At 37.3% G+C, this 65,133-nt stretch overlaps 1 protein-coding gene and 1 pseudogene across 1 annotated transcript; one reads left to right on the top strand and one right to left on the bottom strand.

The window, feature by feature from the left end:
* Positions 1 to 5,431: 5,431 nt before the first annotated feature.
* LOC113275134 (peptidyl-prolyl cis-trans isomerase FKBP43-like) lies at positions 5,432 to 8,826 on the bottom strand. The gene is made up of 9 exons (XM_026524578.1): positions 8,690 to 8,826; positions 8,497 to 8,570; positions 8,097 to 8,316; positions 7,946 to 8,003; positions 6,365 to 7,328; positions 6,167 to 6,245; positions 6,042 to 6,083; positions 5,854 to 5,902; positions 5,432 to 5,745 (listed from the first exon to the last, which is right to left on the bottom strand). Exons 1-9 carry the CDS (start codon positions 8,700 to 8,702, stop codon positions 5,664 to 5,666), a joined length of 1,581 nt encoding a protein of 526 aa, XP_026380363.1. The 5' UTR covers positions 8,703 to 8,826; the 3' UTR covers positions 5,432 to 5,663.
* Positions 8,827 to 9,194: 368 nt separating this feature from the next.
* LOC113272327 lies at positions 9,195 to 26,849 on the top strand (annotated as a pseudogene).
* The last annotated feature ends 38,284 nt before the right edge of the window (positions 26,850 to 65,133 follow it).

The raw sequence follows: 65,133 nt of genomic DNA, 5'->3' as shown, positions 1-65,133 counted from the left end.
GTCAAAACTCGTTATTTGATTGGATCAGGGAGGATACTCTTTACTCTGATAGTATTAATGGCTTTATTAAATGGGTGATGATTTCTTATGTTTAGTTTATCATTTGTGTTTTGTTCTTATCATGCAACAATTTGATGACTTTGCCCCTACATTTGATTGCTAAAAAGTGTATTGTGTGTTGATATAATGATCTGATATTGTTTAGTCATCAAGTAAATTTTTGAAGCTAGATGTATTGAGAATGGAACATTGAACTGGTACGGCGGAGGAGGGTGGTAAAATGAGAATGCGTTACGGCTTAAAAATTGTGATATGATGATAAAGTTTGAAGTCCATACAAGAGATTTTCAAGGATAGAAAAACACGAATTTTTCATGAATTTATGGGTATTGAGAAGGATTAGATTAATGTTGTCAGCAGTAGATCAAAAGAAACTAAAAAGACGATGGTGGTTACAGTGGTAATGAGAGAGAGAGAGAAAAAGTTATTCTGACGGTGGTGGTGGCTGCTGCAGGAGAGCAGCGAGAGGTGGTGATGGCGGCGGCAACGGCCTGTGAGAAACACAAAATGTCAAACTCTTTCTTTTGCTTTTTCAAACTTTCTACTTTTTGGTCAGTTCATGTAGACATTGGTCAATGAATTTCGTCCCTGCAAATAACATAAATCGGCTCTGTGTACAGTAGCGGTCCTTTGGAATGGTTAAGACCAGTCAACAAAGAAATATGGAACGTTTGGTGCTTTTAATGTCAGGTTTGACTAGGAGGGAAATTAAAACTTTTAGCACTAGGACTCTAGGAGGGAAATTAAAACTTTAGGATAAGAGGAAATTTGTCTTGACCTTGTCTTTTCAGCGGATTCATTTCTCTTCTTGTTGTCGGGAATTCGAAAAGGTTGAGGGAGTGATTGGGGATGGAATTGGTTCAATGACTTCAGTCTACAGCACTGACAATAAATATTAGTAAATGACATTATTTAAATAGACAAATATCAACATTGTAAGCATCGATCGTTTCATTGTTGACCCATCACCTTCAGCAGCAAAAAAAGTGTTAACCAAATGGCTCAGTCTTCATAAGTGTCAGCTATCAGTTCAGTTCAGTCTTTCTCAAGACTAGCTACCAAGCTCGTTAAATGCATATAACTCGTTCCACTATTTGTTAGCTATTTTATCGGTTGTTAAACTCTATCTCTGTAACATCTTCAAGTATAAATAATGAATGAGTCTCCACAGTTCAGGTGTGGAAGATATTAACCAAAAACCTTGTTCTAACTTGGTATCAGCTTTTGATCCAAGCCACCTTCCGCTTATCAAACAAAAAAAAACATAACACAAACAAAACAATTCAGTTCTGAACCATCAACAATGGTAGACACTACAACCTCCCTTAGACAAGTACAAATTCACCATCTAGTTACCTTGAAACACACCGAAACAAATCATCTGCTGTGGAAGGCTCAATTTAAACCTATTCTTAAGGGTCATGATCTCACAGGTTTCATTGATGGAACTAAACCAAAACCAGCAAAAACACTTCCAGATGGAGAAACCATAAATCCTAGTTTTGTTGCATATGAATCTCAAGACTCACTGATAGTCGGATGGCTGAATTCAACCTTGACTCCTGAAGTCTTGAGCACGGTAGCAAGACTAGACACTGCTAAAGAAATATGGGACAAGCTTGAATCAGAATATGCACCCAAAACCTTTGTTCATCAAATGAATCTCAAGAAGCAGCTTCACAACCTCTCAAAAGGTAATAAGACTCTGAAATCTTATTTATCTGAAGCTAAAACTCTCTTTGCTCAGTTAGCAGAATCAGGTTATACAGTATCTAGTGATGAAAAGAAGCAAGCCATCTGCAATGGCTTAAACCAAAGCTATGATCCGATTGTCACTTCTCTCACTACAATAGAGGGTATGGACATTGATCTCTTTTACTCCCATCTTTTAACTTATGATATGAGGCTAGAATCACAGCTAGCCTTGCTGCAGTCACCAATAGCCAATGTTGCAGTGTCTACCTCAGCCACATCTGGCAATAGGAAGGACCAAAGGAGATATGCAGGTTCAACATCTCAGTATCAGCACAATCCAAATTTGTCATACAGGAGGAACAACAACAACAATAATGCACAGCGCAATAACCAGCAGCAGCCACAAAATGATGCCGGCACAGGACCAAAGTGCCAAATCTGCAAGGAAAGAAATCATCTTGCAGACAAATGTTGGTTTCGTTATGAGAAACCTAATACCAATCAGCAGCGTCAACCAGCTGCTTACATTGCTTTACCTGGTGGCCACCATGAAACACAATGGGTTACAGACACAGGAGCTACTAATCATCTGACAACAGACATGAGGAATCTGACTATTCCTCATGAGTATGATGGCACTGAACAAGTGCAAGTGGGTAATGGTAATTCATTGACTATTTCTCATGTTGGTAACAGTTCTTTCAAAAAAAACTCAAGATATTTTTATTTGAATAATGTTTTTCATGTGCCTGAAATCAAGTGTAATTTACTGTCAGTATCTAAATTATGTAAGGACAATGCAGTCTTCTTTGAATTTCACTCTTCCTTTTTTGTTGTGAAGGACAAGCACACGGGGCTTCCACTGCTGAGAGGACTTGAAAGGAATGGTCTGTATGTTCTAGATGGAGTCAGTTCGCTGAATTTTTCAATAAAACCACAGGCACATGTTGCTTCCAGTTTACCATTATGGCACCAGAGACTAGGTCATCCCATGTTGCGCATAGTCTCCAGAATATGCCAACAATTTTCTCTTCCTATTGCTAATAAAAACTTTGATTTTTGTCACTCTTGCCATATATCAGTAAGAGCAAGAAATTGTCTTTTTCTCTTAGTTCAACTGTTTATAACAAGCCCTTAAGCTTGGTTGTTTCTGACATTTGGGTTTCTCCTCACTTGTCAAGATCTGGTTTTCGTTATTTCCTATTGATAATGGATGTCTAACTAAAAGAAGAGGCTTTATTCGTTCTGCAGTTAAGAGCAACATTCTTCTGAAGAAATGGGTTTTTGGGGTACAACCTTAAATCTCATCTGCAAAGTTCTGCTTTCTTTTTTGTTCTTGTACTGTATTTTTTTACCCATCAAAATGAACTGATACCTGTGTCCTTGCTACAGGAATCCAACTCGAATGTGAGAAACCCTACAAATATCGATATGATAAGTCGCTTGGGAAGCTACATATTTCTCAGGTATTCTACTTGAGAAACCATTTTTTAGTATATATATATTCGTATGCTGGATATTTATGAATACACATTGATTTTAAATGCAGGCGACTTTAGTTAGCTGGGTTCCTGACTGGGCATCGAGTACAGATTGGTGCGCTGTCCAGATTAAGGTTGGGACTAAGAATCCAATCCTTATATGCAAGTTTGTTAGAAACAGTTTGATAGAATCAATTCCTTTAGATTTGGAGTTTGATGGGGGGAAGATGAAATTGTTTTTGAACTTTTGAGCACTGGTTGTAAAGTGCATCTTACTGGTTACCATGATGGAAATCGAAATGGTAAAGATCAAGCTGAGTCTTGTTTATCGGTGCAAGTCCATTTTCTTTTTAGTCTTTAGCTAATGTCTAAGCATGAATATTTATGCTTCAAAAAAAAAAAGTATTTAGGGTTTGTCCTATGATTTTATAGAGCTCTATTTTTCAACACATTCTTCGCTGACACGAGCCTTGCAACCTAGTTCTTTACATCCTACTTAATGTTTCTAGTTCGTAGTTACAAAATCAATCCATGTCTATAAGTATGTTTATCTTGACAGGTCTTAATTTGTTTTCTTTGCAGCTGCAACTGAAAAAAAGAAGGTAAAAGAAGAGACTGATACCTTCTATAGATGGCCACAGTGAAAAGTTAAAGAATCAAATGGTGAAAGTAACTCTAAATGAAGAAGAGATATCAAGTTTTAATATGTCGGAAGATGATTAGATGTAACTTTTGCTTTACTGGGTTAAGGTTTTGTTTTAATTTAGAGACAGTGTTTACGTCCCCACTTTGGTTCCTCAATTTAGAGTCGGGTGCACTGTCAAAGTTTGTCGAATTTCTGTTTAGGAGTTCTGGTTTTTTGGCTTATACATTTTTTTTTTTATGTTTGTTTTTGCTTTTCTGGTGCATGTCAAATGATTCGTACCGTAACTTGTTATATCCAATATAAGTATGAATCCCTAGGAGACGACAAGTCATAAGTAAACACAAGTGCTTACTTGAGGAACTAAATTGCTAAAATTAGCGTTCTCTCCATGGGTTCAAGCAAGAAGAAACTCTAGGAAAACATAGTATTGTGAGTCTTCATTTTCTATCAAAATACAAATGTTTTTGTAGTCCAGAAAAAATTGAACGGGCTTTTCAATCAGATAGTCCTACAACTGAATTGTAAAGCTGTCGTAACCCCGCTGGTTGTAAAGCTGTCGTAAGCCCGCAGGAATTTATTAAGCCTGGACCACCTGCCGTGCATGGCGCCGGATTCATGTCCCTCCTTTGATTCCCATCAGTGACAAGTCTTCATCTGCACATAAATATTTACCTAACAACCAAAATCTATAATCGGTTATTCGGCTTATAAAGAGAGAAAAGGAACACTTTTGGTTAGACATATGCCATACTATAATTAACCAAGTCATTCAATCCTGAGGGGATGACACGCAGCGAATAGAATGGATAAGTTTGGTCATGCTAGTAATAGTACTGATGATGAGTTTGGGAGGTTCATGAATCATGAACGTCTGTTTAACAATCTTTCATCCTTAAGTTACTGTTACTTCATATCCCGTAACATCCCAAAAGGAATTCCAAGACTTCTTTCTAATTGTATATGTATTTACGTTCATTCCTACTAATCTCTCTTCCATCCATCTTACTTTGGGAGCAGCATTTTCTATAAGTTGGCTTGCTAGCTTTAAACTTGTTCTCTTCTCATTTGATAAGGGTCCTCTTTCATATGATCCAACACTTGTGTCATCTTCAACACCATCACCAACGGCCTTTTTACGTTTTCTTGGTATCGCTTGTTTACCAATCAAGGTTAAACAATCTAACGTACCATCATCATATACTAATCCTTTGCATGGACTGCATTATTATGTACTACAAGGTGTTTGTCTAGGATTAGTATTTTAATATTGCCTGCTTCAATTTGCGTCATTGCCGTTTTGACAAGCCTACTGCGCCATTTTAATATTTTTGTCAGTGCGGTTTTAATAGTCTTACTGGGGCAAGGAAATAACTGATGTACTATGAGACCAAATTACTTGTGCCACATCAGCAAAACCTCAACCTTTTGATTCATTATATACACAGAAGAGAACTTTTGCTCAAACCCTTTGTCAAGAGCCGATTTGATCCGGAATTCCGGGCCCAAAAACAAATGTAAAACTTTGTTATTTTATAGATGAGACACAAAATTGGGTAAAGCCAAAATCAGATTCAGAACCCCTAGGCAGAAGTTCAACAAATTTGATAGCATAACTGACAACTACTGCATAGCCAATGAACCAAAGAGGATCTAACACTGGCTTTAAGTTAGAACAAAAATCATGTGTGAAGCCTAATGCTGGTATATGAATCTCTATCTGATAAATATGCACCCATCAGGTTTTTCTGTTTTTTCCTAATGCAAGACTTATCCTTCTCTTGTTACTTAATATTAACCAACTCAACGTCACAGATCAGATACGATTTTCCTTTACCAGCAGCAAACCCTTCTTTGCCATCAGTGCTGAGTCCCAGCCAAAAAGAAACAATAATCATGTTAAAAGGTAAAAAAAAGAAAAAGGGAAAAAAGTAATTACAGAAATAGCAGAAAGAAGGAAGCATATGTCCTTACGTCATTGATGGTGGAATGGTAAGTCTTCTTTTGTCACCAACGCGCATACCTGATGATCAAGCACATAAATATCCAGCATAAAACAACAGATACAACAGAGAAGAAGAGGAACGAAAGACAGATCAGAATCAGATAGTTGAGTGTTTAATATTCAAATTTAGGGGCTATAGGTTCCTTCGGATACCTACCATTAATCCCAACATCCAATCCCTTTATAACTTTCTTTGCACCTGAAACACATATAATAAATAGTAACTAAGATAAAGTTCAGAAGAAGAGATAACTACTGTAAGGATGAGGCAAATAGGAGTACCTAAACGGAACTTGAAAGATCCATCAAGCTTCGAATCAATTACTTTACCATCTCTATAAGAAATGTAGTTAACAGTTACCTGCACAAGCAAAAGACAATTCAATCAGCTGAAAAATATGCGTTAAATACAACGCTCCAGATGTGATATGAAGTGGTGATACCACCCACTAGTAGGTAAGTAAGCATAGGGAAACCTACCCTGGATCCAGGAAAAGCTCCTTCACCTTCGCCTTTGCCATATGCTAAGTCTGTAATGACCATACCATTACTGAAACTCTTTTCTTGTAATGGAATTACTTCCTTCATCACTCCCTCCTCTGTGATTGCAGTTTTAATACTCTCTTGGTCTTCATTCATCTTATTTTGTTCATCCTCTATGATTGCAGTTTTAATACTCTCTTCGGCCTCAATCATCTTCTTTTCTCCATCCTCTGTGTTTGCAGTTTTAATACTCTCTTGGGGCTCACTCATCTTCTTTTCATCATCCTTTGTATTTGCATTTTCAATACTCTTTTGGGGCTCACTCATCTTCTTTTCATCATCCGCAGTGTTAGAATTTTCGATACTCTTTTGGGCCTCGGTCATCTTCTTTAATTCATCGTCTGTGTTCCCATTTTCAATACTGTTTTGGACCTCACTCATCTTCTTCTTCTTTTGCACACGCCTATTACCTTCATCATTGAAATGAGCAGCAATACTTTCTTGGGACTCAATCATCTTATTTTCTTCCTCCTCTGTGCTAGTTGTTTTATTACTCTCTAGAGGTTCACTCATCTGCTTTTCTTCATCCCCTGTGATTGCATCTTCAATACTCTTTTGGGCCTCAGTCATCTTCTTCTTCTTTCGCTCATGCTTATATCCCTCATCACTGACATGAGCAGCAATACTCTCTTGGAGTTCACTCATCTGCTTTCCATCATCCTCCGTGTTCGCGTTTTCAATACTCTTTTGGGCCTCAGTCATCTTCTTTTTCTTCTTTCGCTCATGCTTATATCCTTCATCGCTGACATTAGCAGCAATACTTTCTTGGTGCTCACTCATTTGCTTTCCATCATCCTCTGTGTTTGCATTTTCAATACTCTTTTGGGCCTCGGTCATCTTCCTCTTCTTTTGGTCATGACTAGTACCCTCATCACTGACATGAGCCGCATGAATCTTACTCCTGCAGATAACACACTTTAAAACTCTGCTATACTGATAACTAAATTAGGAAATCAAATTAGTAAAGGTGTCAATTTCTCCATTAACAACATCAAATTGGAAAAGGAACGGTAAAATGTCTGGATCACTCTATGAGAGAAAGAGAATCAGACATGAGAATCTCATGAGTCGCGAAAGTACAAGAAATAATGGACAAGTAACAATCCAATGTGACGATATCCAACTCCAACTGCTCAAAAACGAGCCACAAGCCTTCACTGGTCAATAGTTTCTCTCTCTGATTTGTGTTATCTAGTTCATTAAATGCAATCGTGTTGCACAACTTTCATAACATGGAGAAGAATGCATGGTACAACAAAGGTTACTAAAAGTTACTAGGAAAAGTTAATAGTATAGGATCAGGAGATAAATTTGGAATACATTTTCTCATTAGACGCTAATTTCTGTTGGTTGATCTTCACAACAAATAACTTATCTTATAAGTTTATAAGTTTATAACCATATGTAACACAGAAGCAAAGCTGCTAAATAATCAGACTTAAAACATGGAGATGAAAGTTAATCTATTGTTCCTTGATGCAATGAATCACAAAATTTCTATCCATAGTGCTTATGTACCTGTCTGCGCGTGTGCCACAATCTCCACCTGCTTCTACAATTTTGTTTTCAGTGATAACTGCAATGAAAACCATAAAGGTTATCAAATACTATATTTAGAACTAACTGATGAAAACTATAAAAAGATCACATTTCCAAAGAAATGAATCACCTTTTTCAGATGAAGAATTCCTCATATAGAAACCTGCAAGATAAGCACTCCGAGGACCAGTAACTGTAAAAACAACATCAACTTCCTCTTCAAACTCAAGGTCCAACGGACATGAAACCTTCTTAGACGGCAAAAATGCACATAAAAGAATTGGATCCTTATTCCCCACAGTACATTGAACGGCACTCATCTCCTTCGATGTACCAGCTCCCAATGTTGCCTGCATAATCAAAATTATCAAACCCCAATATCCAAAAATAACATGCACACACATCTATAATTAGTTTAATTGGATTCAGTTTCAGTAAACTTGAATTACAAGGTGATTTGATTATTATCAGGAACCTGAGAAATGCCGTTTATCCCATCGAAAAATCATGAACCTGATTGAATTACTAACCTGAGAAATGCGAATCCTTCCTTTAGGTTTGTCAAATCGATGAGTGAAGGGTTTTCCTGGTTGTAAGTGAACTCCTGAGAAGTAACAAAAATCAAGATAAACCCCATATCCAATTTGAATTCAGGATTTACTAACAGAAAACAAAATGATCGTAATCGAGAGAAAAAGAGAGGTGTAACAATTGAATATTTACCCCAGAAAGCCATTTAGTCTGAGAATGGATGGATTATACTGTAGAGATTGTTTGATGAATTCTGTCGCCGATGAACCTTAAACCCTAGGAAGAAAAAGTGTCTGTTCCTCCGACTCTTTTAAAACCCTTGGAAGGACTACAGAAGAAGTATGTGGTAACTTCTTCATAACTCACGAATATACTAGTGAGTCCGAGTCGTGCCTAGTCTTTCTTGAACCACGGCCCTGTGTCTCAACACAGACTCAGCCGTGCTTCGCCAACTAACCCGTCCCATACCAAAATTTGGTCACAGGGCACGCAGACTAGCATGGGTGGTCCATGCAACATGGATGAAACTCTTAAAAATAATCTTAGGTAGAATTCGGTTTGGTCATGTATTTTTTAACCAATTTTAATAAAATTGAGTTCGATCTGTTATTAGACAAGTGAATTTTTCAGCTGATAAAACGGCTTAGAAAGTTTCTAATTTGAGTTCTTGGGTTGCAGTCTTCTCCTTTCATCCACTATGACCAAAAACAATAAAAAGACTTTAAATCAAATTAGAAATAGGAAAAAAAGATCCCTCTTCAGATTTTTATCTTCCTCTTCACCTTCAGCACCACCACCACCACTTGACAGCACTCTTACCCCACAACCTCCACAAAAGGATGAAGATGATGTGCTGCTACTAAGACAAGGTCCTGATTTACAAACAAGATTTAAAAGATTTTGTAAAGTTGCATCACCTTACTGGTTTTCAGATGATAAAGTTGGAGCATGGTTACATCTTGCTTCTGTTTTTGCTCTTACTTTGGCTACTACCGGCATTAGTGTTGGATTCAATTTCCTTAGTCGCGACTTCTCCAATGCCCTGGAAAATAAGAATCAAGAACAATTCACAAAGAAACTAATGTATTATTTGGATGCATTTGCCGGAGGAATTCCGGTCGTTGTATTGGCAGATTACGCTAAGGAAACGCTTGCGTTGAGATGGAGATCTTGGATGACAAGCCATTATATGGACCGCTATCTTAAGAATCAAACCTTCTACAAGATTCAGTCCCAGTCTATGATTGATAATCCAGACCAACGGATCGTAAACGATATAAGTTCTTTTACAGGAACGACGCATTCTTTTTCTTTGACACTCTTTAGTACCGTTGTAGACTTGGTATCATTTAGTAACATCCTTGTAGTTGTAAGAAATCTTACAACCACACTCCACTATAATTGATGCAATCTTTAGGTGATCATTATGAATTCTGTTTTATTAATTAAAGATTAGGAATGTTTACAAGAATGATTCAAATATTACAACAATTCTACTTGAAACCTAAGCTTACTTTCTCTCTCTTCCTATTTCCTTTCCCAAGACTTGTCCTAGAATCTTCTCAGATACAATGACTCTCTCCTTTATATAGGATTTTACATAGTGGATGACAGCTAAGAATCCCATTATTTTCGGGATCACTATGCGACATATTCGCTCATATACAATCGCTCATCTTCGCATAGCATAGTTCTTCGCATGATTCTTCACACTTTACTCGTGACTTTGCTGACATCATCTGGTGCGTCATCTCAACTTTTCTGTGTGCGACGCCCTTCGCTTAGGTTGTATTCTTTACTTCGCGTAGTTATTAACGTGTGCGATATTTAACTCCTACATTTACCTCTTCTCATGTTGCTTATTCTTCAGAGTGAGCGATATGAGAAATTCTCCTCTTGTAATTCGCACATGCTTATATTTTTTCATTTTACTTTGCTGACAATTTTCCCAATCTTAAGCTCTCCTCATGTACGCGTGTCCTTTTTACCACTCATCTTTCGACACGTGCTTTTTAACCGTACGTTTTTATCCGTTCATTTCTTCGCATTAATGAGAATAAATCTTGAAAAACGGGTCGCTCTTTCCTGTATATTCTCTTCTACCTTTCTCCTTTTATTTCTTTTCATTCTTCTTCACCTTCTCTGCAATTTTATACTCTTCATTCCCATTCTTCAATGGCTCCTGCTGGTAAAAAGATGGAAATCGAATTTAACAGAGTGAAAACTGACTTCAATCAGAGGGGTTATGAACTCTCTCTTCCACCTTTATGTAATTTCGCATCCAAACTTAATCTTGATCTAATCAAATCTGAGCAATGGAATAACCGAAAAATCATCATTTCGTTAGGTCAACTTCAACTTTTACCAATTCCCTTATATAATCATGAAATTCCTCTTTTTTATAGAATTCTTGCTGATGAAAGATTCGCACGAGGAATATTTCAGTTGAGTGGTGATGCTATCAGGATACCATTAGAGTATGCTCGTCGCGCAACTAGTCTTGGAAATTCTTATCCTGACGAAGTGCGAAAAGAGGATCATCGTGATAAACTTATATATTCTGCTGAGTATACTCTTGATAATTTCTTTAAGAATTATTACATCGCTATTATGAAAAGTAACGTGACTAAGTGGGTTGTTCGCATAAGGATAGATGGTATCGCTGAAGATGAAACAATTACGCGAGACGTTGATTGGAATTCAAACTCTAATCGTGCTGCTCGCAGATCCAATGATTCTAGTTGGCTTAATTGCCCTGTCATCTTGGAAGGGTCCTTTGTATCTGGTAGAGCTTCGGATGGTTCTGGCAATCCTCTGCCTGAAGATTTTCCTCTTTACCAACCTTGGGAATTTAAATTATTCGAAAATGAGGAAAACAAATAGCGGTATGTGATCCTCTTAGTTCAATTTGTAAATTCTTGTAACTTTCCTTCTTATATCTTATTTCTTCTCTTTCGCAGGATGCCAAAAAGGTCAGTACTTCGCGCAAAATATCATCTTCGCAGAATAAGGAAGTAAGAAACACACTTTCTATTTTTAACAATATTGTTGCCTCTGTTTCTTATCTTGATTATTCGCGTAGGTGAATCCTTTGAACGACAAAACTTTAGGCATAAGCAAGAGAACTCCTAAGAAACGCGCGTCAAAATCCGAATCCAAGAAAACTTCGTTAAAAGATGATGTCTCTAGAAAGCGTGCGAGGTATGATTCTTCTTCAAGTTCAGAATCTTCAGATAGAGATACTTTTGTTTCTGAGGAAGAGGTATCGATTGATTCGTATCGAAAGAAGTTGTCTGATCTTTTTTCTGGAGGTGCTCTTGCTACTCTTGGGGGTGATGAAACGGATCGCGCCTTCAAGATGGTCTCAAGTATCTGTACTGCTTCTGATTGGGGTGATCGATCTCTTCGTGGAGCTGCCTCTGCGATAAACTCAGATTTTCAATTTGCAATGAATGGCTTGGTAATATTCTACAACATTTGCCTTTTATCTTTTCCTTATTATTTCTTCTTTTTCTTATAATGCTTCTTTTACATTTCACAGAGTGCTCGCATATCTTATGCGATTTCTTTAGAAAATGAAAGAAAGCTTCGCAAGTTGCAAGATGAAAACGCCACACTGAAACAGGAGAAATCTATTCTTTCGAATGCGAATGTGAATCTTACAGGCGAGAATACGAAACTTAGAAAAGAGAATTTAACTAATTCTCAATTGGTTCTCCGAACTCGAGAAAAAACAAAGAACTCATTGGTATGCAATTTATATTTTCTTACTCATTTTCTTTTATGCGATCGTTCGCACTTCTTACTTAGCTATCTTCGCAGACCTGTATGACCTTTCAGATGAAGCGGCTAATCTTCCCGATGCTGAAACTCTTTTATAACACCTCAATTCCTCTTTAAATAATTATCCTACTCGTGGATTTGAAAACCTCACTTAGAAGAGTTAAGATTAAAATATACCACTCTTAGAGAACGCCATAAAAGTGCATTATCCACTGCCACTAATTTTAAACGACGTTTTTATGAAGAGAGAGAAGCAATTCAAGTATTTGAGGCGAAGAAGAACAAACTTATTATTGAAAAAGATGAGATCACTCTTAGGGGTGCGGAAACACTAGAACAATTTCAAGAATCCCTTATTGAGGTTAAGATAGAACGTGATTCAGCTTGTCGTGAGAGGGACATTCTTATTGAGGAAAGAAATTTAATTCGATCTCAACTCCTTATAGAAAGTGAAGCTGAGTTTAACTGGGCTGCTAGAGTTCTGAACGATGCTAGAAATAATCTAGGTGTAAATATTAGCCTTCACACTAAACATTCTACACTTGTCGCAGATATTATTTCCAATCATGAAGGTCATTTATTGTTCTTTGATCTTCATTTATATTCTTTAGGAATAATTGTCTGTTATCTTAACTCTTTTGTTGATGCTTCACAGAGAAAGAGAAGGAATATCAAAAGATAGTAGCAGATCTAGAAACTAACTTGGCTGCTAAAGAAGAAGAATCATCTGCTCGTAACTCAAAGTATCATCAATTAAAGGAAAATTGGTTTAATTTAGTCCAAAACAATAGTAACGATGCTAATCGTTCTTGTGAGGATGCTGTTAAAAGAGTTTGTCTCGAGAATGGTATTCCTTTGTCGAAATACAACTTTCCAGCGATTCCTGAAAATGTACCCATTCCTGATATCCAAGTTACTGATGGAGAAGAAGATTCTGAAGAAGAAATTAGTGATTCTGAGACTGAGCGAAATGAGGGAGATGAAAATTGACTGCTTCTTCTTGTTGTGATAATTCTTGTAAATTCTTGTAAATTCAGTTATCTTTTTAATATGATTCTTCTTTTCTTCGCTTCATATTTATGACTTCTTCATATGCATATAAGACTATCAAAATGGGGCAAAGAACACTTCTTTTGCATTCCCATTCTTGCCTCTTGTTATTTGGCAGATCTTGATAGACCAAATATGATTGGTATCCTTTATCATGAACTTCTCTTGGTGCGAGCATATTTTAAATGTTATGAATAATTTCTTTTCTTGTATTATCTATGAGGTCTTATTTTTGCCTTCCTATGTAAAGGTCTTATGTTGCCTCTGTTTATATGCGACGAAATCGCAGGAAGTCTTTGTATTTTAGTACATCGACCCATTGATCTCGTCTTATCTTTTTCGCTTGTATTATTTCCTCTTCAGGTTTGTCACATAAATATCACAAGTCTTAATACTCCCATGAGTAAAAGCCTTATAATATTTACGTCTTTTGACACAATTCAGCTCCCTAATGGAGGGTGTTGTCCTTATCTTCCCCTCTGATTTCCCCTTCAAGGAAGCTTACCTCTATTGGGTTAAGATTATGGCTCTTCCCATCCGGTTTTTCAACAACCAATTGATTTCGCAATCTCGCATACACTACCTATAGGGTTTATGGCAGCAAGATCGCACCCTAAGTGGGTTATCTTCGGACCGAGTGCATCATAGTCAGGACTTGTCAAGAGTGGCAAGGTACGCTCCATACATCCCGGGCACTATTGACTCAACCGTGTACCTCGGCGCCCTGATCGAGTTTCTTCACTCCTTGGGAGAGCCTTTCTTACCTTAGGCTCTCAATCTAAGATTTCTATCTTAGACTGAAATTTTAAGGTATCTCTCCCGGATGGGCATTATCGTTTAATTCTCACCCCAAATCTCCACAACTCAAGTTCCGGGGTCGGTGTAACCTTCCCTTGAGTCATGCCTTCTAGGTCTTTCCGATTATGACGTGTGATAGGTCTTACTATATTGCCTCTTGTATATGAGCGAACTAGGGTGCACGCCACATTCGGATTCCTAGCCAATCTGATAACAAATATCATTTTTTGTAGCCTTTTATAAAGGTCTTATTATAAAGATTTCTCTTTTTGTTTTCTTATTATGGATTTACCATATGAAACTAAAGTTTCTCATTCCAATCTTTTAACTCATACATAAATGCTTTTATTGAATTTTCTTAAGTTCGCATATGTTTTTCAGAATATTCATTCACATAACCATTCAATCGGTATTGTGCGAAAGTCATTGTGCCCTTCACCTTTTGATATTTTGCCTCTACACTTTTTCTTTCCATAGAAATTGTGTTGCTAATCTTGATTAAAATTTTATTTACATAAGAATTTATTCCAGCACCTCGCATCATTGTTTCCCCAACTTTGTGCACCGCATCAAACATCAACCATTGATCTCTCTGCTCTTCGACTATCTGCTGCATCTTTTTTGAAATTTCTTCGCTTGAATTCTCTTGCTTCGCATTTGTCAACATCAATTTCTTAGCAATTTTTACTTTCAATTGTATCTCCTCTTATAATTTCAACACCCTAAGGTAGAGGAAACTTGATGCATTGATGAAATGTTGATGCAACAGCTAATATTCCATGCAGCCATGGTCTTCCAATGAGAGCATTAAAGGGCGACTCGACATCCACTACACAAAATGTGATATCTGTTGGTAAATTTTTTAAAAGAATTCGCATAGTCACTTCTCCCTTTGGTTTATTTGCAGAACCATTAAAGCCATATATTTTGTATGTTGAAGGGACTAACTCATCATCTCTTCCACCCATGGTTTTATATGTATGATAAAACAGCATATCCACAGAATTTCCAGTATCTATAAGTATTCTATTTATCGCCCAGGTGTTTCTCTCATTTTCTTCCTCATCTTCTTCCGATGGCTTCAGATTAATTCTCAATCGCACCACCAATGGACATTCATGTGATTCTCCTCCTCCTGGTGTTTCATCTGCGCTGAACGAGATTTTCTGCTTTTTCCATTCTTTCAAGGGTGATATTTTTGCCAGGTTAAGAATTTCCCTTCCTTTAGAATCTCTCGCATATACTCGACTTAAGACATTATCATGAAAATTTTCTATGTTTCTGAACGAGTGTATGATCGAGTTACAATATTAATTCTTTGCCTTCGCACCCACTTCAATAACAAATGTACTCCTTTCCTTCTCCTTTGCATATGTATTTCCTTGAGGTGGAGGTGGTGGTGGTGGTAAATTCCTTGGCTGTTTTAGTAAGATATGGTCCAGCTTTCCTTTCTCAATCATTCGCAATATAATCTTCCTCACATTTCTACAGTTGCCTGTTGTGTGACCATGGAATCTATGATAGACACAAAATTCTTTACTCCTTCTTCCTGGTGGTGGCTCTTCGCCTACATTATTTGGTTCTGGAATATCATCCATTAGGAGAGCAGCTTCCCATACTTTATCCACTGTAGTGTTCAACTTCGACAAATTTATCTGTTCCCATACTATTCTTCCAGCTTTCTTGTTATAATGTGTTTGATGTCCTGCAGAACTTCCTGGTTGAACTGTATCAACACCTCCATAATTTTGAAGTTGCTTGTCTTTGTACTCTTTATTAAACTCTACTTGATCTGCACTGCCCATAGCCACTAACTTTTGTTCCATCTCTGCATTATTCCTTCCTTGAGTTCCCTGCGATGTACTCGCAACAACATTTGTCAACCTCGGAAGTAGACTTGTATTTCCACCTTTCAAATCAGATACTGCAACTGGGTAAGATTCCATATCTCTTTGCTTTTCCTCAAGTGCTATGTATTCTTCTTGAAATTCGCGCAGCTCCGACATTGTTATTGTATCCTTTATTCTGAAGATTTGGGTATATAATAAATCTGTTGCGAAGAGAGCATTAATGAATGCAAGAATAAGATGTCGCTCATCCACCCGTCTTCCCATTTCACTACACATTATTCTCCAACGAGTCGTTAGATGACGCAAACTCTCAGTTGTTCTTCTGTGAAGTACGAATGCAGTCTCAATCCCTGGTCTTGATAGATTATTACTTATGTATTGCCCCAAAAAGACATTTTGTAGATGATGAAATGAACCAATGAATTCTACAAGTAGGCCTTCAAACCATTTCAAAGCTTCTCCTGCTAGACTTGCAGCAAAATATTTGCACATGACTGCATCATAATTTTCCCACTGCAATAAACATCTAGAATAAGCTTTTACATGTTGTATCGCACATGCGCTTCCATCAAATATACTTGTAAATGCCGGTAAACTGCACTTAGATGGAATCGATTCTCTTTGAATTTCTTTTGTAAATGGAGTTTTTCCAGCTTCCTCCACTGCTTCCTCTAGTTGTCTTCTTCCATCAGTTCTCTTTGTAGTCATCATTTCTCTTAATTCTGCCATCTCCTTAAGAATTTCTTCGCTTAATGATTGATCCAAATCTTCTCGCATGAGTATTTTTAATCTTGCTTGTCTCAATCTATTCTCATGATTGTTTTGGCGTATTGCCTCTTGTATCTCCTGTTGTTCAGTTTTCTATCTTCTTCGCCTACGCCTTTCAGTATTTGCTTCAATTTGTACTCTATCATGTTTTTCTTCATTGCCCGTGTGATCATATCGATGTCTTGATATTTCTATTTCTTGTGGTGTAACTCGACCTTGATCATCTATGCGATGATGCTCGCGTCCCCTTACTCGATTATCAATATGACGCAATCCGCCTTGTAATTCTCTTTCTTCTAATTCTTCCCTTCTTCTATGTCTATCTCTTGCACGTGCAATCTTCGTTCGCGCTCATATTCATCTCTCAACATTTCTATACCATATAATATCATTTTTCCTTGCCTTGGATCCTCTTCTTCCCTTTCACAATTAGTATTTGCACGACGAAGAAGTTCGCGTGGGTGTTCATATCGATTAGTTGCTGAGTCAATTACACGTCTCCTTTCCCTTTGATCTTCCAAATTTTCATCTTCTTGCGAGTTTTCTTCAATGACTTCCATATGTTGCCTTTGCCTATCATTTCTTCGATTAGATTGGATCTGTCGGGAGGAACTCCTACTGGATCCTGACCTTGAGCGTGTAACACTTCTTGACCTTTGTTCTTGTAATCTAATATTCTCTTCTCGTAAATCATTATTTTGACGGATTAAATTCGCACTCTTCTTATTCTCTCTTTCTTTCAATTAGTAATCTTTGTCTAAGCTCTGCAATCGTCATATTTCCTTCACTCGTTGTAACTGGTTCTTCGTTCCCAATTCTCTGTCCTTCCTCTGTGGAATTCGTCATCACAGTATGGAAACTCACTCTATCATAATCTATATCATTATTCTATCCTTGTTCTCGCTGCGATCCAATTGGAATTACAGTTATTTGATGTTCTTCCATTCTTTCCCCTTGTTGCTCAAGATTTGTAATTCGTCTTCGTTCAGCAAGTCTGTGACTTCTTCTAGTTGTCATTCCTTGTTCAACAACAGACTCGATCCTTACCATTTCTAAATTTTTAGATCTCACTTTTTTCCTTAAAATCTATGATATACTATCAGGAATTATCATCCATCCCTGTTTCTAGCGCCAAAAATGTAGTTGTAAGAAATCTTACAACCACACTCCACTATAACTGATTCAATCTCTAGGTGATCATTATGAATTCTTGTTTTATTAATTAAAGATTATGAATGTTTACAAGAATGATTCAAGTATTACAACAATTCTACTTGAAACCTAAGCTTACTTTCTCTCTCTTCCTATTTCCTTTCCCAAGACTTTTCCTAGAATCTTCTCAGATACAATGACTCTCTCTTTTAAATAGAATTTTACATAGTGGATGACAGCTAAGAATCCCATTATTTTCGGGATCAATATGCAACATATTCGCTCATATACAATCGCTCATCTTCGCATAGCATACTGATAGGCACATTTTGGTGTCTTATATAATCTCAATTGTATATATTATTAGTGCTCGATTTTATATTTATTATGGGTTTTTATGTCCCTGTAGGTATTTTTGGAGAAATAAGCTTTTGCGGTGAAATTGGCTAAAAAAGTGGTTTTTTGCGCTCGTGGGAGAAAATTACTATATGGACTCTCACTTTGGATAAGGGGTAACCTAATTACTAAGGGGTGACCCATTTCCAGGCATCTGCTAAAGGGAGACCGGAACTGGATAGGGGGAGGTCATCTTCAAAATTCAAAACAGAAATTGGCGGGAAGAATTGGCTGCAGCGACAACAGTTTTGGAGTTGAATTCTTAGCTAGTTCTGAGGAGATTAAACAGGTGTATTTGGTACCTACGGACTCTAGAAGACATAACAGGCCTAATGCAGTCGTCTAGACCCATCCAATTGGGCTGGTTAAGTCGGAATAATTGATCAAAGTCCCAACAGGATACAGTTTCTTTGTTTAGGGTTTGGGATTGGTCAGAGAGATTTATGGGATATTCTTGCGTGGATATATACCAATTCAGTTCATTCCAAGTCAGAGAATAGTTTGGATACGAGAGAATAGCCAACAGAACCACGTGAATCAACATGAAAGTGATTTTTCTCCAAACTGCCCGAGAAGAATAATGAGATTATTCTCGGATTTGATCAAGTTTCTAGGGAGTTGGATAGCTATAAATAGATGTGTTTTCATCATAGAAGGGTTAGAAAACCTTAGGAGAGAGTTTAGAGGTCTGCAGAGAAGGGAGAATCGAGTTACATAGAGTTACATTGCTGCTGCTGCTGCTCGAGGAGGAAGAAGAAGACGAAGAACAGACTAGCTAAGACAGTCGTTCTTCAACAGTCTTAAAAGTGGAACCCAATGTCGTTGTTTTACAGCACTTGAGTTGTATCGTTGATTTTCAGCCCTTTCCCCTTTGTAACAGTGGCGCTGTAACACCACTACAGCGTTGCAAATTCCTGTTTCATCTTATATTCATCAATAAAAACATCTATTTTAGCCATGAATTTATCTTGTGAGTGTGTTTTTGGGATGAGGAGCTAAACCCATTAGCCAAGACGACGGAGGAAGCCATTGACACAAAATTTAATTATTTAATTATTTGCATGAATTGAATTTGAATTATTAGTTTTTATTGAATAATTGTGAATTAACTTGATGAAGCATGCTGGGTTTTAATAACTTTTGATGTTTTATACTTTTTGATTACAATTATTACTTCAAAAACATATTTAAGGAAAATATTAGAATTGATTTTAAAAATAGAATTGCATAAAAACTATTTAGAGTTTACTATTTATTTGGTCAATGGTGGAATCCTAGTCTTGGTAATTTTCTCTAAACTTGAATTATTTTATTCATTTTCCTTTTTAAATTAAATCTAAAAAAAAAATTGTTTTCTTCACAAGTCTGAAAAGACCCTTTTTACCACTATTACAATCACTATTTGAAAATACATAAATTTTTGGCGCCGCCGACGCGGATTTGTGTTTAGGTAGCATTTTTTTTTTTAGATTTTTTTTATTTATTTTTTATTATTATTTTTATTTTTTCCTCTTTACGTTTCTTAGGGTGTGTCTTTGATTTGCAGGTTTGAAGTTGGATACTAAGGACTTGGAAAAAAGCTTAAAGCTAAAAGAGAAGAAAAAGAAGACAATTTTTGTTTTAGGATTTAGTTTTATTATTTTTTTTTAGAATTGTATTAGGAAATATTTTGTAATTTACTTTTTCTTTTGCACTTTATTTTTGGACTTTTGGACTATGAACTTTGGACATTTTTTATTTTATTTTTTTTAAACCCTACGGAAGGGTGGTTTAAATATAACTGTGTGCAGGGAAGGACGGTGATTACAATATCACCTCGGCCCCTCGGGTTCGTACATGACATAGGAGTTGTGGCCCGATTCGACTTCAACGGTTCATCCCCCGTCTGGTACGGGAGGTAAGCTTTCGAAACACCCGCGAATCCCCTGTTAGAGGGTTTACTGTATTCCTTAAGGTGATTCAATTGATTGAGGACGAATTTGGACTGTTTTAAATTCCTAGTAAAGGGCAAGGTCTGTCCAATACAAGATAAGGGTTCGGATTTCATCACCGCTCCCTTCTTTCCCGCCTTAGGAAAACGAAACCTAACGTGAACCCAAGCTTAAAACTTGACTAGAACGAGACCGATAGGGTTTCGCGCTTATCAGGAAATCTTTTCGAAGGATATTGGTTACTTTCTTAAGCACACCTCGAAGTTCATGATGGTTTCTGTGAGTTGAATGCATGACTGCGCCGCCTTGTGATAGCGGTGAGGCCTTGGGTATCAAAGCTCCACTGAGCTTCCCTCGCCTCAATTCAACTTACTTTGACTCGGATTGATTCCAGAGGGGTTTGCTTAAATTGTAACGAATTCCCCTTCGAGAGGTAGAAGCAAGTCTAGAAACAATCTAAGTGAAGCCATCATGCTTTTTGTTTTCTAGAAATCTTTAGGTTTGTTTTGGTGGAGTCGAGTCGGCCTTGTTTGTGGTTGTGTAGAATTCCCTTGCAATTAAGAATGTCGAACTGGTATAATAGAAGCCAATACAATGAGTATCGACCTGAAGTTGAATATGAACATCATCAATTTTATGACCATGGTGAGAATAGTAGTTGGGAACGCCAACCTTTTCAAGGTTATGGTTCATACCATGGTGAGCCCAATTACTATCAACACGCGAATTTGTCTTACGAGCAAACATCTTATAATTCCTCTCCTCTAGATGAGGCGCGTAGGCTAATTGAGTCATCACGTCGTAGGTTACTTGAGTCAACATATGAGTCAACTGAGATAAATGACTTAGTTATGGACGAAAGAATCGCAACTAATAGTGAATCTTCGATACATGATACCATCAGGAAATCTTGTGAGTGGATTGAGAAGCGTTTGTTAGAGGCGCAGGATGCTCGATATAGTGATTCCGATAAAACCCTTGAGAATAGTTATTTCCATAATCAGGATGATGAGGTTAGAATTGATAACACTACTTTAGATGAGGTTCAACCTTTTTCATGTTATTATAATAACGATTGTGATGAGGATAGTGCTGATGAAGAATCAGAAACATGTGGGAATAGTGATCAGGAATTTCTTACCCCAATTGAGCCTTATAATGATTATATTATTTCTGGTTCAGATCCTAATAATTTTAACAATTATTCACGTATTCAAAAGGACAAGGATTTGACTAGAAATATCCCCGTTTTAGACGATGTAGTATGTCCTGTTTACGAATCCGATAAAGGTTTAGAGGAACCGGTTTATCTTGAGACTACTGTTTTTGAGTCGAACGATTTAGAAACTGTAATTGATGATGGTTTCGAGGAACGGTTTTACCCTGAGAATACTGTTTCAGAGTCGTACGATTTAGAAACAATAGTCTTAGATGAACTCGTAGAGATTAATGAGGATGAACCTGACTTAGAAGAATCAATTTCCCATTTTCAGGAATCTGATGACCTAGGAATTTGGGAGATTGTGACTAGTCTAACTAGATACACTGAAAACTCTAAGTTTGGGGGTGATTATCATTCTCCATATGCTTTAACTCTTAGAAAGGTCCCTCACTTGGGACTTGACATCAATGCCTCAACCATCTTACAAGATTATCTTCATACTCGCTCTCCCGAACCTCATAATGTCCAAGAAGAAGTTCAGTCGTTAGAAACCCATCCTCTGGTAGATGTGGTTAGCCCAGGCAATAACACCAAGTTTAAATTTATTTTCCCACCAAATAGTTTTCTTCCAAATGTGGGAACGTTTGTATTTAAAATGAGTCGAATATTAAGTTCTGAGACTAAGCCTAAGTACTTTAGGTTAATATAATCGACACATTTTCCTAAGAATGACCACTACTCTCACTGTGGTCAATTATGTAAGTCAAACCTGATTGACTTAGAGGATCCTCAGTTATTTAGGTTATTATTTTGTGATTTTAAGTTCTTATTTGAGTTTTTCCAGACTCTACGACCTAATAATTTGGATCCAACCTATAAGGAAATGCATCCGAGGAAAATATTCTATTTAGACCCTTTCATAGAACCTGAACCTGAAACGCAAATAACGATAGTTATCAGGAAACTAGGTAAGGGCATGCTAGTATTGTTCATTTCTTTGGTTCACTGCAGTTTCCTTTTGTCAGCTCTTTTTGGTTTTAAAGACCCGCAGTTATTTCATCTGTTACTTTATGGTTCGAGTTGACTAATCTTTTCCTAAGTCTGGCTGAAGACTTTAAACTTAACACTTCTTGGGAGGTAACCCAACATTCATGCGACACGGTAATATCTTTCCTTATCTCTTTTGCTTCAAATGGTAACCGTTTCTCCTTGTTCATGCTTTTAATTTCATCTTTAAAACATTGAGGACAATGTTAGATTTAAGTTTGGGGGTATGGGAGAAACTTTTTAGTTGCAGTATGAATAAATAAACTCCAGAGCCTAGAAATTTATGCCTATTAAGGATGGCACTAACCAATCTAAGTGGATGGAAGCATTTTGATTGTAGGAGTTGAGGAACCAATCTGATTAGATGACAACATCTAGAAGAGTCTATTCATAAAAGCACAGAGCTCAGGTGTTAGAAATAACATGATAGTTTCACCATATCTCGTTGAGTCCTTTTCACTTCTATTTTTATTTTATTTTGTTTTTAAACTATGTTTCTCTAAGTGATTAGGTGGGGCTCACGATTCAAGTTGTTACCAATACTAGAGTGATTGAGATACAAAAAAAAAAAATTATTATGAAAAAAGAAAAATGGTAGTTACCAAAAATTTGAAAAAACAAAATTATTATGAAAAAAAAAACAAATGAGACCAGACCATTTGACCAAAATGAATAAATTAAATAAAGTCGACCACTGGTACCCTTGTATATGCCAGTAGTGTTGACCTAGAGTTAGGTTATCGACCACTGGTTCCCTTGTATATGCCAGTGTGTTGATATTAGTCAGACTAATATCTCAATCCATTAGGATAGGTTCATTTTGGCGGAGGCCTTCAGATAGATATGGGAAATGCCGTTCACTTAGTAAACATCAAAACCATATACGTTTTCCTATATCCATCTCTTAATCTATCCATGTGATTAGTTTTGACTCTGGATATTGATGTCCATAGTGCGACTATCTGAGTAGAGCTCTGTCACTTTATATGAATTTTAGTATGCTTGAGTGCAAACTGGTGTACATCAATTGGAATTTCGCATCAGGGTACTTCCTCCTGTAGTCAATAAGTATGCCAACTAAGGAGATTCTTTAGTGCTTTCCAAGGTTCTGCGTAGATAGCTAGGGTTTGGAGTATAAATGTTTTGTGGGTATATCTCTAGTAAGCCCTCCCGAGACTATAACTCGGCCACTAGGGACACCTAGGGGTTTAAAGGCTTATTGCATACGCTAAATGCAACCAATGATGCCTGCGACAGTGAGTTAGGATTTTATTTTCTATTTGATTTGCTCGAGGACTAGCAAATAATAAGTTTGGGGGTATTTGATAGGAACATTTTTGTGTCTTATATAATCTCAATTATATATATTATTAGTGCTCGATTTTATATTTATTATGGCTTTTTATGTCCCTGTAGGTATTTTTGGAGAAATAAGCTTTTGCGGCGAAATTGGCTAAAAAAGTGGTTTTTTGCTCTCGTGGGAGAAAATTACTATATGAACTCTCACTTTGGATAAGGGGTAACCTAATTACTAAGGGGTGACCCATTTCCAGGCATCTTCTAAAGGGAGACCGGAACTGGATAGGGGGAGGTCATCTTCAAAATTCAAAACAGAAATTGGCGGGAAGAATTGGCTGCAACGACAACAGTTTTGGAGTTGAATTCTTAGCGAGTTCTGAGGAGATTAAACGGGTGTATTTGGTACCTACGGACTCTAGAAGACATAACAAGCCTAATGCAATCGTCTAGACCCATCCAATTGGGCTGGATAAGTCGGAATAATTGATCAAAGTCCCAACAAGATACTGTTTCTTTGTTTAGGGTTTGGGATTGGTCAGAGAGATTTATGGGATATTCTTTCGTGGATATATACCAATTCAGTTCATTCCAAGTCAGAGAATAGTTTGGATACGAGAGAATAGCCAACAGAACCACGTGAATCAACAGGAAAGTGATTTTTCTCCAAACTGCCCGAGAAGAATAATGAGATTATTCTCGGATTTGATCAAGTTTCTAGGGAGTTGGATAGATATAAATAGCTGTGTTTTCATCATAGAAGGGTTAGAAAACCTTAGGAGAGAGTTTAGAGGTCTGCAGAGAAGGGAGAATCGAGTTACAGAGAGTTACAGTGCTGCTGCTCGAGGAGGAGGAAGAAGACGAAGAACAGACTAGCTAAGACAGTCGTTCTTCAACAGTCTTAAAAGTGGAACCCAGTGTCGTTGTTTTACAGCACTTGAGTTGTATCGTTGATTTTCAGCCCTTTCCCCTTTGTAACAGTGGCGCTGTAACACCATTACAGCGTTTCAAATTCCTGTTTCATCTTATATTCATCAATAAAAACACCTATTTTAGCCATGAATTTATCTTGTGAGTGTGTTTTTGGGATGAGGAGCTAAACCCATTAGCCGAGACGACGGAGGAAGCCATTGACACAAAATTTATTGGTATAATTCTAATTTTTCTATTTATTTGCAATATTATTATTTAATTATTTGCATGAATTGAATTTGAATTATTAGTTTTTATTGAATAATTGTGAATTTACTTGATGAAGCATGCTGGGTTTTAATAACTTTTGATGTTTTATACTTTTTGATTACAATTATTAATTCAAAAACATATTTGAGGCAAATATTAGAATTGATTTTAAAGATAGAATTGCATAAAAACTATTTAGAGTTTACTATTTATTTGGTCAATGGTGGAATCCTAGTCTTGGTAATTTTCTCTAAACTTGAATTATTTTATTTATTTTCCTTTTTAAATTAAATCTAAAAAAAATTTGTTTTCTTCACAAGTCTGAAAAGACCCTTTTTACCACTATTACAATCACTATTTGAAAATACATCACATACTTCTTCGCATGATTCTTCACACTTTACTCGTGACTTTGCTGACATCATCTGATGCGTCATCTCAACTTTGCTGTGTGTGACGCCCTTCGCTTAGATTGTATTCTTTACTTCGCGTGGTTATTAACGTGTGCGAAATTTAACTCCTACAATCCTCTTACGTATCTATCCTCCACTGTTTGTTGTACTTATTGTGTACTCGATTGGAGGAACAACAATCAGTATCTTTCTTGGCAGGGGGCTTGTAAACTTGAATTTTCTTCAAAAGAAAAAAGAAGCAGATTTTCGATATAAACTTGTACGTGTGCGGGAAAATGCTGAGTCCATTGCTTTCTATGGTGGCGAGAAGAATGAAATTCAGCTTCTGCTGCAGCGATGCAGAAGTGCTTTCGAAAACTTGAGGCAACTGTTGATATCTTCTCGAAATCTAGAGTTCTTCACCAGTGGTTACAACTACTTAATTCAGATTCTTCCTGCCGCGGTTGTAGAACCTATGTATTTTTCGGGAAAAAATGAGTTTGGCGTCATCAGTCAGTCTGCATCAGCTTTTAATCATATACTTGGCGATTTTTCTCTTATTATATACCAATTTGAGGCTATCAGTGACTTTTCCGCTGTCATTGACCGTCTAGGAGAGTTTGATGATGTCCTTGATGGCAACTCTCAATCTTATTCGGATTCCATGCAAGATATCACCATTGCATACACTGATGCTTCCTCAGTGCTGCAGTCTAATGGGATGGTTTCAGATAAGTGTATGCTGGCTGTTAAGAATCTGAAGCTAGAAACACCAAAAAGCAAAACTACTCTTATCAGGAATTTATCACTGGAGATGAACGACAAGGATCACTTACTGATCACAGGACCCAGTGGGTGCGGAAAGACGTCACTGTTAAGAGCCATGGCTGGCCTTTGGAGTACTGGGGAGGGGAAAATTACGTTCTACATCAGAGATAGAGAAAATCCACAAATGGCTCCCTCTCCAGATATGGTTCATGCTGAAATACTTACTGAACGATACAAACGCAGAAGAGCTGGGGGAATATTTTTCCTCCCTCAAAGACCTTATATGGTTTTGGGAACCTTCGTCAGCAACTGCTTTATCCTACATGGAGTGAAAGCACGAATCGGCTGACGGAAAGTACGCCCACAGATGACGAACTTGTCCAGGTGCTAGAAGATGGTCGTCTGGATTATGTATTATCTCGTTTTAAAGGACTTGATTCTACATACGAATGGTCTATCGTACTTTCGCTTGGTGAGCAGCAATGCCTTGCATTTGCACGGTTACTGCTTTCAAAGCCGAAACTGGTAATGCTGGATGAATCCACCAGTGCTTTAGATGAAGATAATGAGGCTCATTTATACAAGCAAATCAAAGCTGCAGGAATAACTTACGTCAGTGTCGGATACCGGAGAACGCTTTACGATTTTCACTGCAGAGTCTTACATATATCCAAGATGGACGCTGGCTCAAATTCCGATGGTAGCCGAAGAAATTGGTTACTCAAACCCATAACCAATCAAGACAGTAGTACATGTCCAGTTGCGCCTGTTAGTTAGAACAAAAAGGGAACCTAGATTCTGTAATCAAAGCTGCAAACCTTGATATGATTCTGTCTCTTAAAAGTGTCTTCACCAGCCATGAAAAGGGAACCTTTTCTTCTTCTTTTTTGCCAGTCAACAATTTTATTACTAGCAACAATGAATTACAAAGAGAATAAGAAAGAGTGGGTCAAAGCAACCCAAAAAGAAAACGATAATAGCTAATGCCTTGTCCCTCAATGCAATCGAGAAGATCAGGCCGATGTGACCATAATAGCTAATGCCTTGTCCCTCAATTCAATCGAGACTAATACAAGGGAATCTTGCGAGTCAGGAAAGACAAGAAATAACGGACAGACTAATCCAATGTGACGATATCCAAATCCAGAAGCTCAAAACGAGCCACAAGCTCTCACTTGTCATCAGGTTTCTCTGATTTCAGTTCTCTAGTTCATTGATCACAAGTGTGTTGCACAACTTTCACAACTAGAACTTTATAACTAAGCATTATAGAAGTAAAACCGCTAAATAATCAGACTTAAGGCATGGACAAGAGATTCCAACATCTCCTTCCTTTATGCAATGAACACGAATTCACAAATTCTTTTTATAGAGTGCACATATGTACCTGTCTACGCATATGCCAAGGCCTCCACCTACTTCCACAAACTACAATGAAAACCATAAAGTTTATAACAAAAACAACACAACTCAACAGGTATGACACCTTCTTAGATGGCAGAAACGCGCATAAACTATTTGGATCCTTGTCCCCTACAGTACACCGAACGGCACTCATCTCTACGGATGCACGTGATGCAATGCAAACACATCTCTTATAGCATGTTTAATTCAAGTAATTGAATTCTGGATATCTAACTCCTTTAAAATCCTAAGCTCATTAGGCTCCACGTTGAACGGTGACCGTCACCCTCTCACAGAACTCGCCAGTGTAGTCCTCCCTTAAGAAAAAGAAGTTGCTCCATTTCATTTTTCCTCAAAGGAGAGAAAAAAGAGGAATTCCCACACAAATTTCGGGCGCAAAACATAAAACAAAAAAAAAACCCATACCAAACCCTTTTCTGTTCCGCTCATAAAACATTAAAAATAAAAAACGAACCCTAAAAACAAACCCTAGGATATGCTTTCTTCATGGAGATGATGATACAAAGAAAAGAAAAGCAACTAGTCAGGGGACAAAGGCAATCTAGGGTTAGGGTTTTGGTTTTCTCCCATTAGTGTTGCTTCTCTTGCTGTAATTACTGTACGATTGAATCTATGAACGCTGTTAATTTTTTGGTTTTTGATGTATTATCGGGAAAAAATCTTACTGAATCGGTCACGTATTAACAGATTTTGGGAATAACAGCAGGGGAAGTAGACGGAGCGAGAGATGGTTTCGTCTCCATCTCTGATAGGTTTCTATGGAAATTCTTACCGATTGAAAAGAAAAACAGGTGTATCAAAAAAGGGATGACTAGGTTTGTTCTCTTAATCTTTAGCAACCAAAAGATGATGATTTAATTATGACTGATGAAATCTCCTTTTGATAGTATTTTTTTCCAGGTTTTTAACAGGGTCGATGTAAAATCCAAAAGATGTGCATCTTTTAGGGTTGTTGTAATCGGATTCTTGCGCCGAAACGCTAAAGTATTAAAAGTTCTTAGTTTTTTTTTGTTTGAAGTTCTAATCAAGGTAAAATCAATCAATCTCTTCCTTCAATTTCTGATTTGAAATCGAATTTGATAGAGAAAAACATGTATAAAATAATCTAGGGTTAGGGTTTTGGTTTTCTCCCATTAGTGTTGCTTCTCTTGCTGTAATTACTGTACGATTGAATCTATGAACGCTGTTAATTTTTTTCTTTTTGATGTATCATCGGGAAAAAATCTTGCTTCAGCTGTGAGCTTGGTCTTTCGTGTTTGAAGAACTGAGAAGAGGAGAATGGAGCTTGCTGGATCTTGCTTTGGTGAATGGGTGAATTGCAGTTAGGTTGAGTTGGAATCAGTGGTGGTTGGAAAGATGTTGTTGGTGTTGCTACCAGAGCATACTAATTGATAATCTCCAAATTTACAGAACGAGAGGTTGCGGCCATTGAATCTGGTGTTGAGCTGAGATTAAGACTAGAAATTTCTTTTATTCTAATCTTATGTAAACTCTCAGCCTCTCAGGGGTAGTGTCAGATATATGTATTGTTTCCAGTATTGTAGCAAGTCCTCTTTCTCGATGCTAAGTTCCCTTTTTGTTGTGCAGTTGAGATTCCCTTAGCCCCACGGATGGATTGTTTCAATATGAATATTACAACAGAGATCATAAGTCCTTTGACATGAGGTTTACAAACATTTGTCGGGACAAAGAGGTGTACAACTTCTTTGATATTATATCCTGCGTCTCTTTATAATATCTTTTGTGATTGCCAATGAAGCGTAATACTTATAACTTTTGTGATTGCCAATGAAGCGTAATACTTATTAAACTTCACTATTTTCAGGGTAGTTTTAAGTCAATGTTGTATTATCAGTTTGTTGCCTAATAATTAAAGTGACATTGGTTCATATGCTCCATTTTTTGTTGGAAATAGTGTGGTGGCTCAAGAACATGGTACCTTAAAGTTTTTGCATTCTTAATATTCGATATTTTTTTGGTCTTGGCAAATCTCTCGATCTTGGAGTTTCTTTAGTATATAAGGATTTCATATATTCCCTGAAGTTGGTTGGTTGTTCAATTGCAATTGTTTCAGCAGTGCATAATCTTTTACTAATTCTAACTCAGATTTTACATAATTACAACATTACACAAGAAAATTATAGAGATAAGAGACTGAGAAACACCAGACTCTGACATATTCAAGACGACATTCTCTGACAACCAATCCCAATCTCAGAGATTGGGAAACACCATTTCCAATCTCAGACTTTACCTGAGATTGTGAAAATTATAGGTACCTTTCAGTACCGACCATGTATTTATCTAGCAAGACGACATTCTCTGACAACCAATTTTGAAGTTAATTGTGGTTTTGATCGAAGTGGTTGCTTTATCCTGAGGTACCCATATGCCTTGAAATGCTTATTGCAGAATAGATTCACGCATATTAGTTAGTATTCCATCTTTGGCTCCTTTACTTTGCTTATTTTTTATATCATCGATTCATTATCATTTTATATATAGCATCCACTCCACTCTTGAATTAAATGTGACAGTTGTATCACGAATTGGCTGCTGATTTATTTTCCATGTAGAATATTTTGTATCAATGATTTCCATCATAGTTTATGTGTTTGGTGCTGATATAAGTCATACCATGGATGTGTTTATATCTTTTATTTCCAAAATGTCTTGAGTTGGTGATGTGGTTGAATGTTAATGGAAGATGGAGTCGAATGTCATTGTTCTGGAGTACAGGAAGAATTTTTTTTTGGTTGTTGACGCAATTTGGTGATAGAGTAGGCAAAGTCTCAACCTTTAATAGTGTCTGCCTTATTATCCTTCGTTTATAGTGTGCTAACTTACTAACACTTTCTTGGTTCCATAAGAATATGCAGTGCCTTTATCATATCTTTAAAAACTGCTTTTATTTCTCTTCATGTGTGCATGTAGTAAAGCCGGTTCTCCCTACTAAGTTCGATTCGTGTAAAATTTTTCCGGGCTATAATGGTATTGGCTAGCAAAACAATTCGCTTCAATTGGCATGCTTACGTAAGCAACAAAACCTCAGGTATGGTATTGAAAATTAGGACTGTGAGTTTAAATTAGCATCTTCATAAATAACTGTACTTATACTGCAGTTAAATAAAAAGGACGTTATGTGGTTTTGTGTTATGTGCTTACTGAATCCAAGACTTAGATTTAGTGATGCATTTTTGTGGAGTGTGAGAATTAACTTCATAAATTAGTGATTCTGTAACCTTTAAGGTCAAATACCATTCTTTGGACTGATGCAATATTAGTTTAAATTCAAGTCAACTTCATGGTGAATTTAAATGGTTGGTGATCACTTTTGGATCACAATTACAAATATATAGTTCCAATATCATTTTGCAGGTGTGGTGATTTTGGCAGGAAATAAAATGCTAAAGATGGCTTTATCACATGCTACAATATTACTAAAGCATTAAGTTTAACAAAAAGTTTTACTAAAGAATGTATTGGAATTTTCATGGCACTAGGAGTTTAGTTGTGGTCATTAACTGAACTGACGCGGTCGAGAAACGTCTGAGTGAATGTCAAACAAATCCACTCAGTTTTTATGCTACATTTTTTTTTGAGGACATGATTAAGAAAGTGTCTTTAGGCCTTTTGGGTTAATGTTCACAATACATGAAAAGAAAGATCAGTAGCCCATGGAGTGTTATTCATGGATACATCTGGCATAAAACACAGGCCTACTTGAAAATATCAATCAATGAGTGAGATCATAATCTCAGCAGGGGTCTTGGGAAGTCCTCAATTAGTCAATTATTGTTGCTGAGTGGTGTTTGACCAACAAATCATTTGCGATCCCTCAAACGAACCTGAAAGCTTATTTGGTTAAGAGTAAAGTTTGTATCTTTGATAATCTGACTTTGTATTTTTGATAATCTGATTTTCGTTTCTAAGATACTTTAACAAAATTTAATAAGCATATATTGTGGTCATTGATCCTTTTGGTTTTTGTTTGTTTGTTCATGCCTTTGTGGTGTATCCGTTTTGTTTGCTTAGAGATTTGGAGTTTATTATGGTTGTCTAACTAATATATGTCGAATTTTAGGTGATTGATGATGTTGTTATGAGTTCTTATCATCTTCAAGTTTACAGACTCTGATTACTTGATACTAGATTGCAGCATTACTCTCTCCGTGAGAAATGAACTTAATAAAATGTTTTGCATATTGGAGGTACCACCTATGCTAAGGAAGAAGGCAGATGTCAGGAAAAGGGAAAAGGAATAGCAGCGACACCATTACAGGTTGCTAATGGTTCATTTTGCTCCCGTCTTCTTTGTTTTAGCTTTCCATTTTGAACATTACATATCAAATACTATCTCAGGTAACAATCTTTTCTTTAAATTCTTTTTCTTCTATATTGATTACTTGCTATCTTAGCTCAAATGGAAGATCACATGGTTTTCAACCATGTAGATGTGCAGTTCGACTCCCACATATGGTATTCTTATTTGAGTAGGCTAAAATATTACATGATTCCGGCGTCATATATATCATTTTTGGTCACGTAATGATCTGGCAGTCACGTAGTGTATCGAGCGTTCTATTGTTCAGATCTACATAACGAGCCTTGGCCAAGAAATTAAGGGTAGCAATTTTATGTTTTTGTATGGTTGAAATGTCTTAGCTAATAATTAGTTAATCATCACTAATTTGCCTACATGTTTTATTGTATAACAACAAAAGTGTTAAAATCATGATACATGCAGGAAGACAAAGCAGGCAATACACGAAGGATCAACTAAAGTAGAGAAGAGGAGGTTGCTCGAGCAAAAATGTTATCAAGCAGTTGTAACTATGTATGTAAACCCTGTCTTTCAGCTCCACCATTATCAGCAGGCTAATGTTGTCCAACTCAAAAATAAACGACGGGACGAGGCGAAGCCGAGCCAAACCAAATCAAAAATAGTAAGGGACGGGGCGAGGCGAAGCCGAGCCACACCCAATCACAAATTTAACACAAAATCAAAAATACACGACGGGACGAGGCGAAACCACATCACACCCCATACTATATGGTTAAGAAAAAGATGCCCGACGCGTAGCACGGGCACAAAATCTAGTTTAAATTACAAGGTTATTGGATTATTCTAATAGAACCAAGCAGCGAGAAAGCATTACAAAATCCCATTTCCTCAGTAAATCAATGAATTCCTTGGAAACGAATCGAATTACTAACCTGAGAAATGCGAAGCTTTACTTTTTGTCTGTCAAATCGATGAGTGAAGGATTTTCCTGGCTGTAAGTGAACTTCTGAGAATAACAAAAATCAAGATAAACCCCGTATACAATTAATTTTCATGAATTCAAAATTTACTAAATACCAAAATGATTTAGAGATAAAGAGAGATGTAAAAGTTGGATATTTACCCCAGAAAGCCATTCGTCTGATTACGTTGTTTTGATGAATTCTGTCGATGGCATTGGCAGCCGATGTGGATCAGAATCTTAAACCCTGGGGCTGGGAAGGAAATCCTTTTGTTCTTCCTACTCTGTTAAAACTAAGAAGGACCAAGGGAAAGCCGAGAGAGTGGAGTGGAACTAACTTCTTGACTGGTTGTCGCAACCCATAGGGATTATCATCTGACTCTTCTTTGACCATCGGCCGTTTTAACGACGATTTTTGTTAAAGGGAGAGCAAAAATGGATCCGAGGAGAGCGAAAATCGTAGTCGACTCATTAATTATGACCTAGTCAACATAATTCACCAACTAGGACTAGACTACCCCTGTTTAGTACACTTTAGGATACACAAATTACCCCCAAAAATGTTCATCTTCCTCCTGTCGTAACCATCCTCTCCACCGCACCACCACCAAACTCTTTACTGCACGACCCACTAACTCCATTACAGGTAGATCCTCTCGTTAATGCTCACCATTAACATACATTTCACTCAAAGATAACAACTCTCTTCTTATTTAAACAAATAATTCTTGTTTCAAAAATTGAACATTCAGTTCTAATCACTCGAGGCATCAAAATAATTGGATCTAAAATTAGTTGTCCGATAAAATCTACTTAATTATTATTCTTCCTCCATGGATTCTACCATCTTTCCTAAGTCCATCATCTTGTCAAGCTACCAAATAAGTAAAACATGTTCAAATTTTTTATTTAACTTAAACTAGATAAAGGAATACAATATCAAAAGAGACTCAGATTGTTTAGAGGACGATTTGATGTCCTGACTTTTGTTTTCGCAATTTAAGAGGGGATTTGTTTGAATCGAATGATATTCGCCTCATATACCAGCTAGGTATATTTCCAGGTGCGGAGGTTTGGCAAAAGCTTGACTTTATTTAATGGACAACTAATTATAATCAATTTTTTATTTGGTTAAGTCAAGGGTAGATATAACTAATTAATCAATCAAACAAGTTGTTATAGCTCGTAATGTTTTAAAAAATTAATGAATCAAGTTGAGTTTTTTTACCAAAACCCATTGGCAATGGAGTTTGCAGCAGTGAAGTAGTTTTGCGAGATGGTACGAGTTGTGTGGTGTGAGGGTGAATTGAATTAGCGGTAGCCTGGTCCGAGTTGGTGAAATATATTGACTAGGTCATAATTAGCGAGTCGACTACGATTTTCGCTCTCCTTGGATCCATTTTTGCTCTCCCTTTAACAAAAATCTTTAACGACTCTGGTGGAAGAGAAAAAAAAAGTAAGGATTTGTTTGGAAAAATAACATACGATAACGAATAGTGCCACTTATTTTGGGACTAAAATAAGCGAAAAAGTTTTTTTTTTTCTGCTTAACAATAATATTTTATTAATAACCAATACAAAAAAGTTCCAAATGAACTGACTTAAGTAAAAAGAAAACCCATTATTTAGATTTTTATCTAACAAAAACGAAAATAAAGGTTGATTTGGATTTTCCAAACAACCTAAAAAATCTTGCTTGGTATAAAAAATTATCCTTTCCCCTTTAGATAGACTGGTTCCTTTCTTTGCTAATTTATCAGCAGAGAAATTTACATCTTTGTAGCTCTGAATGAAGCTCCAAGTGACAATATTTGCACAAATTCTGCTCCATCTTGTAACCTCAAACCAAGGGATCTTCTGAGATTTGAAAAAAATTATTGTTAGAGCATTGCTCGGTCGAACTCGCAAGCGTCGCTATCTCAAACTTGTTGTCAAGTTTAGTTGCCAAAACTATAAGTCTTGATTTCTAGTCTACTTATAGCTAAGTCTCGGATTAGGATAGAAAGTTTAGTTGAGCTTTAGACTTCACGGCGTTCAATCGATCAAAGACGAAGAACTACTAAGGGGAGCTTATGGAACTTCATCAACAAAAAGGTATGTGGAGACTTGAACTCATCCATCACTCAAAAGTATATCTACTTTATCTCCTATTTGAGACAAAAGCCGTATAGCTATATAGACTTCGATTATACACATTTGATATTTCGAGCTGAGTTTCGCTTACATATTTCTCGAAATATGTGTTGGCAAGCTTTCGCTTTAACCAAGTTCATCTTATATTCTTTACGAAAGTAAAAAGATGATCATGTGAAAATGCCTGGTAACATCTTACATGATTTGTGTGAGACAGTCATTTGATGTAGACTCGAAATGTTTCATATTGATCATTCGATCACTTGAAAATTTCTTCGAAGCTAATAGTTTGTGTGACACAACTATTGTCGTCTTCCGAGAATGTTTCAATGGTTGAAATGAGAGTTTAGAACAATGGGATATAAGCACAATATGTGTACTTTCATATGTGTAATACAAGTTCGGGAACCATGGTATGCATACCCGTATGCGTGCTGATTGGTTTAGTCAAGATCCGGGAACCAAGTACGCATACCCGTACGCGTACTGGCGTGAGGTTCAAGTTCCGGTACTTTACTGAGTTTGGTGGTATGCGTACCCTTTCGCATACTGGCGAACCCAAACTTAGTTCGGCCACTTAGGTATGCGTACCTGTTTGCATACTTGAGTGGGTTATGTTCTAAAATCGGTTTTTTCATGAACTAATACATTTATATAATAAAGAATATAATCATTTGCAAACCGTGGCTATGATGTTCATGAATTGATTCGAGTGAATCAAAATCGATTTTGCTTCAATTATATCTTGTATACTTCTATGAGAATATAAACAATTGAACGTCTCTAGAACTAGTTTCATTTGAGTCATTTGAACTAGTTATGGTTAAGATGAATGAGGTTGATATGAAAGGGTTCATATGGCTAACTGATAGACGCATTTATGTGTCTATTTTCATCTCTTTTGTGTATTTTGTTAGTACTCGTTTTCGTCCTTATTATGGTGTTTTGTGTGTTTGTAGGTATTTTTTTGGAAATAAATAATTTTGGAAAAATCGGCTCGAAAAATTATGCGGAGCATCCCCGGAGGACATTTATTATTCGGACTCGCTGCTTTGGATAAGGGGCACCCACTTGATAAGGGGTGACCACTTGCTATTCGCACCCCTGAACTGGATAGGGGGAGGTCATCTTCTTTGTTTGAATTTGGTTTTGGCGGGAATACTTAATGCAGACGTTGTTGATTTTGGGTCGGATTGTTGGAGGGATTTCAGCGAGATTCAATCGCTAGAAACGGTTGGGCTGGGCCTGAATACACTAGACAGGGTATATGCAAGCGATTTGATTGAGTAACTTGGGCCAGAAATCCGAGTTTGGAAGTAAACAGGGGACCGAGATATTTTAGAAGATTATGTTAATTACGGAAGTTGTGTGAAGATTGAGAGAAGATATTTGGGAGGATATTCTCTCATGATATTATACGAACAATTTAAGACAATCCAGAGACGCGTAGAAGAGTTAAACAGGGAAGAAAATCCCATATCCTTGATGAAATACAAAGAAAATATTCCCGACGTTAATGGAGATTTCTGGGAGTTATTGTGAAGATTTGAACGCATTAAACAGTATATAAAGGCTCTTTGGGTCAGCTAGCGAATTTTAGAGAGAATTGGGAGAGGTTTAGAGCACTACAGAGCAAGAAAATTGAAGTTGCATAGATTCTGGTTCTGCTGCTGCTGCTGCTCGAGGAGGAAGAAGAAGAGGAAGAACAGACCAAAGGTAGTCGTTTACCAACAAAGACAATGACTGTCGTTCGTCGGTCATAGTTTTTCAACGACAACAACACTTTATCTCTATCGTTGATTCTGGACGCCTTCTGTGGGTCGCAAAATCCTGTTTTATATCATTTTCTTGTCTTTCTATTCATTGTAAAACACTTTTGAGCATCAATGAAATATTTTGAGAGGTTTTCCAACATGATGAGCGGCTAAAATACCTGGTAATTAAGGAAATGGAGGATCTATTCACTCATGTTTGATTGGTAATATTTTTATTTATAATTTCGTTAATTATTTATTTTATTTAATTCACTTGGATAAAAATATAAAAAAATGGGATAAAATGGTTTTCTTAATTATTTGTGAACCAGTTTGATGTTTTATGCTTAGAATATATTCTTTGATAAATCATGCTTAAGGATTACAACTTAATATTTGGACACCTTTTAAATTAAAAAGTGATTTAATAAGAAAAAGAGCTTAATAATAATTTCTGAAATATTATTTATAACCATTCAACTTGAAGTAATAGTGAATCCTGAGCCTTCATCTTTCTAAAATATTGACATTACTATTAATTTCCTTCATTTATTTATTTGTTTAAATCTTAAAAAAAAAAGAGTTGCCTTCACAAGTTCGAAAAGAACCCCTTTTACCACTATCTACAACAACTTTTGAAAAAACACCAAATTTTTGGCGCCGCCGACGCGGACCTGTGCTTAGGTAGATTTTTTTTCTTTAGGTTTATTATTTTTTTTTCCTTTTTACGTTTCCATTTGTCTTTGATTTGCAGGTTCGAAGTGGAGTACTAAGGACTTTGGAAGGAAAAGCTTAAAGCGAAAGGAGCGAAAGAGGAATTTTTTTTTTTATATATAGAAAAGAGAGAAAAAAAAAGAGATATTTTTATATATTTTTTTTTAGGTTATTTTTCTTTTTCTTTTGCACTTTACTTTATTTGGACTTTGGACTGGACTCTTGGACTTTATTATTATTATTTTTTAAACCCTACGGAAGGGTAGTTAAATACAAACTGTGTGCAGGGAAGGACGGTGATTACAATATCACCTCGGCCCCTCGGGTTCGCACACGTCATAGGAGTCGTGGCCCGAGTCGACGACAACGGTTCATCCCCCGTCTGGTACGGGAGGTAAGTCCAATCGAAACACTCGCGAATCCCCTGCAAGCGAGTTACTGTACTCCTTAAGGTGCTAATTGTTTGAGGACGAACCAGACTGTATTTATTTTCCTAGTAAAGGGAAAGGCCTGGCCTAAACAAGATAAGGGTTCGGATTTCATCACCGCTCCCTTCTTGCCCGCTTTAGGAGAACAAAACCTAACGCGAACCCAAGGTTTAAAATCTAATTAGAAAGAGACCTATAGGGTATCGAGCTTGTTAGGAAAATTTTTCGAAGGATATTGGTTATTCTTTTAGCATACTTCGAAGTTCATGACGGTTTCTGTGAGTTGAATGCGTGACTGCGCCGCCTTGTACTGCGGTGAGGCCTTGAAGCTCCACTAAGCTTCCCTCGCCTCGATTCAACTTACTTTGACTCGGATTGATTCCAGAGGGGTTTGCTTAAATTGTAACGAATTCCCTTTCGAGATATAGAAGCTAGTCTACAAACAATCTAAGTGAGCCTTCATGCTTGTTGTTTGCTAGAAATCTCTAGGTTTGCTGTGGTAAAGTCGAGTCATCCTGCTGTGTGATTGCTAGAACCTTCCTGTTAGGATTTTTATTTCTTTTTGATTTTTTTTTAGTGTATGCCCGATTTTGTTAATAGGGCTTGGAAAAGAGATACTCTAGGTCGTCTGATTAGTGATAAACCTAGTAGTTCTTCTTGTGGAGGGAGCTCGAAGATCTTCTTTAGAGAGCCCCGTTTTTGGAAACTTCAGTTTTGAGAATCTGCGTCTTTGTGAAGAAATTTCTCCTAGTCCTTTGGTAGTGCCAGAAATGGCAACTTTAAAAGCTTTATTGAACCCAACTAGGACCTCTCGTCTCTGTATCAAGTTAGCTGAAACCGAGGCAAATTATGAACTCAAACCTGGGACTTTACAGATGCTCCCAACCTTTTTAGGAAAAGAGAATGAGAACCCCTATTTTCATGTTAGGGAATTTGAGGAAGTATGTAGTACTCTGAAAATTAAAAACCTTAGTGATGATGCACTGAAACTTAGGTTATTCCCCTTTTCCTTAAAAGATAAAGCCAAATCTTGGCTGATAGTTTGGATTCTGAGTCAATTGAAACCTATGAACAACTTACATCTGCCTTTATACATAAGTTTTTCCCAAGGCACAAAACATCGTCTATTAGGACACAAATTTGTACTTTTGCTCAACAAGAGGGAGAATCTTTATATAGGTATTTAGAAAGGTTCAATGACTTAATTTCTCAATGTCCTCATCATGGTTTAGAGAAGGTTAGGTTAGTTCAGATCCTCTACGAGGGTTTAGACTATTCAACAACGACCATGGTTGAGTCCTTATGCACAGGTGGGTTTGAGAATAAAACTGTTGATGAGGCGATGACATTTTTGAATGAAATCGCCAATAAGACCCAACAATGGGAAAATAATAGGGAACCCCAGAAAAAATTCTTCTAAGTAGAGGAAATGTCAATAGGGTAGAAGGATCCTATGAGTCAGATGCTAAAATAGCAGCCATAGCCAAAAGGTTAGAAGCGTTGGAATTAGGTCATTCTAGTGGTACTAGTGGTAGAATAGAGCCTTTTTGGGAAGACCATACTGTTGAAGAGCAAGCCAATGCTCTTTATAACAACACTAGATTCGATAACCGTCAGAAGTTTGACCCTTATTCAGAAACCTATAACCCTGGCTGGAGAAACCATCCCAACCTTTCTTGGTCTAAGGGCCAGAATCAAGGTCAGTCTAGTAACTCTCAAGCTCCCCCAGGTTTTGGCTATCCTAAGAATCCTTCAGCCCCGGCACAGTTTCAGAACCCTTCGGATAAGAAGATTATGAGTTTAGAAGAGTCTCTTGCTTTGTTAACTCGTAACACTATGCAGTTTCAGCAATCTGTTGCTCAAGGTATAGAAGAAAATAAGAGAATAGGTCAGGCTAACTCTCAGGCTATTTCCGAGTTGAAAACCCAGGTTAGTCATATAAATGAGTCTTTGAGGGAAAAAGGTAAGTTTCCTAGTCAAACTCAACCCAATCCTAAAGCAGAGAAATCGTACAATCATGTGAACTCTATTACAACCCTTAGGAGTGGAAAGAAAGTTGACAATAAGGTTGCCATGCCTGATAGTGAACATGCTGTAGTTCACCCTTATGAGCCAGAAAATGAGGAGACTGATAGAGTCTCCAAAGAGACCAATGAGGGTCCTGATGAGCCCGGCTTTGTTCCCAGAGCCCCGTTCCCCCAGCTGCTAGTTCCGACTAAGAGGGAGTCCAACTTTAATGATATATTGGAGGTTTTTAAGCAGGTTAATATCAACCTTCCATTATTAGATGCAATTAGGCAGATTCCCTCTTATGCCAAGTTCCTTAAGGACTTGTGTACGCGAAAGCGTAAGCTCAGTGTCCAGAAGAAAGCCTTCATAGCTAGTCATGTGAGTTCTATTATTCAGAATACCACTACTCCTAAGTATAAAGACCCAGGGTCCCCTACCATTGCTTGTACAATAGGTAAGTACCGTGTTGAGAAAGCGTTGCTTGACTTAGGAGCCAGTGTGAACTTACTGCCATACCATGTGTACCTTAAGCTAGGACTTGGTGAGATGAAACCTACACAGATGACACTTCAGTTAGCTGATAGGTCCGTTAAAATTCCTCGTGGTGTGATCGAGGATGTTCTCATAGAGGTCGACAAGTTTATATATCCGGTGGATTTTGTTATCCTAGATACCCAACCTATCCCTGACCCAGAGAACCAAATACCAGTGATTTTAGGTCGCCCGTTTTTAGCTACATCCAATGCGATCATTAACTGTCGAAATGGTATTATGAATTTGTCTTTTGGAAATGACATGAGCTGACATTTTTAATATAGTAGCTACCCTATGAGCTAGATGACACGTGCATTGAAGAGGTCAACATGATAGGAACCTTAGTTCCGAAGTCTGTACCAAACACCGAATCGGAAGATCCATTAGAGAGTTGTCTAGCCCGTTTTAGCATGGATTTCGACGATGATAGCAACATTGAACAAGTAAATGCTCTGTTGGATTCTATTCCTATGTTAGATACCGATAGATGGAAATCTAGGTTTGAACCATTACTAGCTACCGAATCTACCTTAAGCCCTTATTTCGAAGAGCCTAAAGATCCTCCTAAGTTGGACCCCAATTATGCATTTGTAGGCCCATCTGAGATTTTGCCTATAACTTCCGATTTGGATGGTGATCATGAGATTAGGCCAGTAACCGTGCTTCAACACAATAAGGAAACTCTAGGGATGACCATAGAGGATATGAAACATATAAGTCCTATAGCTAGTATACCTCAAAAGAATTTAGAGGATGAACCACCTGATTATAACTCAGAGAAAGCAATTGACCTTTTTCAGGAACCGGATGGTCTAGAAATTAGGAATATTGTGACTAGTTTATCTAGGGACACCCAAAACCCTAAATTTGGGGGTAGAGATTGTCAATTATCCCCAGTAGAAGTCCCTAACTTGGGACTCAAGCCTAGTGCATCTGAGGTATCGCTTGAGTCTATTCAGACTCCACAACCTGATCCGCCTGATACTGTTCAGGAGGAAATCCATATATTAGAAACCCGTTTTTCGGATGAATCTATTTTTCAAGACACTCTTATGAAGCCCAACTGGAGGCTCTGGATAGATCCGGTTGTCTTGCAAGAAACCTTAGATGAGGATGTGCTCCTTCTGTTCATTTTTCTGAGCCAGTGCAGTTGTCTCATATTGGTGTTAGCTCTATTTGGTATTATGGACCCACAACTTTTTCGGCTATTGGTATATGACTTTGGAAGGTGAAGATCCTTTTTGAGGTATTTGATGTCTGGCTGAAGACTTTAAACTTAGCACTTCTTGGGAGGTAACCTAATCTCACGCAACACGGTAATATCTTTCCTCAACCCTTTTTGCTTCAAGTGGTAACAATTTCTCCTCGTTCATGCTGTTAATTTTATCATTGGAAACATTGAGGACAATGTTAGATTTAAGTTTGGGGGTATGGGAAAATCTTTTAGTTGCAATAAATAAACTCCAGAGCCTAGAAATTTACGTATTAAGGATAGCACTAACCAATCTAAGTGGATGGAAACATTTTTGTTTTAGGAGTTGAGGAACCAATCTGACTAGATGGAAACATCTATAGAGTCTATTCATAAAAGCACAGAGCTCAGGTGTTAGAATAACATGATAGTTTCGCCATATCTCGTCGAGTCCTTTTCACTTTCTATTTTCAGTTTTCTTTTATTTCAAGTGATTTGGTGGGGCACACGATTCAAGTTGTTACCTTTGCTAGGGTGAAATAGAGTGACTGAGTTACCTTTTCAAAAAAAAAAAAAAAAAAGACCAGACCAGTAGACCAATCGGAATAAATACTAACACTTGGATAGCAATATGTGTGTGTTCTCCCTGTCTCCGTCGCCTAAACAAGCGTGGAATGCAGGATCCACTGGAATTACCATGTAATCTGCTGACAAGAAACATGCGCTTGGGTCCACAAGGTCCAATCATGTTGTTAGTTCTTAAATAAATGTGTGTTTAATAAAGTCGACCACTGGTACCCTTGTATATGCCAGTTGTGTTGACCTAGAGTTAGGATTATTGACCACTGGTTCCCTGTATATGCCAGTGTGTTAATATTAGTCAGACCGGTATCTCAGTCATTTAGGTTAGGTTCACCTTGGTAGAGACCTTCAGACAGATATGGGAAACACCGTTCACTTTTCAACCATCTACATTTTTCTTTTTCCATCTTCTTAATATTTTCATGTGATTAGTCTGACTCCGAGTATCTTAGTAGAGCTCTGTCACTTATATGAATTTTAGTATGCTTGAGTGAAAACTCGTGTACAGTAATTGGAATTTCGCATCAGGGTACTTCCTCCTATAATTAATAAGTATGCCAACCAAGGAGGTTCTTTAGTGCTTTCCAAGATTTTGCGTAGATAGTTAGGGTCTGGAGTAAAGGTTTTGTGGGTACACCTCTGGTAAACCCTCCGGAGACAACATTCCTCCACTAGGGCCACCCAGGGGTTCAAATGATTTTCCTTTCTAGAATAAATTTGCACGAGGACTAGCAAATAATAAGTTTGGGGGTATTTGATAGACGCATTTATGTGTCTATTTTCATCTCTTTTGTGTATTTTGTTAGTACTCGTTTTCGTCCTTATTATGGTGTTTTGTGTGTTTGTAGGTATTTTTTTGGAAATAAATAATTTTGGAAAAATCGTCTCGAAAAATTATGCGGAGCATCCCCGGAGGACATTTGTTATTTGGACTCTCTGCTTTGGATAAGGGGCACCCACTTGATAAGGGGTGACCACTTGCTATTCGCACCCCTGAACTGGATAGGGGGAGGTCATCTTCTTTGTTTGAATTTGGTTTTGGCGGGAATACTTAATGCAGACGCTGTTGATTTTGGGTCGGATTGTTGGAGGGATTTCAACGAGATTCAATCGCTAGAAACGGTTGGGATGGGCCTGAATACACTAGACAGGGTATATGCAAGCGATTTGATTGAGTAACTTGGGCCAGAAATCCGTGTTTGGAAGTAAACAGGGGACCGAGATATTTTAGAAGATTATGTTAATTATGGAAGCTGTGTGAAGATTGGGAGAAGATATTTTGGAAGATGTTCTCTCATGATATTATACGAACAATTTAAGACAATCCAGAGACGCGTAGAAGAGTTAAACAGGGAAGAAAATCCCATATCCTGCATGAAATACAAAGAAAATATTCCCGACGTTAATGGATATTTCTGGGAGTTATTGTGAAGATTTGAAGGCATTAAACAGTATATAAAGGTTCTTTGGGTCATCTAGCGAATTTTAGAGAGAATTGTGAGAGGTTTAGAGCACTACAGAGCAAGAAAATTGAAGTTGCATAGATTCTGGTTCTGCTGCTGCTGCTCGAGGAGGAAGAAGAAGAGGAAGAACAGACTACCAAAGGCAGTCGTTTACCAACAAAGACAACGACTGTCGTTCGTGGGTCATAGTTTTTCAACGACAACAACACTTTATCTCTATCGTTGATTCTGGACGCCTTCTGTGGGTCGCAGAATCCTGTTTTATATCATTTTCTTGTCTTTCTCTTCATTGTAAAACACTTTTGAGCATCAATGAAATATTTTGAGAGGTTTTCCAACATGATGAGCGGCTAAAATACCTGGTGATTGAGGAAATGGAGGATCTATTCACTCATGTTTGATTGGTAATATTTTTATTTATAATTTCGTTAATTATTTATTTTATTTAATTCACTTGGATAAAAATATAAAAAAAGGGATAAAATGGTTTTCTTAATTATTTGTGAATCAGTTTGATGTTTTATGCTTAGAATATATTCTTTGATAAATCATGCTTAAGGATTACAACTTAATATTTGGACACCTTTTAAATTAAAAAGTGATTTAATAAGAAAAAGAGCTTAATAATAATTTCTGTAATATTATTTATAACCAATCAACTTGAAGTTATAGTGAATCCTGAGCCTTCATATTTCTAAAATCTTGACATTACTATTAATTTCCTTCATTTATTTATTTGTTTAAATCTTAAAAAAAAAAGAGTTACCTTCACAAGTTCGAAAAGAACCCAGTTTTCACCACTATCTACAACAACATTTGAAAATACATCACTAACTTCTGTTAACTATTATGCACAAGTTTAGGTACGGTTATCCGTATCTAAATGAAGTCACTTTTCATTTGTGTGTAACAAGCTAAGTTCGATCTAACGGTTGAAAGATATTAGCTTGAGTCTAATCAGGTTTTCATGTAACGATGAATATTGAATGCTTTGTTACCACGGTAACATTGATTGCAAACCCTGATTTGAAGACTATATAAGGGAGAACTCTACCAACTGGGAAACCTAATACCCACACCTCATATGTGATATTAGTTGCGACTAGAGTCGATTCTCCTTTAACCTTAGCTTTTTCGAAAACCATGTAGGTTAACGACTTGAAGACTTCATTGGGATTGTGAAGCCAGACCCAACTATTTTCTACGTAGTTGCGTGTTCTGATCTTGCTGTTTTCTATCGTGATTGAGTACTATCTTCTCTAAGATTTTCTCTAGATTTAATCTCCAATAGGCAAGATAAAAAGTAGTCGCAAACATCTTCGTCTCATCATTTGTGATTACATAATATCTTGTTTCGCTACCATACAATTAATATTATTGTGAGGTGATTGATATTTCTAGGCTGTTCTTCGGGAATATAAGTCCGGTATATGAATTGGTTCCTGTTCACCTTGATTTATTAAAAGACAGTAAAAAACTCATAGGTTTATCTGTGGAGACAGATTTATCTATTCAATAGACTTTTCTGTGTGAGACAGATTGGTTTATCAAGTCTTCGACTTTGGGTCGTAGCAACTCTTAGTTGTGGGTGAGATCAACTAAGGGAATCAAGTGCGCAGAATCCGGCGTGGTTCTAGAGGCGTAAGGAACGCGACTGTACCTTGATTAGTGGATATTGGTTAGGTCTCAACTACATTCCAGTATGAAGTTAACTTGGAGTAGGCTAGTGTCTGTAGCGGCTTAATACAATGTGGTGTCCAAATCTGGACTAGGTCCTGGGGTTTTTCTGCATTTGCGGTTTCCTCGTTAACAAAACTTCTAGTGTCTGTGTTATTTCTTTCCGTATTATATTTGTTTATATAATTAAAATATCACGGGTTGTGCGTAAGTTCAATCAATTGTGAATCCAACCTTTGGTTGTTGATTTGATTGATTGACACTTCGATATTGGTTTTTGATACCGTCCAAGTTGTTTCTTATATTAATCAGGCTCACGGATTTCTATCTGTTTGATTTGCTGATTACATTAAGAAACAGAGATATAACTCTTTGATATTCTTTTCTTAAGATTGAGTCTGACTGTCTAGTTGATTATCTGGAAAGTATATTGGAGTCAGTCCATACATATTGCTAAGATAAATACTAGGTGTGGTTGTTAAACCCTGCTTTTTCAATTATGACTGAATAAGAGTGTTCTAAAAAGAGATGATAAAATCTCTGACTTATAGTCCACTCCCCTGCATTCAAAATTGCTAGAACTTCTGCATTGTAATTTGTAGAGACCCCCTGAAACAACTATCACATATTCACCTGAGTTTTTCCTTCCAATAAATCCATATCCTGATACTCCAGGATTTCCTTTTGAAGCACCATCACAACACAGTAATAATTGATTATGTTTAGGTAACTGGAAGAAAATCTCTTTTAAAGTTATGCTCTTTACCTTCATGCTTTTAAGTCCAAATGATTTCAGTACCTGCAAATCGTATGGACTATTTCACATTGGAGCTTTCATTCTAACTTCACTTTCAGTTGTAAAATGAATGATTTTATTCTTGATGACTTCTTCATTGCAACATCCATTTTCAAATAAGCATGAATTTCTATATAGATGGGGAAAAACGATTTGCTGGTTTTTGAGACGACCGTACGGAGGAGACTCCTCGTACCGAGCGAAATGTTAAACCTCACACAGATGCACCGCTGCAAAGGGGGTGCTTTAGATTCGAGAGATCAATCAGTAGTAGACAATTACCGTTCCAGAGTAAATTCGGTCACAAAAGAGGATGGGTTGATCTGTAGGAGGGAAGCTGGGAAATGTATGGAATCAATGGTAAACAAAGATTGTGGGTATGTGAATTCTGAATATGATAAGCTCTGAATGATTGAAATTGCTCAATTGAGAATAGTTGCTCAATTGATGAGTTGATGATCTCGTGTTGTCAGTTTGACATGAGATTGATGATACTGATGATGCTTTAATCATGATTCAGATACTTATTTATATTGCTGGAATTTTAGACATGATCCCATGAAGTGTGACAGTTGATGGAATCAAGGAGTGGGAAAGTGGAGATCGTGTTTGAAACCAGTTGCTCAACATGTGGATACTTGGTCGATTTTCCACCCACTACCTCGTGAATTCCTTCAACTGACTGCATGACTTTCTCACATTCCATCGTGTGTTTGAACACACGTGTCGTAGACCGCCAGACCAAAACCCTAAGTGATATCCCCCCAAAGTGACACAATTGACGTCTCGTGGTATGTTAGTCAATTGATGACTTCGTGGTTTGATGGGACAATGAGTCCATGTAGTTGCTGAGTTGAACATGTCATGAGACAGAGGTATAGTTCTTATGATGAAGTGAGCAAGTATTGCTCATTCGATGGATCTTTGAATATTGATTGTTGAACCAATATTCCTTGGTTTGAGAAAATATTTATCATCTGCGCAAGTGTTGCTCATGTGATGAATTGTTGAATATTTGATCGTATGAGTATGTATTGCTTATCTGATGGATTATTGGCGGCGTACCAAAAATATTAATTAGAATACTGGTCGTTGAACCAAGCATAATTAATAAAATTAATGACCATGAGGTCGTCGTAAAATTATTAAGGCTGGAATCTGGAATGATGATCCTTGGATTCAGAAACCCTAATTTGATCAATTGATGATCAATTCATGGTTCGTCAGAATTTTAACCATGGGACGAAGGAGGGAGCGACTACATGGGACCGTGGATCAACCATGTAGTGTCCATATGTTCACATGAGTAAATACAAAGAACTCCTGAGGAGTTGACAATTTGTTGGTGGAAGAATGATTAAATGCTGGCTTAATCATTTATTCAAAAATGCTCGTCTGAGCCTTAGGTGAGAAAACCTAATTAATTATGACGAGGAGAGGGACCGACCATGGAGTCATGAAACCGGCCCTGGGTTGTCACGTGACCGCCTGATGATCACTTCATGAAAATCCAAAGTGTTTGGAAGAGTTTTGGACCTAATACGAGCAATTGTGCAAATTAGGTCAAAACTGTGAAAATTGATGGGACCGGCTTCCGTGAGCCAAAGATCCAATCTTGATCAGTAAGATAGCATGCTCGTGTCCCCAAAGCGTCCGCGTCTCAGTCCCGAGAATTTTGATATTTTCTGGCGTGCAATTGAGCATTCATTCGAGAAAATATGCCAAAATTAGGGTTTCGACGAAACTGAGGAAAACACCATGAGATGATGAAAATAATTATAAAATAAGGAATGAGGAGGCGTGGGACCGTCGTGGTCAAGGCATGGTTGGCCGGTTGTGACCACGGTCCCGTGGTGCCTTTTCCTTAATTTTATAATATTTTGATGATTTTATGAAAAATTCATGAATTTTGAGAAATTTGATGAATTTAGGGAGTTTCCATGAATTGAAGGAGTTTTCATGAGTTCATGGAAGCAAAATATTAAAATAATAAAAGCACGGGCGTGTGGGACCATGGAGGCATGGCCGTCCGGCTATGGACCGGTCCCACGAGTTTTTCATAATTTTTTAATATTTTTAGGTATTTTTGATGATTTGAGGGAATTTTTCCTAATTTGAGAGAAATACCATAAAATCAAGGAATTTGATGAATTCAAGGAAAAATAGGATAAATAATAATAAAATAATAAAGCAAAGGGCGTGTGGGACCGGCTAGGGCATGGCCGGCCATCTAGTGGCCCGGTCCCACAAGTTTTCATAATTTTATTTTATTTTATTATTATATGATGATTTGTGCAAAAAATACCATGAAATCAAGGAGTTTTTTCATGAAATTAGAGAAATAATAATAATAATAATAAAATAATAAGGAACCGTGGGGTGTGGGGCCGGCTGGGACCAAGGCATGGCCGGTTTGCCAACGGTCACGCCCCACACTTCTTTCCTTAATTTTATATTACTTTTTACGAATTTATGAAAATACCATGAAACCGAGGAGTTTCCTTGAGGCGAAGGAGATTTGATAAAATGAGAGAATTTTCATCAAATCATGGAAAATAATAAAAATGCATTAAAATATAAAATTGGCGTGGGATTGACCACGACACGGTCGGTCGGTCGTGTGTCCGTGCTCCCAGCACCTTGGTCAATATTTTTAATTATTTATTATTTTCTTCCCTATTTTGCATAGGTTCATCATTTCGTTATATTTTGAAATACTCGTTCGTGCGGTGACTATTAGTGTATCGTCGTTGAATACACCTTCACCATTTGAATCGGGGCTTACTTAGAGGTAGCTCAGACGCCCGGTTGTTTATTATTTATTACTAATTGTGGAATTCGGTGGAGAATAATTCACAAAACTGAGTAATAAGATGTTTATTATTAATTCATAAGATCAACTGAGGATTCGACTACGAATTCATAATAATAAAGTGAGCATTACCATTCCATGGGATCGTAGATTCGTCCATAGAATCGGAGTAATTAAGATTTATCTATTACCATTTATGAGACCAGTTGTGGATTCGATCATGAAATCGGAGTAATGAGATAATATAGTTATTGCTATTCTATGAGATCAAGCCGTGGATTCGATTAGAATCATAACAATTGTTTATTTCCATTTCATGGGACCAGTCGTGGATTCGACCATGGAATAGGAGCAATTTTTATTGCCATTCCATGGGACCAGTCGTGGATTCGACCATGGAATAGGAGAAATAATAGATTATTCTGGGAATTCAGTAGTGAATGTCACGGCAGAATTAATCTTAATTAGGAATAATTAACTTTGTGGCTCTATACTAGCAGAGAAAGGTATCTAGGAGCATTAATTATCCCGATATGAGCTTGTCGGTAAGTCATATCCTTTATATAGTCAGGGTAAACTCGTTGTTTGTTCCTGAAGACGTTATCGCTCTATACTAGCAGAGCAAGCTGTCTAGGAGCCGTCCATCTCGTGATACTATATAGAAATAATCACTGAAAGTGTTCAGTATTCATGAGATATGACGTTGTCCAGTCCTGAGACTACATATCTACATGTACTATGAGAGAAAGTACTCTCCGTTGAGAATTCGATGAGAGACCCGCGTCTCAATACTCACGTCTGATTGCTGGATCAGAGCTTCGTATAATTATGAGTTTACGACTTTATCCCTTGTCGAAAATCCACCATCTACATTCTCATAAACCACAGTTCTCTCATTGTTAAGAAGGAAGAAATTTTCCATACTTCTTTGATTGTAGGACTCTTGTTTTTAGCTGATAGAATCATTTCTTCAAAGGATCTTGGATTGATGAAATTAAAAGAACCCTCTAACCACTTCCAAATAATCTCACTGAAATTGCAGTACCAAAGAAGATGCTTTTTAGTTTCTTCCTCCTTCTTACATAATATGCATCTAGAAGCAACACTGATGTTCCTCTTCTTCATATTTTCATCAGTTGTACAAATATTTCTTGCTAGTTTCCATACGTTACTAGATATATTAGGATGAACAAAATTATTCCATACCTTTTTAGTCCATTGCAAAGAAGGAAACTTTTCTCTAATCCCTTCCACTGCTGATGAGAGTGAAAAATCTCCAGAAATAGTACCAGTCCATACTCCCTTGTCATTGCTTCCACTTACTACTGGTAAGTCATTTATATCAATCATCTCCAATATTTCACTCTCAGTAGAATGTTTGATACTCTCATTTCAGGAAACTGCATCATGTAAGGATTGTCGTGGAAGAAAACGAAAAAGTTTCACTTTACCTGGAACAGAGAGAATGTCATTTAAGAGAGACGTGTTAGAAGGAAATCCCTGGCACATGATTGTGACCATTGTAAGTAAAACTATTTTGACAATCACTATAGAAACAACAATAACAACATCATCTCTAACATCACCAGCATCATATTTAGTTTAAGTTTGTAGAGATAAGAGCAACGACAACAATCACATAAACAACTTTGAGATCGACTGACACAATAATAAACTTAAGAGAAACAACAACAAGTTCTATCTATGATGATTTCACAAAGATTTTGAACCTTTTTGGTTACTTTGTTATCAAGAGAAATGGATGGATCATTGTATCTAGGATTGTTACACAAATTAGGTTATCTTGTATAGGATTGTGATGCATTGTTGATGCCCCATATCAATATTAAAGCACAATTTATATTCCATCTTTAAAATATTTTGAATATGCAAGTATTCCCTTGGTGCTAGTATAAATTAGAAGAGATAAGGTTAGAGGCTTTAGTTTTGGGTTTTAGAATATTGTGTGAAGAATGAGAGGTTCTCTTCTTTCAAACCTAATTGCTATCTCTAGGGGGAATTAGATCATCTAATTCTAGAGTATCAACTAGATGCCTCTCATAGTTTTATAGTTTCTGATGCGTGTCGTAGGTGTACAAATTAATTCACTAATCTTCTACTTTACTAATGAATAATATAGCCGTAAATAAGATTCGTTTCCACGAAGAGCAGAGAGTTTTAGTTGTTGAAAGAGTCACAAAAGGGGGGTTTTGTTTTTAGGTTTTCAAAACAATGAAAATAAGAAAGTAATTGAAATTTTGTTTTTTACCAATAAAGAGAAATTATGATCAAGGAATCCTTCTTCGTTACTAAATATTCATTAAATTAATATTTTCATCTATTTTTTTATTCATCACAGATTAGTATCAACCGTAGGATAACAACTAGATCAGTGTTAACCCCAAAATTCCTTAAATCACTGGACACGAAAGTTCTCGACTACCAGATTCTATTCAACGAACCACCAAGTAGTAGATAACTCAAGGTGTAATCCAATCGAATGGTTTAGGCTTTGTGAATTATAGGTTGATCCTAGTAGTTAGACTGGTCTACTTTCTAGGGTTGTTTTTACTCGCAATCGCTCCACATAATCCCTCTGCAAGGTCTCAGGATTTCTACTTATGTAAGAGTTATTTGACGATTAATTATCTCCTAACTCAATACTAGCATTAGATTAATTAATAAAACGATTCAGTTGGCCACCCAAACAATTTTAGAATTAATCTTAAACAATAATTATAGTAAAAACACACAAAAATCATGTGAAGAACTCAAAATAGGTTTTTATAAGAATTTAAATCATATTTAGAACTTAGAATTCGTCACTAATCAAATAATAAATTAGCTAGACATAATTGAAGTTATAGAAAGCAAACTGTTGTTGTAGAAGAGTTTTAGCTGTTGTTGTCGCTGTTGCAGATCTTTAGCTACTGTGCCTCTATTGCTATAACCCTTCTGCTACTGTTGCATGTAGGGACTCTTTCTGCTTCTGTTGTTTCTCTGGAGACTTTTCACGAACAGGTTATGAGCGTGAAACTGAGGTTTTTGAGATGAATTTCTGTGGTGATTCGAGCCTCTATTTAGCCTTTTGTAGCTGAGATTTCGAATCTGATAATCACCAACCTTTTCTTAGATGACTCAAACCCTAAAACACGTTTAAATATCCACCATTCATCACATAAATCGACGGTGAAAGCAGCTGTTTTGTCGACTTGAAACTCCATTCGAAACCTGAATTCTCGTTCAAGTCTTCAGTTTCCAGAGATTACCCAACCTCTATAGACGCGTACTAATGATTCTAGTTTATCTTTGACGCGGAAATATCCTCTCAAATCTTCAACATATTCCACAATAATCACGGCAACAACACTCTTTCCAAACTGTATCTTCGGCTCATTGCTGGTTTCTCGATTCATCATCGCTCCCAACGCACAGATCGAATTGTCACAATATCAGAAACACTTTCACTCTTTTGTCCCGAGCCCAACCCATCGATAATGGCAGTATCATTGGTTCACATACATCTCTTCCAAACTTCGTCGTCATCGCTGCCAGAAAACTCATTGGCCATCTCTGATCATCGCAGAAAACTCGAGCACCACTTCCATTGATATTCTCGAGCAGCATCTTTTGTGTTTTGTTCTCAGGAAAAACTCCTCCATGCCAACAGCAGCTCCATCGGATCATCATTATCAGCTGCATCTCGAGTTATTCTCACACTTCATCATCAATGCTCATCACTGATGGCATCAAACATCAGTAACCTCTTCTTTTCTTCATAGTTGAGACAGAACTTAAACCCATCACTAATGACTACGGACTCGAGCTCGTCACCAACAATGGCAGCAACGTTCACTGCCATCTTGAGGTCTTCTTCTCTACTCGTCTTCCGTCAATCACCGAACCCTCCTTCTCATCACTACCAATCGTAGCAGTTCGAGTAACGATGCAACATATATCCATGCAGAAGAAACTGCACGCGGGATTTTCAGTTCTTGAGTTTGAACTCAAGATTCCCCCTTGTAAAATACGTGACTGTGTTTAGCAGTTCCTTTGAGACCCGACTGCCACTTAACAGATCGGATGCCCCTTAACACTTGATGAGGTGCCAATGCTAGTTGATCGGAAATTGACCATTTTGCCCTTTTAGCTTCCAAGTTCTTGTTTTGCTCGTAACTTCTTCATAGAAATCTTGTACTTGAATGTGTTCCACTTGGTTTTTGGCCCTTTTCCACTTGTAGCTAGCTTCTTTTATTGCACAATTAAGTGCCACTTCACTCCTTTTGGATGATTCACCTAATAAAACACAAATAAGAGAAAACAAGCGTAATATACAATAATTTGCAAGAATATAAACAATTACTAGCATGGAAATGACACTAAATATATGTAAAATATGCACTTATCAAATTCCCCCATACTTGGCTTTTGCTAGTCCTCGAGCAAACTACTCAACTTAAAACAAAATACAACGACTCCATTTCGCCGAGGATACGGTTGCACTTAGCATGTGCAACAGGCCTTTAAACCCCTAGGTGTCCCTAGTGGACGAGTTATAGTCTCGTGAGGGCTTGCGAGAGGTATACCCACAAAACCTACTCCAACTTCAAAGCGTTCCAGCTTCCCAAGCATCCAAAGAGCTATGAGGACATAGAGTTTTTGCATGCTAGTAATAAGAAGTTAGAAATACCAAAGAACATATTCATTTTTAAATATTGAGTGAGAAATAACCACACCATAATGAGAAAATGCGTGTTTGAGAGCGATCAATAAGCATTTATCCTCGACTTCTGCCTCACTTAAAAGGATTTTATGATAATTGCACTCAATAAGACGGCTTTTTTATGGGTCTCACATGTATGCAAGTAGGAATGAAGAGAGAAATCCTACACACATTGAATGGTGGGAAGGAAACCTTCCGAATTATTTCTGGAGACCCCACAAGATCGTGGGAAATAAAAGATATTTTCTGATGATCTCTAGGAAAGGAAATCAACCATTATAGCAAGGGTTAGAGTACTTACCACCTTCGCATCCGGTCGGCAGTGAAAAAACCACCACTCTCACAGCATCCAATAGAAACGTAGTCTTCAGCTCGTCTTCTTCATCTTCTCGGTCTTCATCTTCGGTCTTCAACTGTTGATGATAAACTCTTGACTCTGTAGATCCTTGACAATTTGTAACTCTTTTCCTCAATTTCCTTGTTGCTTGAAACTTCTTTATATATTTTTCTTCCCCATGGCTTTATTGAACAAATAACAACCTAAATGCAAATCTTTTTTTTTCGTATTTTTTTTTCTTTTTTGTATTTTTTGTATTTTTTTTATAAGACTGCAACTACAAAAATAATAAAGAAGTTAAAATTACATGGCCATGAAAGAAGTACTTTAGCACTTTGATCTTCACAACTTGTATTGTCTTTGTATCATAAACTTTAATAACTCTGATCTTTTAATTTTCTTCGCTCTTGTAAAAAAGTCTTCATATTTAGATATAGAATTACGCTCCTTATGTGTAAGTCTTCAACATGTATATAAAAATCTTCCCACTGTTTGTTGCTTACTTGGATATGAAATTTGCTCTTCCTTGTATTGGTTCTTGTAAACCTCAAACGTCTTCAACTTTCCTTGTAGATTTTGATGTCGGTCCACTTGTTGATGATGATGGTGTTTCTATGGATCTGTTGTTGGCGAGAGAGAGAATGATGCTAACTGCAAATCAAACTACAAGAAGGTGGTTTTCATCTATAGACGTCACCCTCATGATTGACCAAATTAACACTCTAGAGATCAAAAAGTAGTGCTTCTATTGGTGGGAGATTGGGTAGCTCACCATTCTACCCAGAATTAACGTACGGTGACACACACTCAAAAGAAATCTCTTTAGTCAGCTACAAAGAAAATTTGGTCTGGTGCCTCTATTGATTTGAAAATGGGTAGTCTCCACTAATGATTGATCAGCAACTCTAATAATGCATTCCCTCTGCTCCTCATTTGCATCACCGGCATTATTAAATCCATTATTTAACACTCCAATTCGTAAGAAATCCGAACGTAGTTCCCTAACCAGGAGAAGAACTATTGATCTATCTTGCCACAACATCACATGCTTTAAGCGCTGTGTTATTGCGAACGGACGCAGGAGTGGAAAAGCCCATTTATTACATCAGCAAAACATTTAATATTGTTGGTGCAAAAATGATCACTCCAACAATCTTCGAGATGCGGGAAAGTTGATCCAATCGCTACCGTTGATGAAAAATATCCAAAGAATTGATCAAAATAGATGGGGGTACCTGCAAAAACACTCCGATGCTAAAATCAGCGGATGTTCTATGCAAGTGTATTATGGTGAAAAGAATAGAATTCTGTACCTTTTGATTTGAGATTTTGCCTCTATTTATAGGCAGAAAATAGATGTAGCTTTAGGGTTTTGATAGTTATCCAAATAACCTCCCTCATCTGTATAAATCCCAAATAACAACCAGATTCATGATAAATTCTAATATTTATCATAATCTTCACTTATCCCAAATAATTATTATCTTGAATAATAATTATAACTACTTAAGATAAATATCCTCTTTTATCAGGATTTATCTTAAATAATATTTAATAATTATCTATAATAATTATTCCATGAAAATCTTAACCTCTTTTATTAAGATCTTTTAACCCATGGAGTTGTGGGTTTCCATAACAAACCCATCGGTTTCCATAATAAACCAAATCCAGGCTTCCATAATAAGCCTTGTGGGTTTCCATAACAAACCCACCGGTTTCCATAATAAACCAAATCCAGCCTTCCATAATAAGCCTTGTGGGTTTCCATAACAAACCCACCGGTTTCCATAATAAACCAAATCCAGGCTTCCATAATAAGCCTTGTGGGTTTCAATAACAAACCCACCAGTTTCCATAATAAACCAACCCCAGGCTTCCATAATAAGCGTTGTGGGTTTCTATAACAAACCCACCGGTTTCCATAATAAACCGGATTTAGGCTTCCATTATAAGCCTCATGTGATACGCACGTACACTATTTTAATAGGGTACAAGCATCGCCCCCTCTTAATTCTCAACTTGTTGATGGATTAAGAAAATCAAAAGGGGAACTAACCTTCGCGGCTCGCTATATGTTATTTATCCGATAACCTTTCGTGGCCTTGGCCAGCTTGTTCTGCGGATTAAGAAAATCAAAAGAAGAACTAACCTTCGCGGCTTGTTCAAATTCGTCATATGATGTTTATTCGATAACCTTTCGTGGCCTTGGCCAGCTTGTTGTGTGGATTTTCCCCAAAGTTGGCTTAATAATTCGAAGAACCAAAAATGTACTCAATCATCTCATAAGCCATTGTTCTTTAATCACCAAACACGTTCAAAGTACCAACAACGTACTTAAAACTCCATATAGTATTACCCAAACGCCAAACAGATCATCATGTTATGTTCTCTTGCTCTTCCATTAGCTAACATATGACCTAAGTGTTGGTCTTGTAAATCTTCTCTAATATCATCTCCCACCCTTATGGTGAATGAAGCATTTCCTTGGTTTTTCTCTTTGATAGAAAAACGCTCCAATTTATCTCTTTAATAGAAAAATTATCAGGATCAAATTAATAATTCAACTTCGACTTTGAGAACATACCTCACTTGAATGCAGGTTGCTCCCGTAATTTGCTAGGCACATTGGTTGCCCACTTGTTCCCGTACTGGCCTAGAACTTGACGACTCAATGCTCGTGTGTCCGTGAATAATATACGACAATCTCTGGTCTACGGGTTGACTGTCTCTAGCTTTTCGTCGTACATTTCCTTTCTTTCGCTCCACCTCCTTTACTAAACGCTTTTCTTTTTATTTTTCTCTTTATTAGAAAGACATTGCATCTATTTCCTTGATAAGCAAAACACTTTGTTTTTCTCTTTATTAGAAAAACATTGCAAGCATTTCCTTAATAAGCAAAACACTTTGTTTTTCTCTTTATTAGAAAAACATTGCAAGCATTTCCTCCGCATGTGTTCTTCAACATTTTTCCTTTGCTCCTTTCGCTCCATTATAGCTTCAGCTTAATTATATTATAATACTTTGTTTTCGCCTTTCTCTTTACTAGTAAGACATCGCAACAATTTCCTTCATAACCAAAATACTTCGCCTTTGTCTTTCTCTTTTATAGAAAGACATTGCAAGTATTTCCTTCATAATTAAAATACTTCGCCTTTGATAACTAAAATATCTCGCCCTTGTCTTCCTCTTTATTAGAAAAACATTGCACGTATTTCTTTAACAAATACATGCAAAAAGTTCTCATTTGTGATTATAAATTCGCTTTTATAATGTAACAACTAGTGAGGACATACCTCCTCGGGCGTTCATTCTTTCCATCTTATTCGCCCCCAGTACTTGCCCCGATACTGAAAAAGATGTCTTCTATTATTCGACTTCTTTAAACAAGTTGGTTTTAATTGCATACTAGGCGTCACTTTAGCCGCCCCCAATATCTGAAGAGATATTCTCGAATAGAAAAGACGCCCCCTTGTGAAGCAGGAACTAGATCTATTATATCCGCTCCTCACTTGCTAGATGGATCTGGGCTTATGGTATCTTTTCCGTTGCCATCATATTTCGGGGTTCATCGTGATTTTCCCTTTAAAATCGCCTGAAAATGTTGTCGTGGTGTGGCGTGTCCCTCGGTTCCGAACCTTTTTGTTGTTCGTGACAACTTTGCTTTCTTTTCCTTCTCGGCTTTGGCATACCTATCACCCCTGTCATACAACTCTTTGAGGTTTTTGACTGGTTGAACTGCTAACGAGTTGTAAATTCCAAACTCATCGTAATCCATTGCATTTTTATATGCCTCTATTACGAATCCCTCGTCCACCTTTCCAATTTCATTAACTTCCTGACGAAACCTCCTATTAAAATCAAAAAGACTTTCGCCAGGCTCTCTGTGCAAGAGGAATAAATGACTGCTCTCTTTTTTTACTCCGAGGTTAATCTTGTATTGCTAAAAAAACACATCTGAAAGAATCCCGAAACTCCTAATTGAATTTGACTCTAATTGTGAGAACCAAGTTAGAGCCTTACCTGTCAAGGTCATTGGAAAGGTTCTACAGAGTAGCTCGTCGCTGAAGCTCCACAAACTCATTGAGGCTTGAAATCGTTGGACGTACTCCACTGGATTTCCATTGCGTCCGTCGAAAAAATCCTTGAATTGAGGCTGGTTGAAATTCGAGGGTGGGCGGTAGCGCCTTATCTTTTCAACAAATGGGGATTCCATTGATTTTTTCATTGATAAAATTTGTTGCTCTTCATCTTTGGATTTCTTTTGGGCTAACAGCTCACCAATCATTTCACTAAGCCTTATTTTGCTGAGTTCTTCGCCTCTCACCGAGTCTCCCTAAATTTCTCTGCGAATCCGCTCATTCCTGTCAGACTCCTTTCTCCTTTTCGAAAGGTCTTTATCACGTCTAGACCTCTTCGAGTGATCATCATTGATATGATCATCCATTTGTCTATGTTTCTTGCGACTTGATCTGGTTCGCCTATCTTGCTCCGCCGTGTAATAATGATCATCATCGGGCACATAACGATCATAATAATCGTCATCATGGTGATCGCGACTTTGATAAACGTTCCTGACATCCTCGCTTCTTCTTGCATCACTTTGACTGAGCCGACAATCATCAAGAACTTCGTCCCCTCTGCGTGGGTCGTATCGTTCTCGATGAGCACGACGGTTTGACCTATTACTTTCGGAATGTGGAATAGCTTCTTCTTCAATCTCCTTTCTTTTATCCAATGCAACCTTGAGTCGCTTGTTTTCCCTTTCGAATTCCTGGAAACGCTCACGTAACGTCAAGTCGATAGGAGTCACCCGCGAATTGTTAACTTGTGCAGCTGGTAGGTTGTTAGCTTGTGCATGCTGTGGGTTGTTAGCTTGCGCAGGCTGTTGGTTAGCCCGTACTCCTCTATTAGCGATGTCCTCCTCACGAAGCTGCTGGATGCTTGGGTGTTGACCTTGAGTCCCTCTTTGACGATTGAGGTTTTCGCTAATAGTCCGGGGAGGTGATCTACGTAAGAGAACATTGTTTCCCCTGAGACTTGGATTCGATCTCAGATAACGAGCGGCTGATGCTATTTATAAGAGCGATGTTTCCATTTCGTCCCTTTCGTCTTGATGAGTATGGACGAAAGCGCTCCTTAAAGTTCGATTGTTGGCATGTTGACCTGAAGGATTTTCGGTAGGTGCATCAACGTCCATCTCAAGTTGATTTTTTCCTGAAGAATTCATAAGTTACTCTTTCTTTGTTAACTTTGCTTTCAACAACTTTTTAGATCTTCTACAACTCTGAAAAAACGTTCAGAAACTTTGTGAAAGAGTTCAGAAACTTCCTGGATCTTTCCGCAACTTTCTGAAGACGTTCAGAAACCTTCTGCAACTTTTTGAAAACGTTCAGAGACTTCCTGGATCTTTACGCAACTTTCTGAAAACGTTTACACCATCTGCAACTTTCTGAAAACGCTCAGACACTTTCTGCAACTTTCTGAAAGAGTTCAGACACTTTCTGCAACTTTCTGGTTCTTATGCAACTTTCTGAAAGTGTTCAGAGACTTTATGCGACTTTTCTGGATCTTCTACAACTTTCTGAAAGTGTTCAGAATCTTTCTGCGACTTTTCTGGATCTTCTGCAACTTTCTGAAAAGAGTTCAGAAACTTACTGCAACCTTTTGAAAGAGTTCAGAAACCTTTTACAACTTTCTGAAAAGTTCAGAAACTCTCAGCAACTTTTTGTTCACAATGACTTTGAAACCCTGGTTTCGAAAATCGTTTGAGAACGGCTTCTATCAAATGGGGAGCACGATCTTTTCTTCGTATCCCCTTAGTCGGCGCCAAAAGATGTTGGGTGCAAAAATGATCACTCCAACAATCTTCGAGATGCGGGAAAGTTGATCCAATCGTTATCGTTGATGAAAAATCTCCAAAGAATTGATCAAAAGAGGTGGGGGTACCTGCAAAAACACTCCGATGCTAAAATCAGCGGATGTTTTATGCAAGTGTATTATGGTGAAAAGAATATAATTTTGTACCTTTTGATTTGAGAGTTTGCCTCTATATATAGGCAGAAAATAGATGTAGCTTTAGGGTTTTGATATTTATCCAAATAACCTCCCTCATCTGTATAAATCCCAAATAACAACCAGATTCATGATAAATTCTAATATTTATCATAATCTTCACTTATCCCAATTAATTATTATCTTGAATAATAATTATAACTACTTAATATAAATATCCTCTTTTATCAGGATTTATCGTAAATAATATTTAATAATTATCTATAATAATTATTCCATGAAAAGCTTAACCTCTTTTATTAAGATATTTTAACCCATGGAGTTGTGGGTTTCCATAACAAACCCACCGGTTTCCATAATAAACCAAATCCAGGCTTCCATAATAAGCCTTGTGGGTTTCCATAACAAACCCACCGGTTTCCATAATAAACCAAATCCAGCCTTCCATAATAAGCCTTGTGGGTTTCCATAACAAACCCACCGGTTTCCATAATAAACCAAATCCAGGCTTCCATAATAAGCCTTGTGGGTTTCCATAACAAACCCACCGGTTTCCATAATAAACCAACCCCAGGCTTCCATAATAAGCGTTGTGGGTTTCCATAACAAACCCACCGATTTCCATAATAAACCGTATTTAGGCTTCCATTATAAGCCTCATGTGATACGCACATACACTATTTTAATAGGGTACAAATGCTGCGGAGAGGAATTATTCGAAGATTGAGAAACTAATTTTAGCATTAGTATACGCCGCATTTAAACTTCGCATATATTTTCAAGCACACAAAATAAGGGTGCTAACAAAAATACCAATTGAATCAGTGATGAAGAATTCAAAAAGATCAGGTACGGTGGAGAGATGGAATGGACAAATAGGACATTTCGAAATCAAGTATAAAATATTATCTTCACCAAAATCACAAGTTGTCGCAGATTTCTTAGCAGAATTTCCTTTAGAAGATGAGGAAGCGGTGGAGGAGATGATGGATATAGAAGAAGAACATGGAGATCCAAAAGACTTATTAACAGAACCAAATAGATGGGAGATATTGGTAGATGGATCATCAAATGGGGAAGGCAATGGGGTTGGAATTGTTTTAATTTCACAAGAAGGAGCGAAGATGGCTTTTTCATTCAGATTGGAATTCGCATCCACTAATAACGAAACGGAATATGAAGCTGTGGTACATGCCTTAAAGTTCGCAATAGAAATGAAACTAGAAAATGCTAGGATCACTAGTGATTCGCAACTGGTTATTCGCCAAATAAAGGGAGAGTACACTACAAATGAATCATCCTTGAAGAAATAAAAGAAGCTCGTTGAACAATTGTCAGCGAAAATCCCAAAGATAAAATGGAGGCACATTTCAAGGAAGGATAATAGACTCGCAGACGCTTTTGCTTTCATCTCAAGCATGATGACAGATCCAACTGCGAGATGCATAAAAATACAGACACTTCTGTCACCATCAATCAATAAAGAAGAAGAAGAAGTGAACGTAATGATGATATAAGGTGGAGAAGAAGAACAAACGAACAATATTGCAGATTGGAGAACATAACTTCATGCATATTTGGCGAAAGGAGAAACACCAAGAAACAGATTGGAAGCACACAAATTAAAAAGCCGCACAACAAATTATGAATTAAGAGATGGGATGCTATACCGAAAATCATTTAATGGACCATCACTCAGATGTTTGACACGAGAAGAAGGAGAAAAGGTGCTAAAAATGTTACATAGTGGGGATGCTGGCAATCATAGCGGGGGAAGATCTTTGGCACATATAGCAAAAATGCAAGGCTATTACTGGCCATACATGCAGGAAGATGCAAAACAAATATCAAGACGTTGCGAAGATTGTCAGCGGCACGAAAAGAAAATACACGCACCTGGAGCACCATTGTCATCTTCAACCAGTGTATGGCCTTTTGGAAAGTTGGGGTTAGATATTGTGGGGCCATTTTTACCAGGATCTGGACAAAGAAGAAACTTAATAGTCGCAACAGATTATTTCACAAAATGGGCAGAAGTAAAAGCAGTACAGCATATTCACGACAAAGATATCTTTACATTCATATTCGAATTATCATTTGCAAATTCAGAATTCACGCGCAGTTGGTATCTGATAATGGGAAACAGTTTGAAGAACAGAACATAGAACATGGACAGGCAGAGGCAACAAACAAAACAATTGCAGATATATTAAAGAAAAAATTAGAAGGACATCATAGAACATGGTGCGAACAAGTACATAATGCAGTATGGGCTTATAACACAACTAGGAGAGAAGCTACTGGAACGTCACCTTTTTGTTTAACATACGGAGTCGAAGCGGTGTTACCAACAGAAGTTGTTATTCCGACGACAAAGAGAGAAGCTTGGGAGAAAAATCTTAGTGCGGGTTTGATCTTAAACAAACTTGATGAGTTAGAAGAAAAAAGAGAAAGAGCTTTACAGCATATGGAGAATTATCAGCGAAGATTAGCCCGAGAATATAATAAACGTGTCAAAGTACGCGATTTTCAACCAGGAGATTTAGTTCTGTGAGAGACACCAATATATCAGCGAGAAAATGGTGGAAAGTTAGCGAAAAAATGGGATGGACCTTACATCATTAAGGATATAGTTGGGACAAGAGCTTATAAATTAATGGATCCAGAAGGTAGAGATGTTGGTCATAGATTTGACAGACCATGGAACAGATTGTACTTAAAGAGATATTATCCATAAGAAGCTTTGAGAAGTTACGTATGACGCAACAAAACGATTGCGAATAAACATTCAATGAAAGAATAGTTGCGAGGTTATTCATATCAAAACAAGTCATGATATGCGAAACTTTCACAGAGATAATCAGAAAACAATGACAAAAGAGAAAGGGGAGAACCTTTATGGCGTACACCCTAGTTCGTGAATAAAATTTCGCAAGAGGCAAATGTAAGACCTAAAGTACGTCATATAAGGGGGTACCTGTTGCATGGATCAGGGAAAGGCTACACCGTCCCCGGAACCTGAGTCATGGAGATTTGGGGTCAATAAATCCCCTCCGGGAGAGGCACCTTGGATTCTCAACTTAAGCATATGACTAAGGTTGGGCGACTAAGGTAATAAGGACTCTCCCAAGGAGTGCAGAATATGATCAAGGCGCCGAGGTACACGGTTGAGTCAAGAGTGCCAGGGGCGTCTGGAGCGTACCTTGCCATTCTTGACAAGTCTTGACTTATACTGCACTCGGCCCCAAGAAAACCCCACTTCGGGTGCAGTCTCTTAACCATAAACCCTATAGGTAAAGGGGATAAGAGGCTGCGAAAACAACTGGTTGTTGTTAAGACTGGATGGGAGGAGCCAACCTTGTATGGTAGAGGTACGCCTCCTTGAAGGGGTAACCAGGGGGGAGATAAGGGCGGCACCCTCCATTAGGGAGCTGATAAGTGTCTTAATACGCAAATATCATGAGGCTTTTTACTCGCAAGGGTATTAAGGCTTATCATATTTGTGCGACAATCCTGAAGAGGAAATAATACTAAAGAGAAAAATAAGACGAGATCAATGGTTTTTCGCATGAAAGTGCGAAGACGTCCTGCGATTTCGTCGCACGACGACAATGTCATGGGGATTTATTTTCGCAAGAATATTTAGGCCTGTCATATTGTCGCAACAATCCTGAAGAGGCAATAATACAAAATAAAAAGTTAAGGCAAGATCAATGGGTTTTTGCATGAAAATGCAAAGACGTCCTACGATTTTGTCGCAATGATAAGAGGTGGCATAATAAGACCTTTAATTAGGAAGGCAAAATAAGACCACATGACAAAATAAAATATTTATAAGTATTCATAACAGATCATTTCTCGCAAGAAAGATAATGAGAGGCAAGTATGGGAATCAGTACACAAGAGGCATTATCTTTCTCGCCAACAAAATACTAAAAGAGAAAATTAATTCCAAAGTTGGTTGAAGAATATTATTCTCAAGAAATAATAAAGATGAGACAGTTCAAGAAGATAAAACTAGATAAGAAACTCTTCACCAATGTTCTCATTATCGCCATCCTTTTCTTCATTTCGATTCTGATCTTCACCAACAATAATTTCTTCGAGAGGGACTTCTTTTTCGCCGCCATCTTGATTATCGCCAGCAATTACTTCTTTAGAAGGGATTTCTTTTTCACTTCCATCTTGATTAACACCAGCAGTTTCTTCCTTAGAAGGGATCTCTTCTTCATCTTCCAAAAGATTATTCTCTCCACCACTTTCATAATCATAATCACTGTCAGCAGGACGATGAATTTCATCATCATCTACTTCCAAAGGTTCGATTGATGTAGGAGGAAGAGATTTGGACAATAAAATAGCATTCACAAGAACTTCAGCCCGGAGATGAAATTGAAGAAGAAGTGCTCTCTGATGATTCCTATATTGAATATCCTTAAAGTAAGCAAGATAATCAAGTCTTCTTTCTGCTCGGTCGCGAGGACCAGTAAGGACAGAGACGAGCAGTGCATTTTCTTTGCAAATTTTGGCATATTTAGTCCCCAAAATAGAAATTCAGGAATGAAGATTTTTCTCAGACTCTGCGAAAAGTAGAATACAAAATTTCAATAAGATGAAGAACTCAAAAAGGTATGACAAAGAAAGGATAGTTAAGGCAGTCAAACTATTATGACTACCTTCCTTCTGCGAATAAGGTGTTGAATCAAGGTCAGACAACTATTCTCCCAACGGTCCATCGCATCATCAAATTTATCTCCAACTAAACCTTTAAGTCGAGACTGAAGATTTTTCTCTTTAGAAATAAGAAAGGAATTTTTCTTCGCAAGTGAAGAATATGATTCTTCTAATTTGGAATATTGTCCTTTAAGTTGGTTCGCCTTTACACTTAAAGCTATTCTACCTTGAATTAGTGTATCTCTTTCAGCGATAGATGACTCTGTTACTTCTTTAATTTCATTTCTTAAAGAGTGAAGAGATTGTTCTTGGTCATCACATACTTTCTGAAGGATGCTAAGTTGTTGCGAAGATATCGCCATCTTGTTTAAACAAGTTCGCTTTTCTTGAGATAGAGTTTTATTCTCATCTGATAAAGTTTCCATCCCTAGATTAGCTTTAGTTAAAGAATAGGAGAGGCGAGATATTTCATTACTTAATAAATTTTTCCTCTGAACTAATTGGGTATTTTCATTGGTAAGATTATTTATGTGATCAACAGAATAT

Source organism: Papaver somniferum, chromosome 4 (assembly GCF_003573695.1).
Source record: "Papaver somniferum cultivar HN1 chromosome 4, ASM357369v1, whole genome shotgun sequence".
NCBI lineage: Eukaryota > Viridiplantae > Streptophyta > Magnoliopsida > Ranunculales > Papaveraceae > Papaver > Papaver somniferum.
The sequence above is the reverse complement of the archived record's forward strand: the minus strand, read 5'-3'. Positions and strand labels throughout refer to the sequence as shown.

Excerpts from the sequence above, each read along its gene's own strand:
- LOC113275134 (XM_026524578.1), bottom strand. Across the intron at positions 8,317-8,496 it reads GAAGGATTCGCATTTCTCAG|GCAACATTGGGAGCTGGTAC; the intron begins GTTAGTAATTCA and ends TTGATTATGCAG. Across the intron at positions 6,084-6,166 it reads ATCTTTCAAGTTCCGTTTAG|GTGCAAAGAAAGTTATAAAG; the intron begins GTACTCCTATTT and ends TATGTGTTTCAG.